This window comes from Gossypium arboreum, chromosome 5, assembly GCF_025698485.1.
Source record: "Gossypium arboreum isolate Shixiya-1 chromosome 5, ASM2569848v2, whole genome shotgun sequence".
Lineage (NCBI taxonomy): Eukaryota > Viridiplantae > Streptophyta > Magnoliopsida > Malvales > Malvaceae > Gossypium > Gossypium arboreum.
Genome location: NC_069074.1, coordinates 28388520 through 28460208, shown reverse-complemented (window position 1 = coordinate 28460208; position 71689 = coordinate 28388520). Strand labels below are relative to the sequence as shown.

The window sequence follows — 71689 nt, the reverse complement described above, 5'->3', positions numbered from 1 at the left end:
ATTTCTAACAAAATATTATTGCCTGCTATGTGTTCGATTAATTTACTTTGGTTTTGTTTTAGATTGGGGGTCGCCAATACATTGTTTTCCCTGGAAGATATCTCTACACCCAGAGACTGAAAGGTGCAAATGTCAACGATAAGGTTGGTGATTCAGATTTTTTACGTTTTCTTAGATCCTCTTGTGAAATTTTATTTACTTCAGGAACTGTTATCTTTGTTGAAGTATTTGAATTCCTTGCACGGTCAAGCATGCCTAAAACAAGCTTGCAGTCGTGATGTGGTTTGTAATGTTGTACTTTTGCTTGCATTTTTTAATTACATGGCATACGTGGTTATGCATAATCTTCCGGTCACAATTTGGAGAGGAGAGAAAGGCAAACAGCCAAAAGTTATACCAAATAATTGGAATATACTTTGGCTTCCATTATCATGGAGAGATCGTGAAATGGCAATGGTGTTATCTTTCTTGGTGGTTTTAGCTTTTGCATACAAATTTTGTTCGGTATTGTAGTCATTCAATATTTCTGAAGTGATTGCTGGATAGTGTATTCTGTCTACTGGTGTATCTCCTACAAGATTAAGCTCTTGTTATTTGGCATGCATTTGAATAGACTAGAGCTGGCCCTTGACCATTTATTTGGTTGTGCTTTCCTTTTTCAAGCACTTATCTTTGGTGGAGACTTAACAGTATTTATCCTATTTTTTTCTACCTTGCTAGCTTTGGGCATTGGTTTTTTTTTTTGAAGAAAGCTTTGGGCATCAATATCAAACATAGTGGAATGCATTTAGCTGATACATTTGTTCTAGGAACTGCACTGTTGTTTGTTGGAACAAAGAATTGATTGATTGTCTGTTGCTTCATTCATCTATGACATGAAAATATTGGATATTTAGTTTTCTTTGTTTGCACAGATTACTGTGATGGAAGGTACAGAGCTAGTTTTAGGCATTTGGGTTTTGTCGATCAAGATTGTTATCATAGGTGAATTGCCAAGAAGGACCAGCAATCTGTAGATCTAAAGAGCATAATGAAGTTTTTGCTTGTTCCATTGAAAAAACCCCGGATGTATGTGAGAGCATACCTGAAAGTTTTGATAATAATAATCTAAATGACATATCTCTGATATAGTAGTGCTCTACAGACTACATATATGAGAAACGAAAGAAGAGAACACATTAGTATCGCTTTCCCACCACAAACTTAATATTGTAAAGCTAAAGATTATATGCAACATGGACTTAGCTCATGTGGTGTGAAGGTTAGGCTTTAGAATAGAGTTGTTAGGTTGAACTCTAACCCTATGTTCTTTGTGAATTACCATCTTTGTAACACTTCAAATAGATGAGAAAAAGTTTAGTCCTTGCTTTGGTATGACTATTGCTGCACTTCTCTCACGTTTTTTAAGTTAGTGTTAGAACTATGCTGTGATTTGAAGGTAAACACTTTCTGTTATGATTTGAGAAACAAAGACAATGATTTTTTCTCCCTACTACTAATGTGCTCCCATTTCAGCCTGTGGTGGGCTTTTTCTAAATTTATGAGCTTTTATAGTTGAGTAATTTTATTGCCCTCCCTTTCAAATAGTTCCCTTACTGATATTGAATCAGTTTAAATTTATGTTTGAAGTATTAGGAACTTAAATGAGATGCCTATCGTGGACACAGGGACCTTCCTGAGTACCTAAAATTTAAGAGCTTTGTGTACTTGATATGTTTCCTGGAAAACTGTTGCTATCGTTAATTTTTGTAATGGCCGTAGATGGTGTTACCTGGCTGTGATAACATGTGTATCTGTTCCATCACTAGACTTGTGTGAACTTTTTATTCCAGAGTATAGTCATTTCATAGCCTGTCAACTTTCAATTTCATATTTTGTTGTCTACTTCCTTAAAAGATCAAATTGATTTTGTTTCACAGATTGTTCTAAACAAGGTATTACTTGTGGGAACAAAAACAACTACATATATCGGAAAACCTGTGGTAACTAATGCTGCTGTACATGCTGTTGTTGAGGAGCAGGTATATTACCTCCTGATATCTTGCATTTACCCTTTTTTATCATATTGGAAAACCCATGTATTTTCTTTTTACTTGCAGGGACTAAACCCAAAAGTAGTTGTCTTCAAATATAAGAAGAAGAAAAATTATCGGAGAAATATTGGACATCGACAGGTACGACTTTTTGGCTTAAAAATTGATTGGTGAACTAGCTACTGAATATTATGATTCTGATTTCTACAGAAATATAATTTTTGATGGTGATAAAGTTGTTTGGTATGTCAAATAAATATGTTATTATGTACTATTATTCTATTTACCTATTTATTTGCTATCGGCTGCATTCGGAGACGCAGTGAAATAAGATTAATTCTGTCATCTAGTTATCTAGTTCAACTCCACCAAACCGAAGCCTTCTTTCTTCACATGAGCTGTTGTCTCTTTTGGTCCTGGGACCTCTTCCTGAACTTGGTTTCCTGTCATTTGCTTATATCTTTTTGGAGCCATGAATTACTAGCTGATGAATTTAGTTCTTATCATCTGTTTTCTCAATTTAACTAAACCAAAACTACTGCCCTCCTATCCTGCTCTCCATCTTTTGTTTCCTCTTCTGGCTTGATGCCACTTCCTGAAGCTGTCTTCATTCAATTTGCCGCTTGTACCCAACTCATGGAGTCACTGACTTCGAACTGGTTGCCAGCATAGCTGCCGAGTTCATGCAACATAGTCCTGGATATTTTTACTTTCTTGATATTGACATTTCTTTCTCATAGGTGCTAAATATATAACCTCACTATTTTTTTATCTGTATATGTTCCAAAAATGCTTTGCAGTTCGAGCTATGCTAAAAGAATATTTTTAGATGTTTTTCTTTGACCTCGTAATTATGTGAAGCTTTTGATGATTTACTGTTGCAGCCAAATACTCGGATAAGGATAACAGGCATCACAGGCTACCAAGACTATCCGGCTGTCACACTCGAGTCCTAAGATTCCTTGTGGAGGATTGGATGATAAGGAGCCTTAACTTATGAATATATCATGGAGTTCCTTTCCTACACTTCATTTTGTATGTATTTGGAGTTGGCTTGAAGATTGATATAACTCTAACAAATCAGCATTAATTGTCAAAATGATTATTTTATGAAATTTTGATTACCAACCATTTATTTCTTTTCCTGAGTTTGCATCTGCCATACTAAAGTTCAAATATATATTGAAGGAAATGCAAAGACTGCACGTCTTAAAAGTAAGGCTGGTTTGGTAAGTGGAACTATTTTCTGAGCGGGTTCGGTTGCGTTATTTTGGATTCCTATTATTATATTGAGTAGATTACACTCAAGGTTATCTAATAAGTTTTACGATTTGGTTACCTAAAAATTACAAAATGATTATTGAATTATTCAAAAGTTTTTATTTAAGTTACGTTTAAAAAAAAAGTTTAGCTAGCGAGTTTCAAGCGACAATTCAATCGGTATGAATAGTATCCATCGATGAGTAGAAAAATATACTTTAGATTCAAATTGATCTGATTGTCAATGATGTTATTTCTATTTTGATTCTTAAATTTATGATGTTCAAAGCTGTTTTATAAAAAAAAAAATTGAATTGTATAAAAAAAGTAGAATGGGAGTTTTCAATTGGTGCAAGCAATGTGAACAGAAAATATAAGTGATTTTAATAATCTGGTGACTTAAATAAATTTTTGTATAGTCAAGTGATTTAACAAAGAATATTATATAGCAGTAATTTAATAATAATATCTATACTAATTGAATTAAAACTCATTTGATGTATTGTACCTTATTTTAATGTTAGTACAATGTTGAAATTTGAAAAAACAAAATTAGAAATGTTAAAATTTGAAAAAAAGAAAATTAGAAGAAAAATACTAATTCAACAGAGGTAGCATGATACTAGTAGGACTTCTTTTCAACCTTAAAACTGATATGCACTGACAAGTACAATTGATGCTTATCCATTATCAACTACTCTCATCATAGAAGTTAAATTTCAAAATGTAAACTTAATTAATGTATTTATATATATATATATATATATATATATATCAAATACCACCTATTGTCATAGGATTGTAAATGAACCGAGTTTGAACGGACAGACCCATGTTCATATTAGTTTGTTTATTTTTTAAATTTGTTCGTGTTTGGTAGGAATTTCAAAATTTTTGTTCGTGTTCGTTTATTTAAAATTATGTATGTTCCCGCTCATTTATTTAATGTTCATGATCATGTTTGTTTAATTTAATTGACCATGTTCACAAACATTAAGCGAACGTGTCTTAAACATGTTCACGAACATTAAAGGAATGTGTTTCAAACATGTTAATGAACATATAATTGAACATGTTCATGAACATATAATTGAATATGTTTACGAACAAAACTGTACACATAAAGTGACAATCAATAAGCAAGGAGACTCCCTCATCACTCCATTAACAATCCATATTCAATCTTCATTCTTCAATTTGTACCAGCTCCTTAATCACCTCCTCTTCATTCTCGGTGGCTTGTAGACCTAATTTTTTACCAAGTTCTAATGCTTCTTTTGCCTCTCGCCACAAAACCTTCTTACCATTTATAAAATCATGAGTTAGCATATTGTTGTTAGGGTTTATTTTAATCTGATTACTTTTTAATAATTTAGTCAACAATAAACTCATAAATCAAGTCAATTAATTAATAATTTTAATTAATTCGTATATTTTTCATGTAACAAAACTTGAATTTAAGTACTCATAATCTCAAAATCTCAAAATTACCATCTTCACTAATATAATCAAAATTTATATTACAATCAAAATACTGATATAAATACCTATTCGAGCTACAATAAAGTATAATCAAATTATTTTAACATAAACAAATTAATTCCTAACATTATAAATCATATACAATCAAGCGTTCAAATAATATTGTGTACACAAAAATTAATTTATATAAACTAATTATTTAACTAAGTTTTATTAAATCAATTTCTTTTTGTAACAATCCGATTTTCAATGGTGCCGGAAAAGGTGGTTTCAGAAATGGTCCAATAATTTTGTTGAATTACTAGTTAATTTAGATGCTGAGACTAATTTGTAAAAGTCCAATTGCTAAAGGTTTTTAATTGGCCAAAGACTTAAGGACTTAAATTGCAATTAGCCAAAGGTTCAAAATGGGAATTAAACTATTTTGGAATATGTGTTAAGGGATGATGGTGGCTTAAGCAATAAAACATGATTAGAAACTTAATTAAGAAAGACTAATTAAATAAATCAAGTTTAAATTATGCTATAAAAGCAAAATTAGGTGGAAAGAAAGAGAAATTGTCATCTCCTTCATCCTTCTCACCCGGATCTTCAAATAAAAGAAAAGAAAAGAGAAAAACATCCCAAGGGTTCCAAACATTCGGTCCTTCAATTGATCAAGAATTGGATCAAACCAGATGTAATCGAGAAAAAGTTAAAATTGTTAATTAGCCCCTAAAGAATCAACTTATTTGATGTTTTGATCAGGTAAGTTCATATGGTATTTTCTTTTACTTAGTTTGTTATGTATTTGAATTGTATGTGTGTGCGAATTGGTACGATCAGGCTAGAATTGGACTAAATTGAAAAGTGATGTTTATATGTGTAAAAGATTCTCGTGTGAACTTAGTAAATGTTGGGATATGATTGGAATGCCAATAGGGTTTTGTGCATGCTTGTATGAGATTGATTACAGACGTTACTAAGATCCAACATTTGTTTGCGGATTCTCAATTATATCTAACACAAGTTTAGCTCGGACGAGTAAACTTGATGTGTCGTTTTAAATGTTTAGCTCGAACGGGTAACTTGACATGTATATATATTCAGCTCGGAATAGCAATTGGTGTAATGTAGATACATATATATCCAAATCCGTTTACTAGGGTTCATTGAGTGAATCAGTTTATTGAAATTGAGAAATTGAAATGGGATGAAATGAACTTGATATTTAAATGGGATGTTATTGAACGAATTGTGTAAGAAAAATTGATTAAAGTATATTGCCTTTGGTATATATGTAAATGTAACATCCCTTGATTGAGTATGAATTTGACATTGTTACCTAATGTGACATGAATTAACATGTTAAGTACTTGTGATATCATGTGATTTGATTGTAAGTTAATGCTCACCTTGTTGATGTTTTGAATTGCCATTTCTAGCCAAACTATGCCAAGTTATGGTAGCTTATTGTGTTTAGATAAAAGATACGATAAGTTTTGTTTAATATATACATATGTACTTACTAAGCATCTTATATGCTTACTTGGTTTATTTTCTCTTTTCCTTGTAGATTGTCACTTTACGGAACACGTCAAGTCAGACTGTTTTGAAGCTTACGCTATCACCGAATCGGTAGTTATACGAACATTTTGACGTAATCTTTAATGTATAAAAGCCTTGATGAGTTGAAAATGGTAATGAATTTGGTATATAATGATTTTGAATGTTGTTCATGGCAAATGATTTTGTTAATGCTTGATTTAGCAAGGTTTGATGCTTTTGTGAAGTTGAAACATGAACCTATTTAGCTTGGTATGTTGGTAGGATGAGGTAAGTTGGTACCTAGTTGAAAATAGTATGTTTGATTGACATGTTTGAGATATGTGTTGGTGTATATTTGAATAGGTTCAAGTTAATGCCTATAAGCCATCAAGGTATATAATGTACACATGTGTGTGAAATGGTAAGTTTCAATGTAACATAGCATAGGTAAGAATTGGTATTTGCTTGATTTGGATATTATGTTTTAAAGGCATTGAGATGTTTAAGTTTAATTGAAGTTTAAGTAGTGAATGTCTTGATGAGATGTTTGACATGAATGTTGAGCTTGTTTGGCATGTTTTGAATCAAGTGAAGTTGATGCATGGTGCATATATTGAATGGTTGGTTGGAAACTTTGAAATAGGTACCAAAATGTGCATTTTTCCAAAAACAGAGGCTATGTTACGACTTCGGACTTTTGACGTCACAGCGTTACTATTACAGTGAATGACGTCATGATGAGCTTAGGCTTGTCGTCACAACGTGACATATTGTGATGGCCATGTCGTGATGAGAATCAGATGAAGTTACGATGTCGATCCGTATATTTTAAATTTTTTACAATTTAGTCCAATTTCGTGCTCGGGTTGACAAAAGAGCTTTCGTAAGCTCAATTAAAACTTGAAAATGATTGTTTAATATAGATTGAATGTGAATGATGTTTAATCTCATGAGTGATTGATTAATTACTACATTTTTTACTGTTGTTGGTCCGGCAACGAATGTAACATTCTGTAGCTCGAACCCGTCGATTGGGTGGGGCAAGGGTGTTGGGAAATGTGTCCATATTGTAGTAAGCATGTAATTGTTTTCTATGTATTTTAATAATGAATAAATAAATAAAGTTAATTTCACATTTCATTGTTATACCTTTTGTGTTTCTATCTTTCGTGTTTTGCATACATAACAAAATTGTGACAAACAAATATTAGCTCATTAATTCTCTAAGTTCAAACTGATGATAAGTTGCATTGTAAGAACGTTTACATTGCGAGAAAGACAACTTGCTTCAGTAGATAATCTAAACGAGTCCATAATCACATAAAAAAATTAAAGTGATCATTTGATTCAAATACTTAGAAGGATTATTATGTCGTTTACAATTCCAATTGGGGAGATGACTAGTTTTGACTATCGGAGCAGTTGACTTCACGAGTAGAGACATAGATGTACTCATTGGAAGAATAATACATTGAATTGGACCCAAGTTGAATTAATCTTGAATCCTTTTGTGAATTAATTCACTTGTGATGTTAATGATGTGATTTACCTAAATCTTGAGTTAGTTACTAACCATGCATATGTAATTCATGTGCTTTGATATAAGGAGACTTATGCTCTAAAGATGATCGAGGCCATAGCCAGTATGTTGGGCACATGACTTGTGTATGGAATGAATTTACTATCAACAATGAAATTTATAGCTCGATTAAAGAGTTAACAATATCCTCTCATTAGCATTAATGTGTGGATTGATAAATATGAAACGTGACCACTTGTTGCTTATTCTCAAACGAGCAATTTATCACAGTTATTTGTTCGGTGATCATATTAATCATTAAGAAAACATAATGGTGACAATGAGATAAAATAGGATTGTATTGAGTGAACAAATTTAACTCAAAGAAATCAATGATATCATATGAAGGTAACACATACATGACGATGTCATTGGACAAAGTAGCTGGATAAATTGCTTTTGTAAAGAGTAAACAATAAGGAGCTTTTAATCATGGTACTTCTTATGGAATGACTCTATGATTAAGTAAATTGCGATTTATCAGAACGACACTTCTGGACATAATTGCAATTACTAGAGCCCAATTGTAAATGTTTGATTGGTCCTTTTGCTAACTCAACAAAAACTCGATTAGACTGCATATGAATTAGAAAAAAATTTCTACGACTTTGGAAATAGTTTAATTGAGTCTATTTATTTTAAGTGGAATTAAATTGGACGATCGTGAGAATTTTTCAACTAGATAATTTAATTAAAAAATTTTCTTGAAAAATTAATTTTGAAAAATCTAAGTGATTTTTGAGAAAATTAATTTTGATAAAGTAAAATTAAATTAATCAAATTAATTAAAATAAATATGATATTTTTGGAAATTAATTTTCAAGTCAAACAATTGGCCTAATGAGTAATTGAACTTGAAATCGAAAGTTGGAACCGAAAATTAAAAACTGAGACCGAGACCTAAAACTGGTCGAACCAGACCCGATATGTGAAATTGGACCGACGGTTCAACCGGTGGCTAGACCAGATTGGTCGAGTCATCATTGGCCTGGACCGTACCAACTTGAGGTGATGTGAGGGTGTCGCGCCTGTGATGACACCATCAGGCACAGCGGTGTCGGCGACTACGACAACGGCATTTCGGTGGTTGGTGGATGGTGGATGGTCAACAACAGTGGTGGTTATTCGACAGTTGATTAGTGGAAGAATCACACTCTTATTAGACTCTACCAGATAATTTGATTTCAGATGAACGATTTCAAAATAATATTATTTTAATAAATATTTATCTTTATAGTATTTTATTAATTTAAAGTTAAAATAATTATCTTAATATTAAATTAAATAGATTTAATAGATAAATATTCCATTAATTTAATAGATTTAATATTAAATTTAATCTAATACTAGTATTAGATTAAATTTAATATTAAATCTATTAAGTTTGATCTTAGTTGAACTCTTTAAACTTCCCTATATAAAGTGAGTATTGGCTCATTATTTTTCACAAACTTGAATTAAAGAGAAAGTTATAAAGAGAAAATTCTCTAAAGATATTTTTCTTATTTACAACTTAACCTAGACGTTTAGAGAAATTGTGAAATTGCACCATTGATAATTTTGTTGATTTTTTTTTTATTTGAAGTAAACCCGCAATCAACAGACGTGAGCCTTAAGGATAGCGGAGAAGACTACTAGGTCAAAGTGTTCATTCTAGACAAATCGAAAGGTACAATTTTGATTAAGTATTTATTATTTTAAATATCACAACTAAATTCTTATTTTTAAGAAAAAAATTAAAACTCTCATCTTTCCCTTAAACTTATTTTCCTTGATATTTTTCAAAACTAATATTTGTAAATAGAGGGTGTTACCCTTTTAATTTTACTTAGTCCTAGACCACGTAACACTAAGCAACTTTCTACAGCTTTTTAAATCAGTTTAAAATTTTAATAATTTGAGTCATGAAATTAATTTATTTATATATATCATTAAGTTAAATATATTATTTTATTATTTAATTAAATTATTTATTATTATATAATTAATTAAATCAATTTTACATGAAACACTAACCTAATATTAACATTATACCTATAAATTATCAAATCGTGCTCAAGACTGTAGATATTAATAAAATTATTTAGGTCTAATAAATTAAATATAGTAGATATTATCATATTACTTACATTCATAACTTAGAAAATGATTAAAAATCCGGTATATTTTAATATATTTGGTATTATAAAATTTATTACAGAAATTAAAAATTCCAAATTAAATTAAATTTTCTTTAATATAAAATCTGAAACTATATGATTTTTAATAATTATAATTATAGGAGAATAATATATATTTAAAAATAATTTGTAATTATATTACTAAAAAAAGTTTTGTTTTGGTCAACAAAGTTATAATTTGATCATTGAACAATTCAAAAATTTTCATTTAAGTCATCGAACTATTCAAAAAAATTTATTTAAATCATTGGGCTAAGTTTTTTTTTTTTAATGTTTTGCGAATGAACTCCAAGCAACAATTCGATAATCGATATGGTGAATCAGTACTCATTAAAGAGTAAAAAAACATATCGATATGACGATCAGTGTCGGAGATCAAAAAAAAATTGTTTGAATTTTGGTTCGTAAATTCGTGGAGTCTAAAGTTATTTTACGAAAAAAAAACTAACCCGATTGGTGTAGGTAGTGCAAACAGAGAAAGATATATAATATCAATTTTAATAGCCCGATAACTTAACTTGTGTACGGCTCGAGAATACAAACTAATTATAATAATATGTTTGATAAAATATATATATTATATAAATAAATAAATGATAAAAACTGATTGAGTCGCCGGACTCATCCTCTCAATAATCAATATCTCTTTCCAGAAAAAAAAAATAAAAAAATCTCAAACTATAAGCCATATATTTAGAACTAGATAGGTTGGTTGTAACCTTATTTATTTCCCTCTTTCACTTTAATTGTTGTTAGGGTTTTCCTTCTCTTTCTATTTCTTAGGGAAGTATATATATATTTTTCTTGGATCAATTGAGAAGTACACTTGGGTAACGAAAATATAAATTTCTTTGATGATCTAATTAGGGTTTTGCTATAAGAAAAATTAAATCTTATTTTTGATGAAGGTTGAATGCTGTTTTTTATTGTTTTCGCAAAATATGAGGTTTTTTTCCTTTTCTTTTTAGAATTTCAACCATATGAATTTATTCTTCAAATCAGAAGCTTTAGGGTTAATATATTGAGGTATGTTAGGGTTTAGAGATACTGTATTATAATCTTGGTCTGCTCTTTCATTTATTCTAGATCCCAGTTTCTCAAGGATTCTTTTTTTTCTGTTTCTTTGTTTTGTCATCATCAATTATGCGCATTAACAGTCTCCACAACAGTGCATTTAACTCTAGTTTGTGTTACAATCATTATTTATTTATTAGAACAATTATTATTTGTGTGATATATGATGTTAAGATTTTGTTAAAATCTTTTACAGAGGTAGGAGTTTTTTGTTCTATTGTTTACCAAATTTGTGTAGAAATCAGCAATGGCATCTAAGAGAATCACCAAGGAATTGAAAGACCTGCAGAAAGATCCTCCTGTTTCTTGCAGTGCAGGTTTATTTGTTTAAGTCCTTTTCTCTTGTTTCAATTTTGGTTTCTGTTGCAGACAAACAAGTTAATGTACTTGTTTACAGGTCCTGTAGGAGATGACATGTTTCATTGGCAAGCAACGATTACGGGGCCAGCAGATAGCCCTTATGCGGGTGGGGTGTTTCTTGTGTCCATTCACTTCCCTCCTGATTATCCATTCAAACCACCCAAGGTAACAAAAGGAAGCACGCGAAACAATTTTAAGAAATTAGAGAAAGCTTACGTACTGATCTACTAGCATGTCATGTGCTTGCATAGGTATCCTTTAAGACAAAAGTGTATCACCCAAACATCAACAGCAATGGCAGCATCTGTCTTGATATTTTGAAAGAACAGTGGAGCCCTGCACTTACAGTTCCAAAGGTGTTATTGTCGATATGTTCATTGCTGGCAGATCCAAACCCAGATGATCCTTTGGAACCAGAAATTGCACATACATACAAGACGGATAGAGCCAAGTACGAGTCTACTGCTCAGGCTTGGACCCAGAAATACGCCATGGGTTAAATATGACTTTAGGACTCTACTCCAACATGCTTTTTATTTTATTTGCCAACTGTTTTTAAAATCTTCTTCTCATTTATTATTACCAAGTATAATTAAATTTATTTCTACTTTTGGTCAATTCTCATTACCCTCCATTTAGTAGTTCATTCAAAGCATATATATATGTTGACATAATTTGGTTCATAATTTTTTTGGTTTTTTCTCCAGATTTTTTAGACTTTTGATGATTGCTCTTAGCTTTGCCTTGAATATGTTCAATTAAACTGCATCAGCCAAATCTTCAAGTTAAATATATAGGGATGAAAATCATAATTAAACATTATTCAAGCCGTAGTTAAGAGCATGCTGTAGAATGAAAATGACTTCCATTGAAATGAAGTCTAATGAGTCGAAAGAGCTGTTTGTTGTTTTCAGTTAGTACTTATTTTAACACTTTTATTTATAGGCGTTTGTGGATTACTAGGTTTGGTCATGTTTGAATAGGAATGATATGTTGAAATTCAATTCAACACCAAAATATTAAGCAGAAAACATTCAATTATTAAATATATATTCATAAAGATAATATCTTCAGTTAGAGAAATCAGATCAAAAATATAATAGTTGGATTATTAAAATATAAAAAGGATTACATTGATCTTGTTGGAAAAAAATAAATTTTTGGAAGCTTTTAGGTATATTCTTAATTAATGGTGGTGGAGATTTAAATTATAAAATTATAGTTTTCTCTACATATTTTGAACCTGTTTTTGGTGATAGAAGAAAGTTAGGCTACAATTTGTTGAACACTACAGCCGTGCTCATCTCGTTGTTGTATCCTGAGAGACAGTCAATTAACGTTTCTCCAAAATCAAAGAAGCGGTCGAATTTATTTTAAGGAAATTGCAAACGATCTAATTTTATTTCCAATTTCTGTTTTTTAGATTATATATATATATATATATATATATATATTGTTCGGTTCGATCTTGTTATTTAAATTAATATTTTACATTAACTGTTTATTTCACTAACATTTGTGCAACAGATCTAAGTCGAACTCTAGTCATATTAAAATTCATATGTTTTCATAAGAAAATATAGATAAAATACTATTTTTGTATTGTTTCGAAAAGTTTAACTTGTTGGATAAAATATAATAGCTAAAAGGTCTCCTCTTAATCTCTTCCCGTATATTATTGAGTGCTTTTCACTATCACCATAAAGTAGATAAACTTTATTAACAAAAGTATTATTGATCAATTTCGAATTTGATCTCTGATCAATCCTTACTCCCTATCTGATATATATAATATAGCAATTTAAAGTTACAATTAAAGAAAACGTTCTAATGTGACATAGTTAAAATTTTGCTATTTAGCATGCTAATTGTTTAGCACGTGTCTTTATTGACTAAAGTTTAAAATGAATATTATTTCAATCTAATTTCTTTATAGAAATGTATCAACGTTGAATACTCATTCATATAATAAGGATCTTATATGTTAATAATCTTTGCTATGATTGATTTAGACATAACTTACGAAAAAAATTTAAACATGTATACACTTAATCCAATTTTAATTGTTTTAATATCAAGTCCTTATATACGGTTTTACTATCCAATATTGAAAAATGTAAATATATGTTTCTAAGTTCCTAAAATTTAAATTTTATGCTCTCATTTTTTAATTATTGAAAACTGAATTTCATATATATTAATATATATAGATAAATGAGAAAATATTAAAGATATTATTGAAATCAAACAGATTAATTTATTAATTTACATACAAAATTTATATTTTTTTTCTTTTTGAACCATTGTATTTTTTATATACTACTTTTTAATGTAATTTTTTAATAACTTAATTTATATATTTTTATTTTCTTTTTAATCTTTAAATTATATTCCAACTCTATTTTTAGGAGTAAAGCTAAAAGTAGATTAATATCAAATAAATATTAATTTTTAATAATATTATTTATGAAATGTTACAAAATTTGTACTGATTTTTAATATATTCATATGATATATTTGAATTAATACACAAAATCAATCTGCAGAGAAAAAATTAATTTATATATAAAATGATTATGGATAAAGAGAAAAGAATTATAAAAGGGATATAATTTTAATTGAAGGAAGATAAAGAAGTGAAACTTAATTAGTGTAAAACAAACCTACTGTAATTAGGGGAGTACTTATATAGAAAATTAAGTTTGAGGATGGGTATTCATGTTTTGTTGAATGTTGTTACATTTGAACTGTATCCTCTTTTATATATATTTGGGGTAACTACTCCTAAAAGAATGGCTAAATTGTCTAATATTAGAAATTAGCTTCCTAAAATTAGTTTTGGGATTCATGCCTCTATTCTATAAACCCCCCCCCACGCCCAGCATTGAAAGGAACCACAATAAAAAAGGAAATTGGGACACACACATAAAGAGAAACAAGTTTTGAGAATGGCCACCACTAAGACAACCCTTTTGCTTGCTGTTCTGTGTCTTTTCCTAGTTTGCGAGGTACTTTATTTTAAGGTTTTAAACAGCAATTTATGTTGCAATCCATCATGATTTTAAGTACCAACACAAAACTAATCATGCCTTTTCTTGGCAATTCTTAGATTGGGATGCTAATGGTTGAAGCCCAAGTTCAAAGGCCAGGTAAGAGAGTTTATGAATAATTCTACTCTTCGAATATAAAAAGCTTTATATATGAATGTATGCATTAATGGAAAACCCCTAATCCCAGAATGCGAGGGGAAGTGTGCATCAAGGTGCAGCAAGTCATGGAAGCCGGAGATGTGCCTTAAAACATGCAACGCTTGCTGCAACACCTGCGATGGGTGTGTGCCCCCTGGCCCTACTGCTAACAAGGAAGTATGCCCTTGCTATGCCAAGTACAAGAATGGCAAGTGCCCTTGAATCACTTCTTTCTATTTTTTAAACACGCATTCCTCTCATGGATTCATTCTCAATTATCACTTCTATTTATGAGAGGGTGTCTTGTATTTTAATAAAATCTCTTAAAACAAAGAGAGAAAAGAAAAAAAAATGTAATTCACTAAATAAAAATGCAAGTTTAAGCTTGCTTATTTATCCTTCTCCTTGATAATTTCAACTGGTTTTATCTTTTCCCCCTATTTATTTGATTAAGTTTAAGTTGCAAATCTAACAAGTGTAATGAGCTTGATAATAAAAGTATCAAGCACATGAATAAACATGTTCTTGTTTGTACATGTTTAGCTTTTCTTTTTCTTTTTACACAAAGTTTAAAATTATTAACAATTACTCCCAACCTTTAAATAATAGGATAAACACATTTAAACATGTTCCAACTCACATCCTCCTACGCTGACATCAATATTAGTGCTAACTAAATTAAGACTGATATAATGTGTATTTACTGTGCACACAAGTATCTATGGAATATAATTGTAGCGACGTAAAAATTTTAGCTTGGTCGCTAATTATGGTGATTATTTGAAAATTTAAAAACTGATTTTCGATTTTATTTAAAAAGGGAGTCGCCACCGATCCTTTTTCTAGGTGTGATCGGACACCTAATAAATCATCTTTTTTGAAAAGAAAATTTATCCTCGAACAAAAGTGAAGGCCAAATGTGGGTCTACGCGAAAATCAGAGTAAAGTAGGGTTCGAGAGTCGGTTACGCGCGAGGAAGGTATTAACACCCTCGTGACGCCCAAAATTGGTATCTTTTAAAACGTGTGTTGTCTTGACCTTCAAAAATACGAGTTCAATATAAGGTTTAGCTGTGATCCAGTTGAAACACAAGAATTTTCAATGTTTTTGATTTTTGAGAAGGACATACCGTTTTAACCCGAGTTGATTGATATTCACCCAATATAGTGATGAAATCGACGACTTAATGTTAAATCGGTATTTTACCTTGTTTATTGAAATAAATTAGAAAAAGATTTTCGTTTTTGATGTAAAGCAAATGGATATGAAATAAAAAATAAAAGACAGAAATACATAAAAGCAAATAATGAACATGACAATAAAATTAACAAACACTAACTATGCATGCAAGATTAAATGTAGTTATAGTATCAAATACGAGAACACAATGAATACGCATATGTAAAAAAATGACATTTAGAGTAAGTTACATAAAACACATGTATATAGATAGTGATAATGCTAGAGATATACCATATATAGTATTTGAAATAATACTTAAGATAGTAAAAACATAATTTGTAATGTTAAAATATATATGCATAATATATACATATACTTATATAAAATAAATATTGAAAAATGTATGGACATAAGAAATATACACCAATATATATACTAATATAATAACACGAAAAAGAAATAAATAATACAAAATATTTAAATGAAATAATGGACACTACTATATATACATAATATGATATTAAAAAATATATATACATATAATAGTATTTAAGAATATATACATAAGATAATGTGGAAATACATACGTGAAATAGTATATAAAAAAATATAACTAATAATATTGAAAGTATATATATATACATAATATATAACAATGAACATATACCATACATATTAGAAATACTAATGACATAAAAAATATTAATAACACCACATAAATATGTACATAGGACAATATAAAATATATACATGGAAATATATAAATAATATATAACTAGTAATATCAAAATGTATACATGATAATATATAAAAAAATATATTAGAAAATATATGTACATAATATAATATGAAAAATATATATATAATATAATATTAAAATATAATAATACAACATTAAAAAAATATGATACATATAAAATATAATATTTAAAGTATATATGACATATAAATATATATATATATATATAATATAATACCCAAGTATACTAAGTACATATACATATGTAAAAGATACTATACTATACATGTACTATATAGATTATAATTAATAATAATACATAATAGGAAATAATAACAAAATAATTGAAAATAAACAATAAACTAACAAAAGGACTAAATTGAGCACCAAACAAAATTTTGGGGGCAAAATTTGAAATAAAATAAGCCACGGGGCCGAATTGTAACCCGCATGTGACTTAGAGGGACCAAGAGCGGAATATTCCATTTATTAAAGCACTGCGTATCGATGGGGGCCAAATTGAAAAGCATGAAAAATCCCAGGGCCGAATTAAAAAGACAAAAGACTTAATTGCAAAGGTTTGAAAAAGCGGAAGGGCCAAATTCGAAAATTGCCCTTCCGCTTAAAAACACGCGGATCCTGACCTGGAGCGGGTCGGGTCGACCCGACCCGGGGCCAAAACGACGTCGTTTTTGGTTTAATGGGGGGGACCAAAACGGTGCGTTTTGGTCCCCTATAAAAGATAAGTTTTTTTGAAAAAAAAATCATTTTGCAACAGTAGAAGAAAAAAAGAAAAAAGAGAAGGGAGAAAAGAGAGGGTTCCGTAGGAGAATATAGGTCAAGCCACCATACACGGTGGCCGGAAGAGGTAAAATTTTAGATTTTTTTATTTTTTTATTTTTTTAAATATTGTATATATATTTGAGTGTATCAGAGTATAAAAAAAAAGAAAAAAGAAAAGCCAACGAAAAGAAGAAAAAAACGATTCGGTAATAGGAAAGAAAATAGGTTTTTCACCTTTTTCCTTGATCTGGGTTTTGATTTGAACAATATCCAATACTGATCTGTTGTTGTTCTTAAAAACTAATGTGTGTATTCTCTGTTTCTTTATTTTTAGACTGCCGAAAATAGGAAAGGAAAAGGGACTCCCTTTTCATTTGATTTCATGGCTCTTATAGCCTTACAATTTTATTTTCTATTGCTTTCTGTCCTTTCTTCTTACTGTGTGCAGGGATGGTGGCCGACATGGTGGCATGGAGGGCTGGGGCGCCAGGGTATGGTGCTGCAGAGGCGTGCGTGGCAGAGTATGGGGCTAGAGTTTCTTATTTTTATTTTTTGTTTTTTTTTATGTTGGGTTACTTTAGTTTAATCGGGTATTGGGCTGGTGATATTTGGGTTTGACGGGCTTTGGGTATTTGGATTTTAGTGTAAATGGGTCACTTTGGGTTTGTGGGTTTAGGGATTGGGCTATAAATGAGTAGTTAGGTTTAATTGTAATGTATTTGGGCCCGAGTAGTTTATAAACGGCCCAAAATTGGCCTATAACAGCTGCCCCTTTTTGTTCATTGTCGTATAACGGGAATAGAGCGAAGACATAATGAAAGGCCAATTTTTGCTCCGTCTTGCCGAGTCTTGACTTCATTGGTGCTCTTCTTGTTCAGGTAGTCTCTTTCCAGTCCACCGTATTGTAGCTTTGGTTCAATCCATTGCATCTTTCGATATGACTTGTAGCTTCAATCTGCTCGCATCTTCAGGGGTATGAGGTTCCTAGCTTCAATCTGTTTCACTGTAACTTTAGAAAGATAAGATCTACAGCTTCACTTTGTTCTTCTATCGTTTTTAGTGAGATAAGGTTTGGATCTTCTGCAACTTTAGAAAGGCAAGATTTGGTATCTTCAATCAGCCCCGCTGCAACTTCAGGGAGACAACATCTGCTACTTCGACCTGCTCTACTGCAACTTCAGGGAGGCTAAATCTGGTGCTTCCATTAGCTCTAATCTTTATTCTTTACTTGACATGTGATCTTGAGCTCAACTCATTTCTCGTAATGTGAATTGACTCATAAAAAATAGAAATTGAAAATAGCTCAGCACGTGAGCAAAGACTCAACTCACTTCTTGCAATATGAGTTGATTTTTGAAAACAGAATTTGCAAAACAGATTTTGAAAATACCTCGGCATGTGACCTGAGGCTCAACTCACCTCTCGTAATATGAGTTGATTTTTGAAAAGTATAAATTGAAAAACATTAATTGAGAATAACTCAGCGTGTCCCGAGGCTCAACTCACCTCTCGCAATATGAGTTGATTTTTGAAAAACATAAATTGAAAAACGGAAATCGAAAATACCTCAGCGTACCCTGAGGCTCAACTCACCTCTCGCAATTATGAGTTGATTTTTGACAAATAGTAATTGAAAATACCTCAGCGTGCCCCGAGGCTCAACTCACCTCTCGCAATATGAGTTGATTTTTGAAAAACATAAATTGAAAAACGAAAATCGAAAATACCTCAGCGTGTCCTGAGGCTCAACTCACCTCTCGTAATATGAGTTGATTTTTTTAGAAAGCAGAAATTGAAACTACCTCAGTGTACCCTGAGGCTCAACTCACCTCTCACAATTATGAGTTGATTTTTGACAAACAGCAATTGAAAATACCTTAGCGTGCCCCGAGGCTCAACTCACCTCTCGCAATATGAGTTGATAAAAACAGAAATTGAAAGTGACTCAACACGTAAGCCAAGGCTCAACTCACCTCTCGTGATATGAGTTGATTTTTTTGAAAGTAGAATTTGAAAATACCTCAGCGTGCCTCGAGGCTCAACTCACCTCTCGCAATTATGAGTTGATTTTTTTGAAAACAGAAATGAAACATCCACATACCAAAAGATGTCATCTGGTGGAGCTCAGGTGTATTTTCCTTGATTCAGTATAACTAACATTGCATCCTCTTGCTCCGCTGAAGTACCTGTATATGTCATTCATGATGTTATCATGATATGCCATGTTTGTCTTAAATGTCTTTATGCCTATATGATTATGCTATGAGCTTTAGGCATGTTTGTCATATATCCCTTTTCGTCACGATTTTTAATGATCCGCGTTCATTGCTTCGACTCTTGACTTTCTCTTCAGTACCCATACCCGTCCTCAAGCTTCACGAATAATCTGTGTTTCTCAGATATCACTCTTTTGCCCCTGGTTGAGCTCTGTCCTTGCGTTGAGACTCTTGTACTTATCAAATTCTTATCTGGGTAATGCTTAACATTTCTTTTGTTTAGAGTATGTCATTTCACTATTTATCATGTAATTGAACCACATAATGAGATGTATGAAAATGGTCAAGTAGGGACAAAAGGATACCTTACATTTATTTATTTCAAATGTAGAAAATAAAGAAAGTTAACCAATGATAGTAAAAGAGTGTCACAAAGAGGAAAGAGATTGCATTCAACGAATACAAATGCTCTAGATATTCAATGCATGAACTCTTCCACGTTCCTCAATCAAGAATCTTTTCGAGCATGGCTTATTGCGTAGAAGATTTCGAGCTTTCAAAAATGCTTCAGATACTGTAGTCTCACTAGTTGACCCACCGTTCAAAACGCCTTGTTCTTTAAGCCCGGGTTTGCTTCATTAGAATGCCCTTTCGGGTTTTAATCCTAATCTTTTGTGTTTAATCAAGACACCCTTTTCGAGTTTTCACCTTGATCCTTTTTTTCTCTTTTTTTTTAAGATGCCCTTTTTAGGTTTTCATCCTGGTTTCCTTTTTCAAGCATAATATTTCTTCACAGCATCTGAGTTCACTGAATTCGGTAACTCCTTCCCATCCATCTCGGTGAGAATCAAAGCTCCGCCCGAGAATGCCTTCTTTACGACGTATGGTCCTTCCCAATTCAGTGCCCATTTTCCTCGTAGGTCTCTTTGTATTGGGAGAATCTTTCTCAGCACGAGTTCTCCTTCGTGGAATTCTCTTGGCCGTACCTTCTTATCATGAACTGCGATCATTCTCTTCTGGTACATCTGTCTATGACAAATTGCCTTTAGACGTTTTTCTTCGATGAGGTTTAACTGGTCATATCGAGCTCGAACCCATTCTGCTTTCTCTAATTTCGACTCCATTAAGACTCGTAGAGAGGGGATCTCAACTTCGATAGGTAGCACAGCTTCCATACCATAGACCAGAGAGAAAGAAGTTGCCCCAGTAGATGTCCGTACAGATGTGCGATATGCATACAAAGTAAATGGTAGCTTCTCGTACCAGTCTTTATATGTCTCGGTCATTTTCCCAATAATCTTCTTAATATTCTTGTTGGCCGCTTCAACAGCTCCGTTCATCTTTGGGCGATAGGGCGAGGAGTTATGATGCTTTATTTGGAATTGCTCACACATTTCTTTCATCATCTTGTTGTTCAAATTCAAGGCGTTATCTGAAATAATTCTTTCAGGCAAACCATATCGGCAAATGATTTCCTTTTTCAAAAACCTGCAAATCCCAGTCTTCGTCACATTGGCAAACGATGCGGCTTCTATCCATTTTGTGAAGTAATCAATAACCACAAAAATGAATCGGTGTCCATTAGAAGCTTTTGGGGAAATTGGCCCTATAACATCCATGCCCCACATAGAAAAAGGCCACGGAGAAGTCATGACGTGAAGGGGCAAAGGGGCTACATGAATTTTATCACCATAAATTTGACATTTGTGGCATTTTCGTACGAAATTAATGCAGTCGCTTTCCATCGACAGCCAGTAATATCCGAGTCTCATAATCTTCTTGGTCATAGTGAAACTATTGGCATGTGTCCCGCAAATTCCCTCATGGACATCTTTAAGTATTTTTCTGGCTTCAACAGCATCTACGCATCTCAAGAGCACCTGATCTTTTCCTCTTTTGTACAGGATGTCCCCATCAAGAACGAATCCCGCTGCCATTCTTCTGATTGTTCTTTTGTCGTTCTCGTTTGCTTGTTCGGGATGCTTTTGATTCTTGATATATTCTAAGACATCATGGAACCATGGCCGTCAATCTGGCTCTTTTTCAATGCTGAAACAATATGCAGGGACTTCATATATGCTCATTTGAAGAGGCATTATTTTTGTTTCTCTGTTTGCTTTGAACATTGAAGCCAAAGTGGCCAGGGCATCAGCCAATTGGTTTTCTTCTTGTGGGAGGTAATTAAAAGTTATTTCTTCGAATTCTTTAATCAACTCTGCTACTAGATCACTGTATTTAACCAATTTTGAGTCTCTCACTTCTCAATCTCCACGGATTTGGTAAATCACCAAGGCTGAGTCTCCGTATACCTCTAAAGTTTTGACGTTTCGTTCAATAGCTGCACGAAGTCCCATGATACATGCCTCATATTCCGCTAAGTTATTGGTACAGAAGAAATCCAGCCTGATAGTGAGTGGGTAATGGTTCCCTTCTGACGATACTAAAACTTCTCCAATCCCATGCCCCAATGCGTTCGATGCACCATCAAAGCTCATCTTCTATGACTTCTTTTTTGATGACTCGCCCTCTTTTTCTGTAATGCACATCAAATCTTCATCCGGGAAATCAAATCTCAATGGCTCATATTCATCTATTGTTCGGGTTGCTAAGAAGTCAGCTATTACGCTTCCTTTTATTGACTTTTGACTCACATAGACGATGTCGTACTCTGACAGTAAGATCTGCCACCGTGCCATTCTTCCTAAGAGTGCAGGTGATTCCATCATGTACTTTATTGGATCTAGCTTTGAAATTAACCATGTCGTATGATACAACATGTATTGCCTGAGTCTCCGAGCTACCCAAATCAGAGCGCAACAGTATTTTTCAATGGATGAATACTTTGCCTCATATTCAGTGAACTTTTTACTGAGGTAGTAGATCGCCTTTTCTTTCTTTCTTGACTCGTCATGTTGTCCTCGTACGCAACCCATTGAATTTTCGAACACAGTTAAATACAATATCAATGGTCTTCCCGGAGTTGGCGGTACTAGCACTGGAGGATTAGACAAATATTGTTTTATCTTATCAAAAGCCACCTGGCATTCCTCATTCCATTCTCTCAGGTTATGTTTTCGAAGAAGCCGAAAGATTGAGTCGTATTGGTTGGTAAGTTGAGTGATGAATCGGGCGATGTAGTTTAACCTCTATAAAAATCCCCTGACTTCCTTTTGCGTGCGCGAAGGTGGTAACTCTTGAATGACTTTTATTTCATCTGGATCAACCTCGATACCTCTTTCACTGAGGTAGCCCCAAACGTACATTTGGCCGGATTGAGCTTTAGCTACAACTTTCTCAGTCTGTCGAGCAATTTATTCAGGTTCACTACATGCTCTTCTTCCCCTTGGGATTTAGCAATCATATCGTCGACGTAGACCTCTATTTCTTTATGTATCATGTCATGGAATAACGTCACCATAGCCCTCTGATATGTTGCCCCAGCATTCTTTAACCCAAATGGCATCACCTTGTAGCACAATGTTCCCCACATTGTTATGAAGGTAGTTTTCTCCATATCCTCAAGGGCCATCTTGATCTGATTATACCCCGAGAATCCGTCCATGAAAGAAAACAATGAATGCTTTGCTGTGTTATCCGCCAACGTATCAATGTGTGGTAAGGAAAAATTATCTTTAGGATTTGCTCGATTCAGGTCACGATAATCCACGCACATTCGTACTTTACCGTCTTTCTTTGGTACCGGGACTATGTTAGCCACCCATTCTGGGTATTTGGAAGCTTGTAAGAAACCCGCATCGAATTACTTTTTGACCTATTCTTTTATCTTTAACAACATCTCAGGTCTCATCCGTCTTAGCTTTTGCTGAATGGGTTTGCATTCCGGTTTTAATGGGAGTTTGTGGACCACTATCTCTTCATCCAATCCAGGAATGTCCTGGTATGACCATGCGAATACATCTTTGTACTCGCGGAGCAAAGTAATCAAATTATACCTGGTGCCCTTTGAAATAGAAGTCCCAATCTTCACTTCTTGTTTCCTTTCTTCAGTTCCCAGATTTATTGTTTCAACAGATTCTTGATGAGGCAAAATCTGTTTATCCTCTTGTTCCACCATTCTTAGCAAGTCAGGAGACGAGACATAGTCTTCAGCATTTTCTTCGGCTTCAAATTCTCCTAAACAAACAACCTTCTCAAAATCGATTTCAGGACTCGTAACGGGTTTGTTCATGCTGTTGACATCTGAGCACCTGAAAGTTTAATGGAAAAGGAAACTATAGAGGGGCATCCAAGTATTGGAACCAACAAACGAAATGTTATGGCATGGCATGAGGTAAATGTAAGGATTGGCTATGAAATGAGAAAATGATTATGAAATTAGTGATAATGTGAAAGATTATGAAAAAATGCATCTTCATTGATATTCATTTGAATGATAAAGAGCGAATCTGAGTTTCATAAAAGAATTCTATTATATCTAAGGACATAACAGAATGTTAACGTTTGAGCATTACTCTGAAGACTTATAAACTACAAGAAGATCCTTGGCAGTCCAATTGTTCAACCTGAAACCCAAGAGACAAGGGCGTATCCTTGAGACGTCTTTACTTGCGTTAGCTCCTTTGTCAATGACGTTTATACTGATATTCTGGAAACCCTTTTCGATTATTAACATTATGCTTTGTGCATTATCCCGCCCCGGGTATATCATTCCCGCAGACGTAAATGTTCTTGACAAAAGAGGGAATTCCATAAGCTCCCATTCTGGTTCTCGGCCTAAGGTTCTCGCAATCCTTCTTTCCTAATCTTTCTTCCACTGCCTTCTTCTTTGACGCATGTCATGCTGGAAACCTAAACCGTATCGGGCCTTGTGGTGTACTGGCCTTAGAGCCCTAACTATTCCTCGCAGATATCTCCCTAAACCTCTTCTCGCTCGAGCTCCCCTTCCTATAGTCAACTTGATACCCATTCTGGTATTTCTTGACAGTTTTGGCTCGGAAATTTTGTTACCCTCAGTGATGAATGTGGCATTGACAAATTTAAGGGATCGAAAGGAACATTTTACTGCGTCTTTGCTTACTTCAAGATATGGCGCATCAGCAGAGATAGATGCGACAATGTCTTCTTCTCCCTTGACAGTGACCAAAAAACCATCCATGATAAATTTCACCTTTTGATGGAGAGATGATGGGACTGCTCCAACAGAATGGATCCAAGGTCTTCCCAAGAGACAATTGTATGATGGTGTAATGTCCATGACTTGAAACTCAACATCGTATATGTAGGGACCCACTTCTAGAGAGATCTCGATTTTTCCCATAACTTCTCGTCTTGTTTCATTGAATGCTCTTACTGTAGAATGGCAGGGCCTTAGATAGGACAAATCCATCGGAATCCTAGAAAGTGTGGCCAAAGGCATGACATTGAGTGTCGATCCATTATCGATGAGCACGTTTGGTATTATATAACCCTTACAACGGGTTGTGATATGCAATGCTTTCACTGAGCCTCTACCATTGGGCGGTATTTCATCATCACTAAAAGAAATGAAATTATCCGCATTCAAGTTGTTCATCCATCTATCCAGTTTTTCAACGGATACATTGTTTGCCACATAAGCTTGATTTAACACTTTCAGCAGAGCGTTCCGGTGTGGTTCTGAATTCAACAGCAGAGATAATACCGAGATTCGCACTGGCTGCTTACTCAATTGTTCTACCACGTTGTACTCACTCTGCTTGATAAAATTTAAGAATTCCTGTGCTTCTTCCTCGTCCACAAGCTTTTTAGTTTCTTGTTCAGGCACAGTTTCATGCTCATCTTCGGTCACGTGCATCGGTGCTTTTCCTTTCTGTTTCAAGTCACAGTTCTTCTTCACCTCCTTCGAATAACATCTTTCACTACGAGTGAAATGACCTACTTCCCCGACGCTTCCAGTCATGGCTTTGGGTTTTTCATCTTCAGGTCTGACAATATTAACGTCATATTTCCATGGTACTGCTTTATTGTCCTTGTAAGGGAAAGGAGACGGTACTTCAATTAATATTTTTGGTTTCACCGGTTCTTTCCTTGCATCGTAATAAATTACGAATGGTCGATCGGCGCTATACGAAAAACTTGACGATTGATTGTCAGCGGCACATACTTCTCTCTCATTGGCCTCTCCTTCATTAATGATCTCAATCTCCTTATTATCTATCCGGTCTTACAGTAACCTTTTAAATTCCTCACATGATTGAATGTCGTGCCCTACAATTCCATGAAAATCACAAAAAATTTGACATTCTTTTCTGAGATTATCGTCGGGGCGACAGAACAATCCCTTCTTAACCAGTGCCTCCCAGATTTTCTGCAGAGGCGTTCTTATTTCTGAAACACATCTTCTGACTTGCCTTTCATCTTCTTTCCCCATTGTGCTCACATTTCCTTTGGTATGGTTAGGGAATGGGTTCCCGGTTGTATCGCTAGTACCATTAAATCGCAAAATACCCGCATCGATGAGTCTTTGAACTCTCCTTTTGAAGGTAATGTAGTTTTTCATAGAGTGTCCCTGGTTCCCGGCGTGGTACATACAACTAGCGTTTGGGTCGTACCATTTTAGGTATAGGGGCCTCAAGGGTGCCATATAATGCGGGGATATCAATTACTTCTCCAAAAGTTTTGGGTACAGTTCTCCATATGACATAGGAATAGGGGTAAATTGTGGTCTTTCGGAATTGGGTTTTGCTGGCCTCTGCTCGTTTTTGGGTTGACCTTGGGCGGGTATTTTATTTTGTGGGAATATAGTGGCTGGGCTCAGGTTACTTGAGGCGTAAACGGGGTAAGAAGAGTGAGGAGGCGGTGTTTGGTAGTAAGGGGTTTGAGGAGGATAATAGAAATCCGGAGGTGGATAATTTCGAGGTCGGGGTTGGTTTGGATATGGATTAGGGGTATAACGGCTTCTCATTCCCACCATGTGGGCTTCTGGTTCTTTCTTCTTTATGGGTACTACCCTTCTTGAACTTTCTTGACCTTCCATTCTATCGCTCTTGACGGCGTTCTCTATAAGCTCACCGGATATTACAATATCCGCGAAGTCCTTCGTGGCGCTTCCCACTAGTTTGTCATAAAACAACGTATTTAAGGTGTTGATAAAAAGACGATTATCTCCATTTTCATACGTGGGGGTTCCACTTGGGCTAAGACGTCCCTTCATCTCTGCGCATACTGTCTAAAAGTTTCTGACGGCTTTTTTTCCATCATTTGTAAAGTAATCCTATCAGGCACCATATCTGATACATGCTTGTACTGCTCACAGAATACCAACGCCAAGTCTTTCCAGAATCGGATCTTTTCCTTACTGAGCTGGTTGTACCACTAAAGAGCTGATCCTACCAGACTATCTTAAAAATAATGTACAAGTAGCTTATCTTCGTTCACGTAACCGGTCATTTTTGGGCAAAACATGACAAGATGTACTTTTGGACATCTTGTCCCATCGTATTTTTCAAAGTCAGGCACCTTGAACTTCGGAGGCAGAATTAGATCAGGTACCAAACTGAGTTCTTTAGCACCTAATACCGAGAAGGCTTCAGTGCATTCTATTGCCTTGAGTCTTTCTTCCAAACTCATATACTTCTCTTGAGCCTCGTGATCATCTATTTTCAACTTGGCTATTTCGACTAGATCATCTAAATCTGGAATTACAAGATTGCCAGGGGTTGCTCCGGGATTTGACATAAATGTTCCTTGCCCTAGATGAGCAAATGGCATAGGTCGTTGTTCCAAGCCTGTGGATTCCCCTTGAGTATACCCTCTTTGTACTACGTGGGCATGTGGTGGAGTGAATCTTGGGGGATAGAGTGGATCCTGGTCATGATTAATTCTTGATTGAGGTTCCATACTGTCGGGGTTCTGCATGGGTCTTTTTCCTTTGACCAAAACTGACATCATCTCCATCATTCTAGCCATTTGATCCTTTTGTTCAAGTGATTCCTCTTAAGATCTTACTATCAAATCCCTCGTTTCTTGTTGTGACTTAGCCAGTTATTCTTGTAATTCTTTCTAGACTCTTTCCATCCTTTCGATTCTTTCATTGAACTCAGCCTCCATTGCTCTAGCTTGTCGACGCGTTTTATACGAATGGCGTGGTTCCAGATTTGAAGTGTTGCAACTGCGAATTATATGATTCTAACCTTAGCGAATGATTATGGGATATGTATATGCAATGAATGAATGAATAAATATTGAATGAATGTCAGTCATGAAAGAAATGCGAGAAATTGGTGTTGATATCGAGATAGTCCCTATTAGGCATTTCATTCATCAAAAGAGTTTATTACAAAACATTTCGCCATTTTTGATTTGGCCATTACACAAATTTCCTAGCTATATCGTTATATTTCTTTACTCGCTCTAAGAACTCCGATATGTTCGATTGTTGGTTCGGCGAGAATTGGCAACTGAGATCTTATGCTTCATCTGATAGTTGTACTATGTGCACAGCCGCTTCACAGATTTTGTTGATCAAGAAGCCAAGTTGCATTTCTCTTTCTTAGAGGTCCGTTTTATAAGCGTGAGTGTCTCTATCATATTGATCATTCTTTTCTTCCAAGGCTTTTAAGAGAGTATCCAATTGTTGCTGACGAGCTCGCAATGCATCTTCTAGATCCCGTACTCTTTCTCTTAAGCTTTGACGTTCAGATTGACTGGTTGTCCATTTGGTAGACATAGCTTCGTGTTCAGCACTTTTCTTTCTCAATTCTATCATAACCCGCACAGCCTTTTCCTCCTCCTTCTCTGCCCTCTTTTTCGAAAATTCCATCCCGCCTTTAGCATTGTTTAATTCTTCTCTCCATTCTGTTGACAACTTACCCAACCCACTATTCTTGATAGTGACTCTTAACTTTTTATTTTCCAGATGAAGGTCCCTTAAGTCATTTCTTACGACTTCAACTTCTTTTTGTACTTTCTCGGTTTTAGACCTTTTGATCTAGACATCGATCTTCAACTGGTAATTTTTTTCTTGAAGAATACTAATGTCCCGCAACATTTTAACCTTTTCGCGCTCAAATTCCTGTCTTGTTATTTCTAGCTCGGATGGCACTTCTGTCGAGAAAGGATTCTGGACAGTGTAATTTATCGACGAGATTTGTTGGGTGTTCACCCGTTGCTTTCTCCATATGTCGTAATCTTGGGTGAGGGTATCAGCATATAGAGCTAATTCCATGTGATGAATTCTCTTCCAAGACTTTGCAGTATCTCGGACCCTCTTCATATATCCTTCACCCGCAAAAGCAAACTCTGATTGTGTTAATCCTCCAGTGGCGGGTACGAATTGTCATGAAGAAAATTACCTTTGGACCATTAATGGAGCATATCCAACTCCTCCTCATAACCCGAGTAGTGACACCCAATCTTGATCTCTGACCTTGTATAGCAGAACTGACGGGCGTATCCACGAGGCTCTCCAAGTTACGTCATCGGTACAAAGATTCTGAAAGACTGAGACCCAGTGTTGTTCGGTGACCTCCTTCGGCTATTATTTCTTTAGATAAGCTTCTAACAGGGAGATGTTTTAAAAAACATATGGAATTGTGTGCGCTCTACTTTCCAGAAGTGGCTCAGAATCCAAACATTGAGTAACTGCGCGCATCCGATAAAACGACCTTCCCCTTTCTTCCTACAGCTACTTAGTGATCTGAAGGTTTCGGCCAGGATAGTTGGGACGGGGTTGATTCCTTGTTTTAATCTTTCGAAGAAATCTACCACCACAACTTCTATGTGTCCAAGGACCTTCGGGAAGATGATCAAATCGTAAATGGCCAGAGCGAATAGATTTACCCTTTTTAACATGTCGGGATGGTTCAGAACCAAGTCTCGTAGGGAAGACCATGGGATGCAAATGGTTTCATTCTTCTTCTTTATCTGTTTTTCGACCCACGTGTCAGTCATGTCTGTCAATCTTACTAACTTTTTCTTGAAGGTCATTGGCTTAGGCTCCTTCACATATATCTTATAGGGTTGTACATTATCGACACGGAGCAAAGCAGCGTACTCCTCCATAGTCGGAGTCAAATCTTCTTGGTTGAAGATAAAACATGCATAAGCCGGATCCCAAAATCTGACCATGGCTTGGATCAATCGTACGTCTATGTTGACAGCAATCAAGTTGGCTATGTTTCCATATCTCTCGGTGAAGATACCTTTAGTATCCGAGTCCCACTGATTCCAAACCCGAACTAAATCTTCAAGGTTATTCTAGCGAACATTTACAGTTACGTGCTCGGGCAAATTGGCAATACATCCCTCCACTAGACTATCCCCTCTTTCTTTCTGAGTCTTTAGAGACCAGTCTTGAACCGCGGCATTCCTCTCAATTGTTTGTATAATTGACTCTTCCATTAGAAACCCGTTTTTTAGCAATCGATCTCTAGTCAACACCTTCCTAATATGATGCCTATAATGCATTATGTAAAATAAGAATAAAAATAAACAAACTTGGTTAGCACAACACATATGAACAGAGAAAAACTATAGACAATCTAATAAATTAAGCTACTTGGTCTAATGGACTCGATTCCCTTGCATAGAAAGCGTAAATGTAAAAGAAACAGAAGGTAAAATGTGTTTTTCCCGTGTATTTATTTCGGTGACTAGTAAACGGATGGAGGTTTGGCACGGCTCTAGTTGGATGGCTCGTATGGTTCACTATATGCGGTTTTAGTTCTAGATGGGTACTCGAATCGTCTGTACTGTCATCTACTAAGATTAGTATAGAGCCTTGGTCATGGCCCATCATAGGCTTACGAGATCAATTCGAGGGATTACATTTACTTATGCCTATGCGGAAGAACGAGTTAACTCACGAAAGCATAAGTCATATGTAACCCGAAAGTATTCACTAGCCTGTGCGGAGGTACGAGTTAACTCACGAAGGCGTAGCGTTTACTTTCACTTAACAGGGACGGAGCCCGGGTATAGAGCTCATGTTATGCAACAAAAATGCATGTGCACGGTGTGTGGGGAGAAACTTGCAAACATTTTCTCTTTATTTAAAACTAAAAACTAAAATCCTCAAAACTTAGAGCTGAAAAACGGATGATAAACAAGTTAGGAAAATATTTACAACACGATACAAATGATTCTTCGAAATTTAAAATTTTGAGGATCACGACTAAATATGTTTTTGAACAAGGAATTTTTGCAAATTTTAACAACACATGCTCAACTTGACTCGACTCGACTCTCAAAAAGGGTCCCCAGCGGAGTCGCCAGCTGTAGCGACGTAAAAATTTTAGCTTGGTCGCTAATTATGGTGATTATTTGAAAATTTAAAAACCGATTTTCGATTTTATTTAAAAAGGAAGTCGCCACCGATCCTTTTTCTAGGTGTGATCGGACACCTAATAAATCATCTTTTTTGAAAAGAAAATTTATCCTCGAACAAAAGTGAAGGCCAAATGTGGGTCTACGCGAAAATCAGAGTAAAGTAGTGTTCGGGAGTCGGTTACGCGCGAGGAAAGTATTAGCACCCTCGCGACGACCAAAATTGGTATCTTTTAAAACGTGTGTTGTCTTGACCTTCAAAAATACGAGTTCAATGTAAGGTTTAGCCGTGATCCAGTTGAAACACAAGAATTTTCAATGTTTTTTATTTTTGAGAAGGACATACCGTTTTAATCCGAGTTGATTGATATTCATCCAACATAGCGATGAAATCGACGACTTAATGTTAAATCGGTATATTGCCTTGTTTATTGAAATAAATTAGAAAAAGATTTTCGTTTTAGATGTAAAGCAAATGGATATGAAATAAAAAATAAAAGACAGAAATACATAGAAGTAAATAATGAACATGACAATAAAATTAACAAACACTAACTATGCATGCAAGATTAAATGTAGTTATAGTATCAAATACGAGAACACAATGAATACGCATATGTAAAAAAATGACATTTAGAGTAAATTACATAAAACACATGTATGTAGATAGTGATAATGCTAGAGATATACCATATATAGTATTTGAAATAATACTTAAGATAGTAAAAACATAATTTGTAATGTTAAAATATATATGCATAATATATACATATACTTATATAAAATAAATATTGAAAAATGTATGGACATAAGAAATATACACCAATATATATACTAATATAATAACACAAAAAGAAATAAATAATACAAAATATTTAAATGAAATAATGGACACTACTATATATACATAATATGGTATTAAAATATATATATACATATAATAGTATTTAAGAATATATACATAAGATAATGTGGAAATACGACGTAGAATAGTATATATAAAAAAATAACTAATAATATTGAAAGTATATATATATACATAATATATAACAATGAACATATACCATACATATTAGAAATACTAATGACATAAAAATATTAATAACACCACATAAATATGTACATAGGACAATATAAAATATATACATGGAAATATATAAATAATATATAACTAGTAATATCAAAATGTATACATGATAATATATAAAAATATATATATTAGAAAATATATGTAAATAATATAATATGAAAATATATATATAATATAATATTAAAATATAATAATACAACATTAAAAAATATGATACATATAAAATATAATATTTAAAGTATATATGACATATAAAATATATATATAATATAAGACCCAAGTATACTAAGTACATATACATATGTAAAAGATACTATACTATACATGTACTATATAGATTATAATTAATAATAATACATAATAGGAAATAATAACAAAATAATTTGAAAATAAACAATAAACTAACAAAAGGACTAAATTGAGCACCAAACAAAATTTTAGGGGCGAAATTTGAAATAAAATAAGCCACGGGGCCGAATTGTAACCCGCATGTGACTTAGAGGGACCAAGAGCGGAATATTCCATTTATTAAAGCGCTGCGTATCGATGGGGGCCAAATTGAAAAGCATGAAAAATCCCAGGGCCGAATTAAAAAGACAAAAGACTTAATTGCAAAGGTTTGAAAAAGCGGAAGGGCCAAATACGTAAATTGTCCTTCCATTCAAAAACACGCGGATCCTAACCTGGAGCGGGTCGGGTCGACCCGACCCGGGGCTAAAACGACGTCATTTTTGGTTTAATGGGGGGGACCAAAACGGTGCGTTTTGGTCCCCTATAAAAGATAAGTTTTTTTGAAAAAAAATCATTTTACAACAGCAGAAGAAAAAAAGAAAAAAGAGAAGGGAGAAAAGAGAGAGGGGAGAAAGGAGAGAGGGTTCCGTAGGGGTCACCGGTCCGCCACCGGCCTTCACTCGATAGGCAGACTGCCACCGTGCACGGTGGCCGGAGGAGGTAAAATTTTAGATTTTTTTTTGTTTTTTTTATATTTTTTAATATTGTATATATATATATTTGAGTGTATCAGAGTATAAAAAAAAAAAGAAAAAAGAAAAGCCAACGAAAAGAAGAAAAAAACGATTCGGTAATAGGAAAGAAAATAGGTTTTTCACCTTTTTCCTTGATCTGGGTTTTGATTTGAACAATATCCAATGCTGATCTATTGTTGTTCTTAAAAACTAATGTGTGAATTCTCTGTTTCTTTATTTTTAGACTGCCGAAAATAGGAAAGGAAAAGGGACTCCCTTTTCATTTGATTTCATGGCTCTTATAGCCTTACAATTTTATTTTCTATTGCTTTCTGTCCTTTCTCCTTACTGTGTGTGGGAATGGTGGCCGACATGGTGGCATGGAGGGTGGGCGCGCCAGGTATGGTCTTTGCAGAGGCGTCATGTGGCGAGTATGGGGCTAGGGTTTCTTATTTTTATTTTTTGTGTTTTTTTTTTTATGTTGGGTTACTTTAGTTTAATCGGGTATTGGGCTGGTGATATTTGGGTTTGACGAGCTTTGGGTATTTGGATTTTAGTGTAAATAGGTCATGTTGGGTTTGTGGGTTTAGGGATTGGGCTATAAATGAGTAGTTAGGTTTAATTGTAATGTATTTGGGCCCGAGTAGTTTATAAACGGCCCAAAATTGACCTATAACAATAATCTTATGTGACAACAGCGTAAAACCAGTCCTTTGACTTACCATACCAAATCAAAATTGTCATGCTTTGATTCATCACAGAAATGAGTTTTGAATAGGGATGTCAAATATAAGATCTTTCTTTGCATGACATAAATCATATTAAAAGTGAATAGACGATGAATAAAAAAAAAGTTTGTTAGTGTAATGCTTTGTTTGGTTGGAGTATATTGTTTTTCCACATGTTTTAGTTTTTGATTAGTTATAAATTAAATATATTTGGTATTTTTTTAGCCACTCACACAACTTTGTTTGTGGCAAAAAGGAAAAGTTTTTATTTATTTTGAAGAGCTCTTATTTTTATAAAAATTTTTACTCATATTTATAATTTTATGTTTAAATGGGCGTTAATTATTCTTTATTTTATGTTTAGGTGTTTTAAAATATATGTGTGTTAAATAAATTTTTCTTCGTATCATTAACTAAATGTAATATAAATGTATTAAAGATTAATTCGTTTGATTTTTACTATGATTAATTAAAGCAAAACTCTAACCAAAGCAAAACAATTGAGTGAAATATTTTATGCAGTTTCAAAATTTGATAAAGAGTTACGATTTCTAATATAACAAAATCACAAAATAAAAAGCAAAATTGAAAAAATCATCTTCTTAAATGATAAATAAATCAAATTTATGAAAAGGATAGTACAGAGTTAGTTCAACTATGAAAAGGAATTTAAGTGTATTTAAACATATATATATATATATATATACATATGAATTATCTTTCGGTTTAAAGGTTAAAATTACTATAAAATAATAATAATAAAAGATTCAACCTTTTGAGTTTTTCTCACTCTTCTTGTTAACTTGGCAAATCACTTATTTCTTATTAAGTTGAATCTCGACATATTTGAAGAAGTTTCTTCAGATGAACATGTATTTTGGGGTGGAACACTGGATTTCTTCATATGGTGAGAAGTGGAAGTTGAAGTGAGGGTGATGACCATGAACATGAAGAAATTTGTTGATTTTCTTTTGTTTTCATCATGCTAAGGTTTATTAATTTTTTTAATTAATGCAATAAGTTTTTTATTTAATTTAAAATGCACGTGGCATTTGTTTATTAGTTAGAGAGTGTACTCTGGTATAAATTTAAGGTTATTATAAAAGAAGGGCAAAATGTGTGACAAAATAAACGTTTCTTTTCCAATAATAAAAAAAAGAGGTTCCTATAGATACCTTTCTCTTTCATTTTGGTATTTGGAGGAGAACTGTTTAACATTAATGCCATGCGGTAGCCTTAGGGTTGACTGTCGGCCTCCCAATCCTTGACTTTCTCTTCCCCAAGTCCTCACTTTTTCTCCGACTCCTGTTTCAACCCGGCTGTCCTTTCTCTTTTTCCATTCTTTTGCTTCTACTCTTTCGTCTTCCTCCGCTTCTCCCACCCTTCAATGGTGTGGAATCAATCAAAAATAAATTTTATACTTAAAACAAAATTTAATTAAATTTATAATATGATGAATAGTATCGATCCTATAAAGATTGATTAATTTTATTATTTTTATAACCAAGAATTTATGCGAATCTGCAAAATAAAAGAGAAATTAAATATAATTATAAAATAAATAATTAAAATTTAAATAAAGATAAATATAAAAATTAATTGAACATTGTAAAAGTAAAGAAGCAAAATTGAAATTGAATAAACTTATATAACAAAGTTCCAACTTCAAACACGAATTTAATTTCAACTTCAAACAAATTCTGGACAATAGATTTTTTCATCCAACAATTTAGTCAATTATAATGATCTAGGAATAACCTCAAACCACTAACTCTTTTGATTGTAAATTACTTGCGAGAACAACTCGACAACTAATGCTTCCTAAGTAAATAACCTTGAAATCAGCTTCCACGATTTAATTCCTTATCAGCCTTGCGAATTAGAAGGACCCGACTTAAATCAACAACCTCAACTGAGTGAGTTGTCTAAACTTGACCGTTAACTCGCTTGACGGATCCAACCATTCATTTAATTGGTTACGTCAATTTATTCTTTAATAGACTAAACACAATAATTACTGACCGTACCGGCTCACTAATTATATATCATCTAACACCGAATCAAGAGGTTATTCTCATTTTTTATGCTAAATGATGTTATAAGACAACTAAATCTTATTTTCTAAACTAGAATAATTTAAAAATTAATAAACCCAAATTAAAATATATAGGCTCTTTTGTGCTTTAAGATAAATTTAATTCTCAATTAAAGCCTTAAACAAATATTTTGTAAATAAAAATACTAACTAAAATAATTTTAATGACCAAGAATCTTAAAATCTTCATTTTAATTCACAGCTTCATTTGTTTCCAATGCACTGGGCAATAAATTATACTTGCATAGAAAATTACCAATAAAATGCTAAAATCAGTAGAATTCATATTAAGAAATAATTAAAATGAATAAAAAATTATATAAATTAAGCAAAGTATTACCCTTCCACCGCTTCCACTTGTCTTGCAGTTGCTGCTTCCCTAATCACACGGCTAGCTTTGCTCTAATCATCATGTGCTCCCCTCTCGCCCTTTTCTTTCACTTTCTCCTTTTTTGATATGCTTTTAAGTTTTTATTATGTGTGTATGCTGGTGTTTTTCTTTAGGATCTTTTGGGGGTTGCACTACGATGGTGCCAAAGTCTGGTTACATCAACATCTTTCTTAGGTCGAAGGTGATCTTCCCGTCTCTCTTTTTAAAGGGATGAGGCTCTTCCAGATGTGAGTGCTTGGCCTTTTATTGGGTGATTTCCGCTACCCCTAGTGCTTAGAGTTCACAAAGGAGTTCTAAGGTGTATGACCCTGCCTGAAGGTCTTCATGATTGGGTGGTCTTCAATCTCATACGATGCTACAATCTCAAATGAAAGCTCTTCCTCTCTCGGCTATCCTTGGTGGTGATGATGAAGATTATATTGTTGGTTTTTGTTGATCGGGGCAAGGTTGAAGCTTTGTCAGTTTTAGTCATGTTTCTTATAGTCTTTGTCGATTTTTGTTGGCCTTTTCTAGCCTCTTGTTAAGTCTTCTGTGACCTTTTCCAATAGGTTGGTTGTGCTTTCTACTAAGTCGGATGTGACTTTTGTCATCTTAATAATTTGTTTTTGAATCTTTCATCTCTTACTTGCGAAATTTCTATAATAAAATTCTATTTGTTTCAATCACTAAACAAAATTAGAAAGAAAAAAAAATCAGAGGGTAATTTTGCTTGGCAGTAAATGAAAATGTTTTCATTAATTTATTATGTTTGTTTGGTAAAAAATAAATTCCTACATGAAAACAATTTCTAAAACATAGATAACTGATTTTATTTTGTAAGATATTTTTCTTTCTCTTTACTCTCGTCAAAATGAATAAACAATCGTTTCTCCCTTTCTCTCCGTCAGCCTCATCCAATGTTGTAGCTATCATATAATGAACTACTAATTATGCATTTAAATAATATTATCAACTTATAATGTTTGTAGTTTAGAAGTTAATTTATTATTATTTCTTTCTTTATTTTTATTTTTAACACAATAAAAACAATATAAACTATAAATTTAAAATAATCAAAAAAATATTTTACATCAATTTAACCAGAGATAATTTTATAATTTCGAATGAAATTGATAAAATATTCATAGATAAAAATATAAAATATTAAAATTATATACTACATGTCCATTTTCGTATTTAATCATTTCTGTTGTTAAAAAGAACTGAATAAAAAATGAAGTTTCCAATGTGATAGGGAGGAGATAAGCAAAATGGTCGAAGTTACAGTGGCAGCCTGGATTTCTCACGCACCTTGTCTGACCCCAAACTCATTTCATTCAATTTCAAATGGGAAATCCAGAAACAAGACAACCAAAGTTGTCCCAACAAGCACCAAAGCATGGAAGATTAGAACCGCCGTTGCTGCTTCTTCTTGTTCGTCCTCAGTTTTTGGGTCTTTTAATCAAACAGTTGGTGGGCAAGTTTTGCGAGAAGGAGAATGTCTGGAAAAATATAAAAAAGAGGGCAAAGGCAAGAAAAGGGTATTCTTTTTGGACGTTAATCCGCTTTGTTATGCTGGAAATAAACCAAGCTTACAATCTTTTGGTCACTGGGTTTCTCTTTTCTTCTCTCAAGTCTGCCTCACCGACCCTGTTATTGCCGTAAGATTTTTATCTCTTCATTTTGTTATCCCATAATAGTTTAGTAAGCATCTGGTGAATAATTTTAGTGTTTAATGCTTCATTTAATTTATCTTGCTTTCATACAGTCGCTTTTGCTCATTTAAAATAATTAGTTGTATGGAGAATCAAATATTGCTCGCGAAATTTTAAAATTGTTCACCTAGATTGCGGTTCGGTGAATGCTGCTTGTCTTTTGTTTCCAAGTAAAATCGAAAAGTTTGTTTGGATGTAAAGAAAATTATTTATGTTTTTGAAGAATTGAAAGTTAAAATATCAATTATGTCAATGGAAAAATGCGAGCTTTTAATTTTATATGATCAAATTATGTTTGAATATGTGTTACGATATCCTTAACTGCTCAGTTTTAATAAATATGATGTTGCTGCTTTTGCGATTTATAATTTGCTTTACCTTTCAGCAATTTTTGAAGAATGAACGATTAAATGTAAAAAGGATGTAGAAAAAGTAAAAGCAAACTTCAATCTTATGTTTGTAGATGCAGCAACATGGTTGATGTTAGACCTTTCTTCTTCTTTTTCTTTTCTCTCTTTTTGTTGCAGGTTTTTGATGGTAACAACTGTAATGAGCTGCGGAGACGGTTATTACCTTCATATAAAGCGCATAGGAGGAAATTCTTTCCACAATCAACAATTTCAAAAAAATATGTCAGGGGTCAAGTTGGGAGATCACAGCAGCTCATCATGGATGTTCTTAGAAAATGCAATGTGCCAGTAAGTGAATCTCTGTAGTTTTATTTTCATTCTGAGAAATGGAAACGATAATAAGCTTAGATTATAAAAGTAATATGGTTTACAAATTTATGGAAGAATGCTCTCGATTATGATTGTGGTGTTTTGGTATCCAGCATAATCTGTTTAGGTTATATATAAACCAATTTTATGCAAATTGCCAAATCAACTTGTCCTTGCATTAAATTTACTTCAGGACAACAACGATGATTGGTTTCATTTACCAGATGGCTAAAGAGACTGGCAACTAGCTTAATTCAAATAATTGTTAAGATTTCAAACATATCTATTTTAGAAGAAATTATACCTATTTGTTGGGAAGAACATTGCATCTTATGACTTCAATCCACATGCCACCATATTCCTCAATGTCATAGTTGTTCCGAGGACATTATGCAGATGGTTTGTTGATACTAAATTTTTGGTTGATCTATCCTTTTTGTTCTATTGGTTTCATCTAATAAGCTAACTCATTCAGGTCCTAAAAGTTGAAGGAAATGAAGCAGATGATGTTGTGGCCACACTGGTGGAACAAGTTTTAGAAAGAGGATATCACGTGGTTATTGCTTCTCCTGATAAGGATTTTAAGCAGCTGATTTCTGAAAATGTTCAAATTGTTATGCCTTTGGTGGAGTTGAAGCGGTGGTCCTTTTATACTCTGAAGCACTACATGGCTCAATATAATTGTGATCCACAGTCTGACTTGAGCCTTAGTAAGTTTTCATACCAATTTTTTTTTGGTGATAGCAAGACTGCAATTATTAAACCGTTGATATAATTTTAAACATATTTGTATGCATGTTGATAAATTATGTTCGATGCTATAGCTTTTTGGCTACTCTGTACTACTGTAAAATATTTTGGTAGTGTTATTTTAGGCATGCAGTACCTGGTCCAGTAAGATAAATAACCTGAAACTACCCACTTAATGTTTGAAATGTATTTACTAGGATTACTTTTGTTGCATTCTTTTGGAGAAATAATGGGGTGGAGTATGGCATGACACGGTACCTGTTCCATAACAACTTTGAGAGGAAGAATCAATCCCGATCAAGTTAAACCAGCTGGTTATAATACATAGGGGATTGGTTTATGTTGGTTTTCCTCCATGACTTTTAAGTTTTATAGTAAATACATTTTTTGAGAGTTGAACCTTAACATGAAAGTTCCATTATATAAAAGTAAAAAAGGTAGTACTTAGATCATATTCTTATGATTCCAGAAAGAAAGGTCCGAAGGGATATTCTGCTAGTGACCTGTGTGATAAGAAGAATATACTGCTCTCCAATACATATTTTTGGTTTTCAGTAAATGAATGTTCCTTGACTTTGCGTATCCTCATTTCTTCCCTAGTGTTCTAGACCACCTTTAGGATGATGTGCATAAGTAATCCTTAAGTAATTTTGTAGGATGCATCATGGGTGACGAGGTTGATGGTGTTCCTGGGATTCAACATTTGGTTCCTGGTTTTGGTCGGAGAACTGCCTTAAAGCTTTTAAAAAAGCATGGTTCACTGGAAAACTTACTAAATGCAGCATCAGTGAGAACTGTTGGCAGACAGTATGCACAAGAGGCCCTCACAAAGTACGCTGATTATCTGCGGAGAAATTATGAAGTTCTAGCCCTGAGGAGGTAACATATTTCCTTCCTTATGGTCAAAGTCTCCCTATGGTTTTGTTCCTTAATTATATATTGTTCTTGATTTCCAAAGTTTCCCTATTTATTCTACAGGGACGTTGATGTTCATCTTCAAGAAGAATGGTTGCTTGAAAGGGACACAAGTAACGATGCAAATGTTTTATCTAACTTCTTTAGACTGTTGGAAGAAACTAATAAATCTACTCGTGAAAGTAGATCTAATTTCTCAAATGGTTAAGCCCCAAGTGCTGGTAAGGTTCCAATTTTACATGATTACATAAAAGACTAATCTGGAAATTAAATACTTGGTGTCTGCTGTATTGCATAGCATACATTCTTGGCAGTTTCTAATTTTCAAGATTACTTTTGGTGTCTCCTGAATTAGGTCTTTAATAGAGTCAGGCTGAGCTTGAATAGTAAGAAACTCGAGCTCGAGCTTGATTTGAGACTGGCTGCTCAAAACTCAGCTCAAGATCGATTGGACACAATCATTTAAGCTGAGCTCAGCTCAAAAAACATCAAACTTTTCAAGCTTGGCTCAATTAGCCTCGTGCATGCTATTTACATTCTCGTGCTCATTTTGTATGCATTCTTTTTTATTTATTTATATAATGAATTTTTAAAAGCTGATGTAGTAATAAAAAAAATAAAAAAGAAGAGAAAGGAAGAAGTGATTTTACGGTGAGACACAAGGGAGAGAAGAAGGGCTGAAGGGAAGAAATTAGAAAACAAAATTTAGGGTTTGGGTTTAAGTTTATATATTTTAAGGGTAAAGTAGTAATTTAATATTAAATAATATTATGAATAAAAAGTTTGATTAGGCTCCTGAATAGCTCTAATTGAGTATAAGATACTCGAACTCGGGTCACTCAATAGCTCGAGTTTGAGCTCTGCTCAACAAAGATCAAATTGAATTTGAGTTTTTTCCGAATTGAACTCAAATAGCTTACAAGTACAATTATCCCATTTACACCCCTTTTCAGAATCATGAATTCATGATTCAACTTATTTACTTTAACTGCTCTGTTTTCTCTCAAAACTAATTATTGATGGTTGCTTCCTGTATCTAATGTGCTTATACTGAGACCAGAAAATGCTGATCTGCATACCTTTGCTTCTTTTTCTGTTCTTGTTTTGGCCTGAGATAGTTAAATAATCCTTAAATACTTCCAAAAAGAAAACAATCACTGCTTTTACCAGAAGATCAGTAAAGATTGAAAATAGAAGTATAAAACTAAGAATCTGAAATCTGAAGCTTATCATGTTTCTTTTTTTTATTTTTTAATAACCAAATGTAATTTGTTGTAATGTCTGTAGATGAGAAATAACAAGATTGAAATAAGTAAGATTTTGGTGAGTGAAAAATGAAACAACGGCTCAAGGGGCAGTGATACTTCAATGAGAGAGCTGGAGAAGCATTGTGCTTGAACTGAGAATGAACTGAATACTAGCATGTAAGGTATAGGTATGCTCATCCTTTTATGTAGTATCAACTTGTTTATCTTTTTGCTAGTAGAGATTCATCCATCTGATTCTTGTAATGCAGGAAGACTAGGAACTTAAACGATGCAGGCTTGTGCAGTGTCGATAATGTTTCATTTGAAGATCGGAAACATGAGTAGGGTAAATTCCAAATACTTGTAATTCAAGGGGATAAGGAATTTAAACTCAAAATAATCATAATATTTCATTGTTAATTAGTTAATTTTGGAATCTGTGTTGTGACATAAAATTGTTTATACAGATAGCACTGCCTATAGAATTGTAAATTTAAACTAGTTGTGCATGAGATGAAAAGCTATTATAATTATGCATGCCCCTTGAATTGATGCTATTTTTTTGTTTTAGTTTTATATACACCAAAAAGTCTAATACAAATTATATATAAAATAAAACTTCGAGGTTGATATTTGAGGCTTTAGGTTTTCTTCAACTTTAACATCTTGTTCACTATTCGGCTTGGTGATTCACCTCAAGCTTTTTTAGTATGGTATGGTGGATGTATTGTTTTTGTTCTGGTGCTAATACATATTAATATTTGTGTATTTTAGTATACAATTTTAGGTTTATAGATATCTTTTAAAATATTATATATATATATATATATATATTTCAAGGATGAATATTTAGTATATTGGTAGTAAATTCTTTTAACTCGTAAAGTTATAAATTTGTCATGTGTCTCATTTCTTTTATATATATATATATATATATATATATATATATATATTTTAATTTTCTTACTATACGTCATATACACTTGTCTATCATTTTAATCTTACTTGTGGAATTTTTAAATTTCACTAATAGTATACCAAATATTTTTCACATACTTCAATTGCATATATACAAAAATATGCAAATATACCTTAATTACATATATAAATATAAAATTTAAAATTATTACTTAAATTTAATAATTCAATTAAATGATTACATTTTATTTTAAGATGTACTTATAAAAATAAAAACAGTTAAAGATATAAAATTAAAAATTAGCTTAAAATATTAAAATCTTATATTAACTAGCACGGACTGATATAAGTTAGTATTTATAGAAACAAATCAAAATATATTGAAACAATAGAAATACAAAAAAAAATTAATTAGAACAAAATTTAAATTACTTGATATGATTTAAGATGAGAAAAATACCATCAATACTGATTTAGCTACATAAATGATATTGGTCCAAACAAATGTCTTAATTGATCATATGATCATTATTTACACCAAATCTCTGAAAGTATATATTGTAGAGATTGTTGTCTTAATCGATCATTGATCATGATCCTAAGTTATACTAAGTCCCCAAACCTATATTATAGAGATTTTTTTGGGGTGAAAGTACTTGGTGGATGTATAAGAATAAATTAATTTTTTTATTATTAAATATGTCAATTACATCATTGAGTTAGTGATAAATTTGTTTGCGCTTTAAATTGATTTGCATGAATTTGAAAGTTGAATCTTTGTGTTTATAAACTCTTTCCCTTCCTCTATTATAATCTATAATTTATAGAGATAAATATTAAAATTATACATGAGTTATGGTTTAATGTGCAATTGTACTTTAATTTTGTGTAATTTTATACATTCAATTTTGATTTGATCTAATTCTTGTAAATTGTTAATACAATTATTGATATAACATTATTTTATGTTTATATATTACATGCATAAATAATTATATTTATCCATATAAAATAAATTAAAGTATTAATGTTTTAGTATATATTTAGAACACAATTAGAGTTTTCCGTGTATAATTGCACCAAATGAAAGTTCATGTATACTATTACACATTGAATTGAAATTTATGTATAATTTTAAGATTTATCCCTGTCTTATATGATAAAAACTTAATAAAAAAAAGTACATAAATCAATTTAATCATTATACTATTAAAAAATCAAATAAGGTCAAATTTTAATAAAGTTAAGATTAAAAATTCATTTATTAGTTAACATAATTAATGATTTAAAAAAATTATAGTTTGCAAGTAAAATTGTTTTATATCATTTTTATGTTACAGTTTTAACGTTATTTGATTGTATTTAATAATATAAAATTAAATTAGTGGAGGCTTGTTAAATACTATCACTTCTCTTGTGTATTTTGATTAAGTCTAAGCTGAAGGTGCTAAATAAAATCTCCCATCAAAATCAAATCAAATTTTAAATATTTATCTACCTGTTTCCTAAATAAAAATTAGAGATTATAAGTTTTAAATTTAAATAAAATTAGATTAGTGTACAATGTCCTCAACTAGACATTTGTCCACCAGAAGTGCACCCACATCAAGTAATTGGTCATATAAAGTGTTGTAAAAAGCTTTGGACTCTATTTCCAATCATCACCAAAACCCTTCTTTATATTTACACCAATCCTACTCCCATTAATTACATCTCAATCCATTCTACCATATCAATCTAAATCTAAAATTTGAAATCAAAATTTCCTCTTCCAATTACTGTAATTAATCAATCATTATTTTAAATTGCATATCACTCATCAAAATCTATATATTATATCAACTCTTCCCTAATTTTATTTTGGAATTAAATGATTAATTATTTTTCATAGCTTCTCTTCTTTGTCTGAGTTTAAAAGATGGTTAATGTTTTTTTTTAATTTTATTTTAATGATTATTTTTTATTTGTGAAAAAAATTACAAGTGGATTATAACACTACCGTATTCTTTAATTAATGACGAATCTAAAATTTTTGTAAAGAGAAATTAAAATTAAATTATAAATATTTAAGAGATTAAAATATAAATTTATCACGTATTAATTTATAATTTCATCACTTTCAGAAAATAAAGACACATAACAACTTTATAACCCTACACCTCTTGTATAGTTTTCTTAATTTATTTTAACACCACTCATGGAATAATCATTATCCTTAATAAAAGAAATGCAATAAAAAATATCAAGAGAAAGAAAAGGTTTTTTTTTTTTGAGACAAACAATAAAAATAAAGAATGGAACATTTTTAAAATTCGTAACTAACGTTTACTCTTTTAATAAATTTATAACACACGAAAAATTAGCCCTCATTCGAACCCAAAAAAGGGAATTGACTCATCCCTTATCTAACCAAAGTATGAATCTGCCGTTTTATGCCTTGAAAGGACAAATGGGTTTGGTGAAAAATTAGACCTTTTTTTTTTTGTGTGTGTAAGGAATCAAAGCAAGAAATTAGGACAAAAGTGGCTTCTTTTTCAATACTAGGTTTAGGTACCAGACTAGAAGCTTCCTCTTCTATTTAAATGGTACAACTATTACATATGATACTAAGGTAATGACAAAACAAAAGCCAAGTAGGTATCACCTTGTAATCTCAGCTCTCTATTTTCTATAGATTTACGCTCCTTTACACCAATCTCTTTATTTTAGTTTTTTTACAAAAGAGACCTAGATTAGGGATAAGGGATTAAGTTGCAGATATCATGGTTTGAATTTCAAATTTATTAATCATGAGGTATAATGTAGCTGTTATTCACCTCATCTTTTACTTACGAAGTTAGGGGTTTAATTCTCGTCCATAGAAATAAACTATATTTAATGGTCAGTTATATACTTTTTTGGTGAGCATCCGTGATAAAAAAAATTCAAATTTATTAAATACCAACTTTTAAATAAGGGTGAAGTCAAGAATTTTATGTAGAGGCAGAGATAAAATTATAAAATTTTGAAGATTTAAAATTTAAAATTTTATGTTAAAGTACTTTAAATTGAATTATTAACTTTAGAATAAAAGAAAAAAGATTTATTTATTCAAAACTCCGAAAAGATAGATTAAATTATTATTATTATTGGAAAGGATCAAAGTTGGACAATTTCCATTTTCCCCTGCTTACCAGTTACCGCCCTTGCTTTTGAGATAGTTGTATAAAACCGATAGAATTAAATTTGGAGTTGTATCCCATTGTTTTGTCGACGCATTGACTAAGGGATAGTCTCCTTAATTAGTTGTTATTGTATGAGAATAAGTTATCATTTATTTGGAGTTATTTTAGTTATTTATTTAATTTTTTTTGTTTTTTAAGTTTTTAAATTTACGTTTTTATCAAAACACTTTAAAATATATATGAAAAATTAATGTTTGTTAATTTTGCTGATATAGCATACACGTGGATGTCACGCTAGTAATTAATTAATTTTTAAAATTTATAAAATTTAAAAATATTTTAAAAATTAAAATTATTACAAAAGAATAAAAATTATACAATTTTTAAAATTTTTTATTTTTATTTTTAAAGATTAATTACTAATGTGGCATACATGTGGATGTCATGTTAGCAAAGTTAATAAATGTTAATTTTCTATCCGTTTTGGGTGATTTGATCAACAATACAAGTTCAAAGGCTGAAAAATTAAATGAATGACTAAATTTTTTTTTTAAATTACAAGGTCAAATAATTCATTATGCCTTTACTGTTAAAATTATACTCACAAACAATGTTATAGGATTAACAAGTGTCCCACAAGAATATAGTAAATTATTAAAAATATATTTAAAAAACACTTATCAATTTATTAAAATTGCGTGTGGAATAAAAACACACATTGACAATGTACCAATTAGTTACTCTAAGTTTAATTCTCATTATACGATAGTTTTATTGGTTTTATATAAAAATAAAATAAAAATACATTCATAATAATATAATTTACAAAGGGTTAATATTTGGTACACATGCAATGTAATTTTTAATTCCACAAGTATAGTTAAAAATTGTCACATGTTTTTTTCTTTCAAATATTTTATTATACCCTATAAGATACTTGTCATCATTCTAATTTTACTTGTGGAGTTTAAATATTTAAAGTTAAAATTATTTGTAAATATTTAAAATTAAAATTTAATGAAAATAATCGGGGATTTATTCATCATATGATTAAGCTAGGAATAAAAAGTTACCTTTCATTCGATTTCCGCTTTTTTTTTTTTATCATGTCCATTGATTCGATTCTTTTAATCTTACCAAACATTTAACTGATATATACGAATCCTTACTTAAAAACCCTAAAAGTAGATTCAAATCCTCCAAACTAAAGCAAAGAAAAAAAGGTTGGGTTAACTTTATTTTAATATTATTTTATATAATTTATAAACAGTTTAAAATGTAAGATTATGTTATTAAGAAATTATACTTTTTTAATAATCTCATTATAAAATATAAAATATGATCATATTTATTCTTTTTAATATAATTTTTAAAATTAACTATAGCCCTTCTCCAACTTATAATAAAAAGATAATACATTTCAGCACACTCAAACTCATATTCTTATATATTGACAACCATACATGTTGTCTATCTTCCTCTATTTTAGCAATGGCTGTTGGTGCAGGAAAGAATAATGGTAGCAACAAAGGGTGATGATAAATGCTATAAACATAAATGTTGTTATCATCCCCAGCTTTTAGGGATCATATTTGTACTTGTTCTCTGTCTTCCTCTATTTTAGCAATGGCTGTTGGGGAAGTTGCCATATGTCAACCTCACACACCCATCACATATCGCATCTATCTTTGAACAAAAATACTAATCCTTTTATTCTTTTTCTTCCTTCATTGTTTTAGAAGGCCATAAATTTATTAATATAGATCCTAGGTAGCATAAGGCTGTCCATCAACAAATTATGAGGATATATAAATCCAGTTTAGAAGATCCCATGTTTCATGCGATATTGTTTTGGGGATCCAATGGTTGCTTGTGAGGACGCATTCAAACGTTTCTCCCAATGTATAATGAATTTATTCCTTGGATCGGCAAACTGATCCATCATTCAAGTCGTAGTATGATGATTATAGTATTTTTATATTTGTCTTGTGCAATGAATCCAAGAACTAAAATGCCATTTAAGAATCCAAGATTGAAGAATACCATTTTGGTCACCCATATGCTATAATATATAATAATTAATGTTATGTGTTGCTGTCGTCCATATATTCTTCGCATACTACAATCAAGCATACAGAATTACTTAAAACTATACCTTTATCTACCATTTTATTTCCAAACTAGCTCTTTTTTTTATAAAACATGAATTTAAATTGTATTTATTTATAATATATACTAAAATACAAGTTTAATTAAAGAAACATTTGAAATAAAGTGAAAAATATTATGGATTAATATTTAGTATATTGATTTTTTTTTATTTCACATAAACTTATCAATACCGTAATTCCACTTATGAAATTTAAAAATTTCATTCGCCATATACTAAATATTTTCCTAAATATTATATCAATTACTCTATTGTTAAATTAAGTACATTTAAAAATAATTTATTAATTAATAATTGATGCCATTGAAATAATTAACTATGATCTATCTTTTAAAAGTTTTCCACAAAATCATATTTATATTATTATTAATTAATAAAATTTTAAAATATATAAAATCTTTTAATATAATTGAATAAATCAAAGATAATAAGATTATATTTATATATTTAAATACAAATAATTATATCTCCTTCTTAAAAAGAGGAAGAAAAGGAAAAGAAATAAGAAACAAAACATATTATTTTTCTATTGATATTTTTGTTATTTTTATATCATTATCAGATTTAATATATTTTGGCATATTAATAACTCTAGAGGAATGTTATGGTAAAACTTCGTTTGAAACGATGTGGTAGAAAGCAACGTACGACTTGAAGGATATGATCAGTTGTGAATGTTAAAACCTACCACTTTCTGTTATGTAGAAATGAATGTGCCTTTTGCTCGACATCCTTTGTTCTATTATAATCAGTCTTTTTGTTGGGTTGTAATGTAAATAGTACAGGATGGAGCTCAAAGAGAAATATTCATTTTTCAAGGGCAAGAATCTAGAGTTAGTTAATGGAAATCAATAAGTTGGAACAACTTTGTAAGTCTATTTGTGATATAGAATTTGAAAGGATCCGATTCAAACTATTTTCAAATCAAAAAGAAAATATATTACATCTATTATTATTATTTTAACATTAATTTCCTTATAAGTTCTTGCCATATTTGTTCTTTTTAATACAATGACTAGAACTATTTAGAGGTGTGCATGGGCCAAGCCAGGTCTAGACAAAATTTTAGGCCTGTTTTCTAGGCCCGGGCCCGGCCCGAAATATGGGCCTAAAATTTTATCCAAGCCCGGCCAGAAATAAAATTGTTAAGCCCGAGCCCGGCCCGGTCCGGCCCATATTAATTTTTTTAGCTTATTTCATTAAATAAAAAAATTTAAAATATAGTAAATCAAATACATTTAAAACAAATATTAAAATAAGAAACAAATAAAAATGATACTAAAACAATTCTTAAAACAATACACAAATTGAAAATATAATAAAAAGTGATTATATTAAAATTGAAAATAAAATGTAAATATGATTAAAAATAAAATATATATATTTAGTATATAATTAATTTGAAATTTGGGCAGCCGGGCTTAAACCAAAAAGTTTTACCGAGCTCGTTTTCTAAACGAGCCTCATTTTTTTGCCCAAACTCATATTTTGAGCCTATATTTTTACCCGAACCCTCTCATTTTTCGGGCGGGCCTTCCGGCCCATGCACACCTCTAGAACTATCCATATATAGCCCCTCCTCAACCCTTAAATAGGAGGGTAATGTGCTTCAAGCAAGACTCGAACCCACGATACTCTTGACTTTGGTAACAATGTCGATGGCAATCAAGCTAAGACTCAGTTGGCACGCATATTATTAAATATTATGTGATAACAACAATAGTAATTTAATCGTGATGTACTCTCTTAGTTTTACTTCTTTTTTTCAATAAATATGGTCAAAGTCATCAGAAATTTTTTGGTACACTGTTAATGAAGTTTTTAGTCCATAAGCAAGATCAGGGGTAGACAAGTGTCCTATAATAGTAAAATGTTAAGAAAAATTTTTTTAAAAATGAGACACATGTCAAATTTTAAGGTTGTTTGTGAAATAAAAAAAGTTACACTATCAATGTACCAAATACTTATCCATAGTAAAATATAACAAAATATTTTTAAAAAAGGGACACATGATAATTTCGTAAGACTATTTGTGAAATAAAAAAAGTTCACTACCAACATACCAAATATTAACCCAAAAATTATTAATATAAAAATAATTATAATTATTTTATTTCTTGAGAATAAAAACAGGGCCAAGGCGTTGGCAGTGCCTAACCCCTAAAAATGTGAAATTTTATTTTGACCCTTTAAGTTTTACAAGATTTTAATTTAGTAAAAGGTAAATTTACACTTTAATCATCTAAAATGATAAAATTTTAATTTAATCCTTTAAAAATTATAAAGATATAAGATATTAAAATTGTGAAATTACATTTTAACTCTCATAAGAATATGCAACTTAATTCCGCCCCAGAAAAATTTCTGGTTTTGCCCCTGAATAAAAAGCAAATTTTATTAAAGATCAAACTTTAAATACAAAGGGATACGAGGTCATGAAAAAAAGAGTATTTATTTATAAGTCATCTACTATTTATGTATGGATCATCTATTAACTTGAACATAGATCATAAAACAAACATGAAGAATATCGAAAATTGTTTTCCACACCTAAAAAGCAATCAACCTCACTAGATATATTAAATTATATTTTAATTTACTAAAAAGAAATAAAGCATATCCCATACAAATGAAAATTAAATAATTATTTAAAATAATGGAAGAGTAAAGATAAAATTTGGTTTTATAAGTAATTAAATACTTGTGTAATAGATCTAAATTATGAAGCAATATAAATTTATTCAACCATTCATTTATATAGATAATAGATATAAATATAATAAATGGATTAATATTTGATATATTATAAATTTTTATATTATCAATAAATTAAATAATACCAAAACTTGCTTAGAGCATACAATGGGTTTAAACCCTATATATAAATAAATAAAGATGTTATATATTTTAAAAGTTAAAATTTAATTCGATAAATATTAATATTTTAAAGTTGATAATAAAATAGAATTTTATGTGTTAGTATGATAGTTAAAATGCTTATCATCTTGGTTGATATAAATTGAGTCATCTTGATCACGTTGTTGTTAAGGTTTTACTTTTCTCTTACAATTCACCAAATAATAATAATAATACTAAAAATTTTAATAAAAAAATCTAAAGCAGTTAATGAATTTTAAACAACATAGAATTATTAAGTTGAGAATTTAATCTCAAAATATAGGTAAGTTCTTAGACGCTATGATTGCATGCCAAATCTTAGACAGATGACAAATGACCAATTTTGAATAGAAAAATAAAAAAGTCCATATCAAAATTGCAAGTGTGGACAAAGTCTCTTAGAGGGCCGTAGGTAAGTTTAGGTTTTTGATTCCTCATTTTTCCCACTGCTTTTTGTCTATTTCAATATGGCATCTTTCAACCTGCCTTCCACACAAACTCCCAAATTACATTTCACATCTCTTTTCCAAAAGCATATTTGAAATCTTCATTTATTTGAAGTGAGAAAATCAAAATGTTTTGCTTGACCTAAGACACCCAAGAAAATGATTCTTGAGAATACAATGACAGCGTTTTTTTTTTTTTTTTTTATATATATATTAATCTTTCGGTTCCTTTCACATGTAATGACACAAGGGAATCTTTATATTTATCTTCTCATGCTATAGTTGCCCCATAAAAAAAGGCTTAGCCTCGTTCATGTCATAAAAATCCTTCACTTGGATCTATATATATATGTTTCTTTAATTCTTTTCTCTTGAAAGTGGTCATGGAAGATGATGCATACGAAGAGGAGCCTTTGAATCTCAGCTTGACAATTATGGCGGATCCCAGTGGGGAAAAGATTAACAGAAAGAGGAAGAGAAGGGTTCCACTTCCATCATCATATGAAGGTTGTGAAGGGAAGATATTTAAGCTTCTTCAAGTAAGAGAAGAGATGTTAAAGCTTGATCACAAGAGAAAAGGTGTGGTTGAAGATGGGAAAGCTCTTCATTTAATCCATTTGTTGCTCATCACTGCAACTTCAGTCGATGAGAATAATGTGAACTCAGCCTTGGACAATCTCACTCAACTTTATCAATCTGTGTCATTAATGGGGGATTCTGTACAAAGGGTCGTTGCTTATTTCGCTGATGGGTTAGTCGCAAGGCTTCTCACTCGAAAATCCCCTTTCTACGACATGATCATGAAGGAACCGACGGCCGAAGAAGAGTTTCTAGCTTTCACTTGTCTTTATAGGGTGTCTCCTTATTACCAATTTGCTCATTTCACTGCCAACCAGGCTATAATCGAAGCCTACGAGAAAGAAGAAGAGATCAATAACCGAGCATTGCATGTTATTGACTTTGATGTTGCTTATGGCTTTCAATGGCCTTCTCTCATTCAATCTCTTTCCGAAAAGGCATCCGGTGGTAACCGGATATCCCTTCGTCTAACCGGCTTCGGGACAAGCTTTGCAGAACTGCAAGAAACCGAGAACAGATTAGTGAGCTTTACCAAAGGGTTTCGCAACCTGGTCTTTGAATTCCAAGGCTTGTTAAGAGGATCCAAGCTGACTAACCTTCGGAAGAAGAAAAATGAAACGGTTGCTGTAAATTTAGTTTTTCATTTGAATACTTTGAATAACTCCATGAAAATATCAGACACGTTAAAATCAGTACGTTCGCATAGGCCTTCCATTGTTGTGTTGGTTGAACAAGAAGGTGGTCGAAGCCCAAGGAGCTTCTTGTCGCGATTTATGGAATCTTTACATTATTTTGCAGCCATGTTTGATTCATTGGACGATTGCCTCCCAGTAGAAAGTGCTGAGAGGTTAAGCATTGAGAAAAACCATCTTGGGAAAGAGATCAAAAGTATGATTAACTGTGACAAGGATGAGGAAAACAATAAATCAAGTTCAAGGTATGAGAAGATGGAAACATGGAAAAACAGGATGGAGAGCCATGGATTTGAAGGGACGAAACTGAGTTCAAAGTGTTTGATACAGGCGAAACTTCTGCTGAAAATCACCACTCATTATTGCCCTCTTCAGTGTGAAGGAGAGGTTAATGGTGGGTTTAGAGTTTTTGAAAGAGATGAAGCAAAGGCTCTTTCATTAGGGTGGCAAGATAGGTGTTTGCTTACAGCCTCTGCATGGCAATGTGTATAATAGTTTCTGCTCTTTTTTTTTGTTTTTGTGCTCTAACTCATTCATATTATTCTTAATTGTAACATTTTTTTATAATAATGGACTTCCATTTTCATACCCTTTATTTTTTATCAATACAAGGCATGAAGGTACTTACTATATTTCTCAGTTAAGCAAAAATAAATTAGTTGTAGAATAAATTTCAAAAATAGACTTTTGGGAAATATATATTTATTAAGTATAATAAATTTAAAATAAAATTAATTAAAAATTTGTAAAATAAAAATTTCAATTAAGTAATTAATATGCTGCATATCACTCCAAATCCAATATATATTTTATTTAAAATCTTTTAACTTCACTGATGAAGTTGAATGTAAACACATCATTAATTTTTATCCAAAGCTTCATTAATTATATTTTATTCAATTGGATTTGAAATACCAAAATTTGCAATTTTGGTTTGTTTTATATTAATTATATGAAATTCTGGGCAATTTAGCAAATACTACTTATACAACTATTTTTAAATCATATGAATATTAAACTTCAAATTTCATCTTTTTATTGATTTTGTCCATTAAAATATTTTTTTTTTTTGCACTCAAAGCAATCCTCTTAAGAAAAACTAAACTGTCATACAATATAAATACGAGGATTATATATTTTCATAGCCCTCCAGTTAATTCTATCGTTGAAGCTTACCAAAAATATCAGCATCTCTACACAATTACAAACATATTTATTTCTTTTAATATAAAAATCTCTTTATATAAATATAATTAACAAATTCCCAAATAAAATTAAAGATAATTAAGAAGAAAAAAATCTGTTAACTGAAAAATAATGCTATTATCAGTGAAATAAATAATTTCCATGCATGTATTAATATTAAGCCATTCTTAAATTTGAATGGAACTCCTTTCCTCAAATATAATTCTTATAATCATGTTACCATTTCATCTAATTATTAAAAAGTTAAAATAGACTTTTTAAAATTCACGTCAACATTTTAATTAGAATAAAATATTTAAATTAATTAATAGCATTGTAAAAGTTGAGGTGTCAAATATGCTACAAAAATTAAAGTATAGATATTAAATCTTAAATTTGATTAGAGATTAAAATTGAAAATTGATTATTGTTATATAATCTTAAAAAAGAAGTAAAGGGGTCAAAATTAAAACTTGACTATTATCTTATAAAGTAAAAAAAAAAAAAGACGGTAAAAGTACCATGGAGGTCCTTGTACTAGTAGTCAAATTGCATTTTGCCACCTCTACTAAAAAATGGGCAATATAGTCCATGTACATTAGATCAAAGAGTAAATTGATCCTTCTATTAAATATTTCATCCAATTCTGTTGTTAAAATTTGGTCATTGTATGTTAGCATGAGATACACATAGCACGTTACATGTTATTGTTTGATTATTCCATCAGCTTTATCAGTTTTTAATATTACAAATGAATGAAAATTATAACTAAAGGGACCAATTTGCTCTTTGATCAAACCTATAGGGGCTAATTTACCTTTTTTATGTAGAAGGAACAAAATGTAATCTAACTCCTAGTATAGTGACATTTTATAATACTTTTAATTACCAAAAAACAAAAGACTTAAACACGTGTCATGTAAGAAACACGTTACATTACAAAAGTTGAAATACCAAAATTATATAAAAAGAAATTAAAATATAAACATTAAATTTTAAACATAATATAAGAACCAAAGTTAAATTCAACTATAAAAATAAAGACATAGAAATTAAAATTTTACCATCTATCTTAATATTTTAAAAAACCTTTTAACTATGATATATATAAAATCCTTTTATATATAGTTTATAGATTAATCTCTTGTAGACGAGTAAACAAATATTGTCGTATCTCATTTAAGTCCCTTGAACTTTTGATGCTTCTTAATTAATTAAATTTTTAAGGTAACGATGCTTCTTAATTTACAACAACAGAATTAAAGCCCAATAGCCCACCAAAACATAAACATTTTGGGATTCTTCTCTAGGTTTAATTTATAAATTGGTATTTAAAGTAATATTTTTCTTATTTTAGTATTTAATTCTCTTTTGTAATAAATGGTATATAATCAACTTGGTTTTTTTCAAGTTTGTACATCCATTAATATAACTTTTAATCAAATCATTAAATTTATTTTTAAAAATTAATCCTCAAATTATTATTTAATTATACTTTTATTTAAAAAAGTTTAATCCACAAATTATTATCTAAATTTCACTTTTTTTAATTAGTACCTAAATTATTCATAATACTCTTGTCACTAAATTAAGAAGTTGTTAGCAAAGACTAAAATGTTATATATATTAAAAAATTTCAACCAATAATAGACTGCCACTTCATAAAAACTTTAAAAAAATTATTTCTTTTTTATTTCTTTTTTTGCTTCTTCCTTTAAAATGTTTGGCAATGTTAACAATACTCGAAATTCGCTCTCCTGAAGTTGAGACACTAGCAATTAATATTGTTTTTGAACTTCATCGCTTGCTTGCTCAACTTGACGGGATTGAAAAAATTCTTTTGTTGATCAAAACCAATATTTTCAGAACTGAACAGAATCATTTGATTGAACCAAGAATCAATCGAGGTACTGATATGAAGATAGGATTGAATCTGTTGACCCGCGAGTGGATACAAACCAGTTGAACCGAGCTAAAAAATTAGTTGAATCAATTTTCTCTATTTTTATTTTTTTATTTTTATATATTTTTAATAATTAATTTGATCAAACAAAATGAATTGATCAAATCAAGAAGTGGTGGCTTGAATGGTTTGACCATTGATCCAATTTTGAAAATCTTGATCAAGCCATGAAACTCGAAATGCTTACACTTGTAGAAGAAGTCTAAGATAAGGAAGAAGAAAGAAAGAAAGAAAATATAAAGTATATATATAATTAGAAAGTGATATATTGTTTTTGTTTTTTTTTGCCATATGGTAAATTTTAATTGATTATTTTTTTTTTGACATGGACTTTAACAATTTGACTAACATTTGAACTAACAAGGTTGGGAAAAAAAAGTAGTTTAGATAACACTAGTGACCAAATAAATGTTTAAGTACCAAAATGAGAAAAATAAAATATTTTAGGTACCAATTTATAAATTTAGTTTTTTTTTTTTTTAAATACAATCGAAGAGATACCAACGAGAAAATAAAAAAATAACCAATGCCTCGTGTCAGAATATAAAGTTTCATGACATTCTTTGGAATACAGATAATTGTTACTGCAATTTTTTCCCCAATTTTTCTGGCTTAAACTTAAGTCAAGCATTTAAGTTGCTAGTATACCGGATCATACTTAGGTTACCAGCATTAATGGCATTTAACTCCAATATGGGATGGAGAGGGCTTAGAAGCCTTCCATAAATAGACCTCTTTCTCTGCTCAGAACCAGAATCGCACATATAGATGAACCGGAGGTTGAAGTCTCTTTCCGTTGCACCTCTTCTTTTTCTTTTTAATTGAACATAGTTAATATGCATTCCATTTTGATGAAACAACAGGCATCTTTGATGCTAGAAATGCATCTACTTAAAGTTTGGCACAGCCTCAATGGTCTAACCTTTGGTTTTGCTGATGCAGTTCAAAGCGATATTTGAGTGATTACAAGCATCGGAATCATCACATTTCCAAAGCAGTTTTAAATCCCATCAACTCAACTATGTTGATATCTATAGTAAGCAGCTCCACTGCTCTTCCTAACTTAGCCATTACCTTTGAACTTCATTTTACCCTCATCAGGCTTCCTACATGAAACAATGTTCCTCGTAGATTTTGCTTTAACCAGGATACGACAGGCCTAAGGGTTAGCCCACAAAAGATTGTCTATAAAACTCCTCACCGTCCTTAATCCCAAAAAAATTTGGGCCCATAAGCATGGTAATGTTCCTTAACTTTATGGCACCAACCAGGGGCAGCCCCCCGGCCAAGGCAGGGTGCTTGTTTCATAAAATTGTTTTCTTTTTTCTCTCATGTAAGATTCTCGGATGATAAAATAGTAAAACTTACATTTTACTGTTGGTAATCCAGGTACTTTAATTTAGATTTGATTTTGAGTTATCTTTATATGTGTTGTAAAGTTTTGTAATTGATGTCTAATAGAGTTAGGTAGACCATTATCTCTTTTAAAATTGTATCTTGACTCAATGAAAATTTAAAATGCTAAAGATTCTGGTTAGTAAGATTACCAAGGTATAATGAAAATTTAAAATGGTAAAGGTTCTGTTAATAAGATTACCTTATGTAAAAGATTAAGTGTAAAGAAATTACGAGAAATAAAAATCATATTTAAAATCTATATTAAAAGGTAAAATTTTAAAATTTTAAAATTAATTCTAACTTATTTTAAAAAGATAAAAAGTATGAAAATTATAAAAAAAATTGTTTTTCTTTAATTTTTACTTTTTTAAATTAATTAATTGCTTATGTAACATACATGTGATAATCTATAGGAATGGTCACTTCAGTAAAATTAAAAAAAATTAATTTTTTTATCTATTTTAGAATAATTTGATAAATAATATAATTTAAAAATTAAAAGAGATTAAAAAATTAAAATGATTTTTTTATAAAATAGGAAAACAAAAACAATTATTCCTAAATAATAGTGCAGTTATCCTTAACATATCCTCAGATTTTACGTGGTTGAGACGCTTGAAAGAAATGAAACATCTGTCACCTTTCCATAAATATCTAACCCTTCCCAGTTCCACAAGACTTGTCTCCTCATATTTTTACTAGGGGTTGAACGAGATACCATGGGACTCGCTATGATGATATTAGGATAAATTACACCATAGCTCACTTAATTATTATCTTTTTCTTTTGGTCACTTATTTATTAATTTTTTTAATTTGATCATACAACTATTGTATCATATTTTTTATTTTAAATTTGGTCACTGAATTAATTGCGATTATTTTTTAGTCTAGTCCGTTAAGTGCTGTTAAATATATGATGGGAGGGTAATGTGATAATTAAAAAATCGGTATAATAATAAATTTAGCTCTTAAATTTTACATATTATATCGATTTAATCATAATTTTAAAATAATAATCCTTAAATTTTACAAATAATCTCAATTTGATCCTCACAATTTACCTTCCTCTTCCTCTTCTCCCACCACCACTACCGTGGTTGCCTCCACCTTTCTCCAAAAAACCCTTCCATTTTTTGTTTCTATTTGATATAGAAATAATGGAATACTTTGTAGTATCCTCTCCTGCCCTTGGAAAGACATGAAAATTTTGAATAAATGAATACTATTATTATTATTATTATTATTATTATTATTATCTCCTTTAAAATGTATCTTAATTCGATGAAAATGCAAAATATAAAGAGTTCTGGTTAATGAAATTACTCTATGTAAAAAGACTAAATATAAAGAGATCAAACACATATAAAATGTAAAATTTGAGAGCTTAACCAGAAGAAAAAAACATTGGAAAGAAACAAATAAAACATACTGCAGAGAGGGTGAGAGGAGCACAACAATGTTGGAAGATGAATCCTTTTTGAATATTTATCGACAGTGATACATGTATGAATAAGTAAAATTTAATAAATTTAATCTTTTTATAGGAACCAAAATTTTCTGAATTAAGTTGTGTTTTTCATATAACCATCTAATACAACTTCATGAATATCTCATATACTCCACACGAAAGGAAAGATTAAACTATTATAATAATACTTTTTTTTAAATAAATAATAATGGCTTAATTTTCTCTTTTGACTTTTGTACTATAGTTAAATTATCACTTTAATACTTATATTATTTTATTTATCAGTTTGGCTCCTGTACTTTTTTTATTATATGTTTGGCCCTGTATTTTAGTTCTGTAATCCAGTTACCCTAACTCAAAATCATAAAAAATAAAACCCAAAAATTTTAAAACTCAGACAATTATAAAACATTTAAAAAATCATAATATATTTTTTGAAAATTATTAAAAATATAAAATTGTAAGTATGCAAAGCTTCAGAAATTTTAAAAATCTTGTTTGTTTACAATTTTAGCTTTTAGAATATCTTAGAAATTTATAAAAAAAATTAAAGAATTTAATGCTATCTTTTAGTAAAAAATTCAAAATTCTTTAAGATATATAAAAATTTCAGAAACTACCATAGAGTTCTAAATTTTTCCAAAACCTTTAAATTCCAAACAAACAAACATTTTAAAATTTTATGAAAATTTTTAATTTGTTTTGAAGTTTCACATACTTATAAATCCTAAAATATTTTATTATTTTCGAAATAACTTATGATTTTTAATTTTCTAATTGTTTTTAATTTTAAATAATTTTTCCTTTTTGACATATGGCAGCGTGTCATTAGTTGATTTAAATTTTTTTAATGGAAAATTGGATTGAGTTAACAAGCTATACAAAATGAAAGTAAAGTACATGGGCTAAACTGATAAAAATAGTATAAGTACTCAAGTGATAATTTAGCATAGTAGAGGGGCCAAAAGAGGTATTAAGCCAATAATAAATCATCTTTAACCACATCATAATAAGGGATGACAATTTTATATAGTTTTATTTTAAATATAATAATGTCTACCGTTTACCTGTGCAACAGGTCAAAACTTTATTAAATTCCCGCGGCAAAAACGCTTAAACTTCCGGATTAAACTAAACAGCCACAGCTTTACTCTCCAAAAAAAAAAAAAACTAGCTTTTATCAAGAAATATAAAATATAATATCTTTATGTACCCAAAAAAAAAAAAAAAACCTCTCTCTCTCGCTTTCTCATTTTTTCTGTCATGTAATCGGATGATTGTAAATTGGAACGGAAGGAAAAAAATAAAAATCATTTCGTTTCTGAGATTTTGTTTGAATTAATAGCTAAAAGGAAAAACAAACAAAATTCTATTGTAATAGGAAGTTACTGTAAATCATCAAACTTTGGAAGCAGAATTAGGGTTTCTATTTTTGTTGCTCTGTTTCTCTATCCATTTGTATTTCGCTAATGGAAGCTGATGTATCCATTTCCTTCTCAATCCCCAACAGAAACATATCTCTTTCTTTCGACTGCGATTTAGGATTATTTTTGGATTTTAAAAAAATAATTTTTGGATGAAGATGAATGGTGTTGTGGTATTATTGTTAAGGTTTCTCTGTTTACTGGGTGTTTGTTGGATGACATCAGCTAGTGTGGTGCTGATTGGGAACAACATTACTCTCTCTTTCGACGATGTTGAGGCTAATTTCGGTAAGCTCATTTCGTTTTTTTTTCTTTACGGATATGTTTTCAGCTTTTCCTGTTTGGATCCTGACGGAGTGTTGGAAATTCAAGAAAAAGATTGGATCTTTAGGTGTTATGAGAGCTCCAAGTTGAATATATATATTTTTTGTTCATTGTGCTCAACTTATTTAATTTGAAGAAATATGTGATTTAATTTATTGTTTACGTGAACTGTACATTAATGACAAATTGAAGTAATTTATGTTTGATTAACTTATTTTTATTGACAATATAATTGATTTCTTGTTTGATGTTTGTTGTTGGTTGGTACTTTTCAGCTCCGGCAATTGAAGGGACAGGAAAATGTGGGATATTATATTTGGCAAATCCTCTTGATGCCTGTTCGGATTTGAGTAATAAAGTTGAAAAAGGTTCCAATATTACTTCCCCCTTTGCGCTGGTTATTAGAGGAGGGTGCAGTTTTTATGATAAAGTAAGGAGAGTGCAAAAGGCAGGATTCGAAGCCGCTATCGTCTATGACAATGATGATGGTTTCTTGGTTGCAAGTAATGTCCTATTTCTTTAAAATGATCTTTTTTGTTTTCAATGATTGAAATTGCATATTTTACTTTTGGTATACTTGGTTTTCTATAATGATACTTGGGCCATTCAAGCAATTTACTACCAGTAATCATTATTGGAGCACTATTTAAATGCATATAATAGACCCTTTTTTTTGTTGTCAATAGACTCTAGAACATCTTTAACAGAATATGCTGATAGAAATAAATTGTAAATTGTATGTAACCTGTTGGCTTCTTGAAACCCGTTGAATTGCCTTATGACGTTATCTTCTACTAAGTCTCTGCAATTTATCTGGTCTCCATGATCATATTCCACTCTTGGTTTTGTTTCTGAGGCATTATTTGTGTGAATAACTTTGAATTTTCATTTTAATTCATGTAAAACTCAATTGTGTATTATGTGATTGTTTAAAGCAGTGTGCATATTACCCTTAAACAGTTTACTATGAAAACTCATCATGCTGATATCTTTACTTCTTTAGATTTACTTCTGGCTGAGTAAAATCTTACACCAATCAAATTATAATTGCTTTAATTAATCACACCTGTAATTGCTGAATCATCTTCAACAAATAGCTTTTTGGATGTTGGAATAAGCTGTCTGGGAGATACTGCTTGCTTAAGCATATTGAAAATAAACTGAGAGTGCTGACATTAAAGATATGTTATATAGTAAAGTGGCATCTTCTTGCTGGATAATGGAAGGCTTTCAAGAAGAGTTAGAATTAGGACCAAACCTATACCAAGATTTATTTCATTCACATCTATAAACATGCTTCCATTGTTCATTTATGCATATCTTTTTTCTGTTCCAAAATTATTATTATCTTTTAGTAATTCCTTTGTGGCATATATTTATTTCTATCAGTCATTATTATTGTCCTTGAACAACATTTATGCTTTTCTATATGGTGCCTCTAACTTTTCCTCGTAATATATATATTTACAGTGGCAGGGAATGCTGCTGGCATAAAGATACATGCTGTCTTTGTTTCCAAAGCTTCTGGTGAAATACTCAAAAAGTATACTGGGTCTCCTGATATCGAGCTATGGCTAAGCCCAACTTTTGAAAACTCAGCATGGTCAATCATGGCCATCTCCTTTATTTCTCTACTTGCCATCTCAGCTGTGCTTGCGACTTGTTTCTTTGTACGCAGATATCACGTTAGGCGTGAACGTCCTCGATCTTCTCGAGTTCGTGAATTTCATGGAATGAGCAGGCGTTTAGTAAAAGCAATGCCTAGCTTGATATTCACTGCTGTCTTAGATGATAATTCTACTTCAAGAACGTGTGCAGTATGTCTTGAAGATTATACCATTGGAGAGAAGCTCAGGATTCTTCCATGTCATCACAGTAAGCTTCTTACAATACTGAGGATGACATTTCTTGCTATTTTTCTGTGGTAATTATATTTGTTTTAATGTGGTAGTCCAGTGTCTTTTTGCATGTATGTTGCATGGTGATTAGGCCACCATTCCATGAGACATTTTTTGGTGGCTATTCTATTTCTGTTCTAGCTAAATGATTTTTTGATGTTTACAATAGGGCAATGTTAAATTTAAATGGAGATGGATGGTGCTTATTTTGATTAAGTTAGAAGTGTCAGATGCTAACAATTCTTGTTTTGGGGGGGGGGGGGTAAATGGACATAACTTCCGAGCCATTTCAAATGGGCCAGAGAACTACTTTGTGAATTTGGAGTAGCTTTCCTCATCATAAACTCCTAAACTTGAAGGATTTATTTCATCTAACTCTCTTCTCATGGATTGTCCCTTGTTCATATAAAAGAATATTTCTCAATTAATTAAAGATGATGTGGCTAGTGGGTTCTTTATTCTTTTTTTATTGCATTGAAAAAAGTCTCAAAATACACAAGTTAGAGCTGGACGGGAAAATGGATTCTTATATATAGTTATCCCACCAAGTGTTTAAACCTGATTATCAATTGGTACTTGCTCGTCTTAAATATAATCTCAGATAAAGAAATCTAAATTACCCATTGATGACAGATCACATGCATACATGCGCTCACCTGCTTATAATACATGTTTGCTGTCCTCAGATACTTGCACATTCCATTCTGTTTAAAGACGGGAATATGCCATTTGATGATTATGCTAAAAATATTCTTCTTAAATTAATTACTAAATAACTATAAAATCTTAGCCTTCAAATATGATCTAGATTTTTAATTACATAATGTTTCATAGCTTAGTGAACCAAGCTTTTAGTTCCGCAATATGAACTTTCTGTTTGTTTTAAGTATTTGCTAGATGTTCTTTTCCCATTTTAGTCTAATTGATCTTTCTTGCTGAATGACTATGTAGCATCATGTTCAAGGTACTAGTATTAGTCTCTAGGAAATCTGTTGGCCTGAGATTCGAATTCTTCTATCATTTTCAAAAGCATGTCTATGACTTCTTTGGCTGTTGTCTTTACCTTGAAGATAATTTATTTGAATTGTAAGGATGATTTTCAAATTAGGAAGTGCTTGGTAATCTTTGTAACAATAAGATGCAAGATCAAATGCTGAGAATATATAGTCCCAGTCTGTTTTTATTGTTGGACTAATCCTAATTCCTACACTAACTTCTACTCTAGTTATCTTGAATAAAAAAATTGTTTGAATTGTCAGGAAGATCTTAAAATTTTGATGTGATTTTTTATTAGGGCAAGAAGAAGAAGCAATACCAATGCCGAAGACATCTGGGGTTCTTGATCTTTACCTGCTATCAAATTAATATAGAATCACTCCTAGCTCACAGAGCTATATGGTGCAGTATTAGATGATAGCCAGAGTTGAGAATAGGTAGAGATTGTAGTGGAATGATAAAAGAAGTATTCTAAGGTTTAGAAATCTCACAACACGGAAAATATAATATTACGGCTGAAAAAATACCAAATATTGAATATAAATCCCTACGGTTATCCACACTAGGGTCATTAGCATATTACTAAAGCTTAGCCCAATCTTTCAGGGCTCCACTAATCTCAAGTCTAAGCCTCAATTGTAGTCATTTGACTACTTAGAAACAAATTAAAAACAAGCACAAAACAGAATAAATAAAGAACATTAAACAACTCCTGCATCACTGTGCTAAGTTTTAGATCCTTGTGCTTGGAAGTAGTGAATATCCTGTTGTCCTATGACGGAAAGTCCTTTGGGTTCAGGATATCCAGAAGTCTTAACTTCTTCCAATTAATAGTATCAAGTTCATGAAAACTCAAGCAGCTGTTATGCTTTCATCGGATTGAATTTAACTAACCCCAGGTTTAGGTATTAATCCTTCAGGTGCCAGGTCATGACTTCTAATGAAATCTTCATGTCAAGCTCAGACTTCTTTCTTCTTACCTTTCAGTTTCCCACTCTGCTTTAGGTTTAAAACCAATCCTTCTGTATCCTGCATTACTTTTTTGTTGTTTGGTTTTATATTATGATTTCTAGGAATATGAAACGTTGCTTCTCTAAGAAGGTTAATGAAAATGCAGTAGTGTATGTCCATGTCTTTATGGGCTGCTTTACAAAACAAACTGTATCGAGGTTACAAGTACTTAGATTATATCCTTATCGTTCCCTTCCCCAATGTAATGTCTCTTTAGGAAAATTTAAAGGAAATATCAATTTTAAATTGGTTTTTTGTTTATTACTCACCAGTTTTATTTGGGACACCAAAACATGAGTTGTGACTGTAGACTCTTGCTATCATTCTTGCCTTCACAATCACTTCTGTAAAGCTTCTTCAACTAGTTACTTGATTTGTTTACCTTATTTTGATTTTATTATTTTTTAATATGCATGTATGTCTTAATATTTCTGGCATTTTCACAGAGTTTCATGCCTTCTGCATTGATTCTTGGCTTACAACATGGAGAACATTTTGCCCTGTTTGCAAGCGAGATGCAAGAACCACCGTAGGTGATTTACCAGCTTCAGAAAGTACACCATTGCTTTCAACCAGCCCAAGCTCAGTGTCCTCTGTGCTATCATGTGTTAGATCTCGGATAGCATCATCATCATCCATACAAATTGACACAGCGGCATGGACATCTCCACCGGCTTCTCACGCTCATTCTCTTGCCAGTGTTCCATCTATTCAGCCATCAGTTAGGTCCTACCATCATTCTCCTTCCATGAGCTATAGCCGAAGCTCAGTAGACCTTAGAAATGCTTCTTCTCATTTGGTTTCACCTGCCTCATTGAATTACCCATCCATTTCACCACTTAATGCAAGATACATGTCCCAATATTTTCCAAGCCCAAGCAATGCGTCACCAAGTTTAGTCAGATCTTCCAGTCGCCGGCTGTATCCACTGCATTGTAGCGAGTCCGCTGCTAGTTTTTCACCTTTTGCATCTGCTCAATCCCTTCCAGAATGTTAATGAGGTAAAGTAATTATGAGCTGCATTTGGTAGAATGGAATGACCTACAGCTGTTAAATTATTATTCAATCCTTCGTGATACGATCGGTTGTGTTGTTATTCAATATCCAGATTTTAACTTGCTGAATTTGTACATTGTAACATAAGATTTATGAAATTTATTTTTATTTCCCCGTATGATATTTTGCTTTACATAATTGAGGTACTCAAACTTGAGATTTCGGGAATGTGAGTGATTTGAGAAGAGGATTGTGAACATTGTTTTATCAGTCTTGTGAATATAGTTATGTATTACTTAAGTTGATGCTTATGGTTAGTCATGTTTATATTAGCGTTATAATATATATATATATATATATTTCTTTTTCATGTGTGTATCGCATTTGAGCTTCTCTAATTTTAGTCTTTATATTAGCATCATTTTTGACACTTGGAAATCCCTGCATGCCTTGTTTTGTTGGTGAAGAGGGAAACAAGATAAAAGAAGAAAATGAGAACAGAAAAGGAGAGATTGTTGTTAAATGTTAACCTGCAAGATCATCTAAATTTTAATGTGAATTATTGCTACCTGCGAAAAATTTAGAGGAAAAAGTGGGGTATTTGGGATGTTTGCAACTATGCATGTGTCAAAAATAAAAAGAATGATTTTTAGAAAAAAAAATTAGAGAAAGGATTAACTATTAAGAGCTCATATAGAGTAGTTAGTGAAAAAAAAATCATTTTACTTTTTATATGTCGCTGAGTTTGAATTATTTCATATTCAACACTTCAAGTTTAGTTTATTTTGAGTCGACATTTTTGAGCAAGTTGGGGTGGGGTTAGTTGGATTTAACACTTAATTAGTTTAACATCAAGATTTAAAGGTAGATGCCAATCTTTTATGAAGTCTGAAAATTATATTAACAATAAACCATATAGTAATCTTTAATTTATTTTCGAATGGGAAATGGTTGAAGCTATTATTTATTTATTTTATCCAAATAAACACTAATGGTTTAAACTCTTCTATTTTAGCATTAAAGATTTTTTGGTCCGTAATCTATAAATGCATCACTAAAATTATGGACTCAATAAATAATACAAACTCAAAATGCTTTCACTGTTTAACTGACAATAATGGGGTAAACTACAAAAATAGTCACTTTTGTTTGCCTCATGTTACATTTTAGTCACTTATATTTGAAATGTTACGTTTTAGTTACTTATGTTATTATTTTCTTACGAAGTGATCACTCTTTCGTTAAGTTCTGTTATCTCCCTAACAGTAATCCTACATGGCAGTCTAACTAGATATTACTGAATCTGCTAATACATACTTTATCCGGATAAAGTATGCATTATTAAAATTAAATTAAAATATTAAATAAGAAATAAAATTATAAAACAATATGTTATTTAGAAAATAACTATTATTGTAATGAGATACATATTTTATTAGGTATAAGTATTTAAAATTTTATTTTTGTAATGTGATACATGCGTGTATATATATATATATATAATCATATTAGTGAATCTGCTAATACATACTTCATCCGGATGAAGTACGTATTAGCAGATTCAGTAATATCTAGTTGGATTGCCACGTAGGATTACCGTTAGGGAGATAACAGAACTTAACAGAAGAGTGATCACTTCGTAACAAAATAATAACGTAAGTAACTAAAACGTAACATTTCAAACATAAGTGACTAAAATGTAACATGAGACAAATAAAAGTGACTATTTTTATAGTTTACCCGACAATAATGTCATGGCTCGTGAATCTGTTGGAGGCTGTGGTCGACCATTATATCCCCCCGATGTGCCATTAAATCTTTGTAACTTACTACTGTCAACTTGTTTTAAGTTAAATGGTTACATAAAACTATACATATATATTTTGATTTTTATGTTTATTTTGCTTATCCTATATATAAAATTTTGCTTATGTTTTTTTTCCGATATTGGAATACTAATGTTTACAGTAAAGAAAAATATATTTGTACGTGTATATCATATAAATTATCAGAGAAATTGAAAATAACCTATATATACGAAAAATTGGGGGGGAAAAATCAAAATGATAATGCAAAAACATATTATTAGCATCATATAACAATACCAAGACAAAATTAACATATCTACCGATATAGTATTGATTATCCTAAAGCAATGGTTTTTGTGCATCCATTTATCAAGGATTAAAGAATGAGAATGGCTAACTTCTTGAAACTGCTTGATTTTAGCAGTCTAACTTCTTTCTTTGATAATGAAAACGCTCAGAACTTATCACCCCACCCCCTCCAAAAAAAAAAAATACTGAATAAAAATTGCAGAGCAATGAAAATCAAGGGGAAAAAATGTGTTTAAAGGAAAGAAAAAGGAATCATGATGAACCAAACTATATTACTTGCCCTTGAATGCTTGATTTCTTGAAACAAGGCGCCTTGCAGTGAGTATATCATCGATTTTAACAGAGCATTGTTAACATATTTGTCTACCTCTCTGCAACTCTATTGCCTATGTCATTTTTAAAATCCTTTTCTTACTATACCTTGATTTAATCTTCTTTCTTCCCAGGTCCATGCTGACTGCTTTCAGCCTCGGAGTTGTCAGCACGATCAACCCCTTCACGACTGCCAACCCTGACAGGTTCATTGTCTTTACTAATAATGATTAGTAGTACAATCATCAAGATCATCATCGCAACAATGATGAAAATTATGAAGAAAGCTACGATACCAACTACTGAGTTGAAGAAGCCCATAAATAATGGCGCTTTGACTGTTTTCTTTTCTGTTCTTCCTTGTCTATATCCTTCAAGGAATTGTGAGAGTTGAGACCCCTGATCCTCATTATCAAGGCCATCAATACCAATAACCTAGCACAGCAACAAAATGTAGCACGTCAGCTAATCTGCAATTTTGCTTTTAAAATGCAAGAAATAAACATGTTGAGACATAATGGAATAACCGCCAAAATGCAACAATTATATCTCTTCCGGATGAATAATTGTATCGCTTTTAGAAACAATTGTACGGGTTCAAAAGATGTAGGGATAGTGAATTCAAGAAACAGTGATTAAAGTTTGCATGCAAACACTTTCCTGCTCTTTCTTTAATTATCGAGCTCAGTTCCATTTTCTGACACTTAGTGACAGATCCGGTATAGAATAAGAGTTAAAGAAAGGGTTAATACACTTTAAAGAATTAAAAAGATGCATGATAAGATCTATACTGACTTATCGGATTGCTTCTTTTTTTCTATCAGGAAAAGATAATAGGGTTAAATTGCTTTTGATGGTTCAGTACCAAAAGCATTAGGTGTTCTTCAGTAACTAGATAAAGTGGTAAACTTTAAATAGATCTGTTTGAAGACAATCTAATTTTACCATGTAAAGTTCTAGGATCAATAAAATTACCTTTGTCATCAAATAATGAAGTATGCTTGATTGATAAGGGTAAACAGTTTATCAAAATTCCAAGTTTAAGTACTAGGTTGCATTTGACATACATCCATGAAGAATCTGGCATATAACAGTCAATTCTATGATTTTCCAAATTCAACAACACCCTAAGAGTGGGAACTGGAGCATCCTATGTTGTTAGGCCTCATCTTTTCTTGAATTACTTGTGTCCAAAACACGTTTTCAACAAATATTTGAACATGGGTATGGAGATATAACCCTCCCAATACATGAATAAACTTAGGGAAAAAAATTGATTGTAACCATGAAGGACACATCCATGTCTGACACTCATACCCAATTACCAAGGCTGAAAAGCAGGGGAACCGATAGCCAAAAAAGAAAAACCTAATACTGTCATGTATACTGTAATCTTTTTAAATAAGTTCTCAACAAGGCTCAACAATCTTTATTTGAATGATTAAACACTAAAAAGCTAGCAGCTAAACATGTTATGAACATGTCTATTCAAGAATGTATACCAGTGAAGCTCACCCATGTTTGAAACTCCAACTCATCTAAAAACTCATTCTGAAAAGACATATTTGAACTCATTTGTTTAGTTGAATAAAAAAACAAGAACAACCCAAAACTAAGCCTATTTATGACTTGTCAAGAAAATGCATCAGTTCACTTACATTACTACCCAAAACCATCACGATTAAGCTCTATAACATGATAATAGTCCATTATTTCACCTCAGTCTTTTCATTTCCTCTTTTTTGGCACCAACATATATCACTTCTCAAGTGATAATGGCACTTTTTCTTTTTCTATTTTATTTTCCTCCTTTCAAACTTATGTTTATGGTCCTTCTCTCCTCAGCGCACTTCCCTTAATTTCTACCCTCTAGTTAACCTCAGTCACTGCTGCTCTGAAAATGTTTCAGTTTCTCAACAAATATAACAATTAAACTCAATTTCAGCATCAGAGCAGGTGAACTGTCACTAATCTTGAGGATGGAAAAGTAGACGCATTGAGAGAAAAAAGGCAGTACGAGGACAATGTAGCAATAGAGATTGGCACTCAATATTTTCTTTTCTCAAGAACATAAGATTTGAGCTTATGATCTTTAGGTTAGACTTGGATCAAGATTTAGGCTTTAGGTTGACTACAGTTGCATTTGAATTATTTAAAATTTGTTTCAGACACCCAAATAGCACTCAAATAATTGTGAGAGAAAATGGAGTAAATTGATCCCTTATCAAGAGTTCGAATACTTTGATTGTAAAAATTCAGGGTTATGGGACTAGATTTGAAAATAATACACTTAGCTGAAGGATCAATTTTAACTTTTTCCCTTGTATATAATCATAAACACCAAAATGTATTCACAATATCCAGTAGCTAATTATGATTAAGATGGCCATGCTCAATGATCAAAATCAAGATGACCATATAAGAATCATTGCCCTGATGATAAATTATGCTAAGATAAGAAGAAAACAAGCTCATCACTACCATTAGAGGCACTAAATCTTGGATTTAGAATTGAACTATAATATGTGAAGAATTAATACTTACAGAAAAGTAGTCCTCATCTCCATCCCAGACAATAATTTTTGGTAACTTCGTCTTCTCATTGGCTCCAAATTTATCAGCGAAGTCTTCCCATTGCTTAAGCCTAAAATAACCAAACACTAAATCACGATTTGTAGATGCAGCAGCCTTCAATAACTTGATCAAGTTCTGTGTTTGGTCTTCATTCTCATCCGCAGTGATGGTTAAGACAATTTTTCTCTTTTCATCTTTCAATAGCTTCAATGTCTCAGGGTTCAAGGGCACCACTGGAGGGAGAAAATTCTGTTTTATAAAATCCTCCAAAAGTTCACCTGCATGATTGAAGCTGAAAGGTTAGATTTCTTTTTCTTTTGCAGACAGAAAATTTACAGATTGAAAAGCAAATTAGCCATCTCTCTGCTATATCCTCATTTATGATTTATTTGATTCAGAATGCTTGAGTTTGACTACTATGCATTTAGTAACCAATGTAAAAAGGAAAAGACACAGAAAAATATATGCCTTTAAATGAAAGCCTTGTCAAGAATACAATAAATTAAATCTTCTGAGTCCCAGACAAACTGAAATAATTAAATGCCACTATCTGAGCATGACTATAAATTTAGGAATGAAAAAGTTCCTATTTACATGAACAACTAATGTTCCCAGTCTGAGGATGGACTAATGAAGCTTATTATTTGACTACGAAAGTATAATCATTTCTTATGTTATAAGTGCATGCAAAGCAGATGAAACAGGAGCCTTACTTCTAGTGGGTAGTAGAAATCCTATGGATAATGCCAATAAACGCAAACCAAACAATCGCTTCCAAGAACATGGAAATATGCTACAGCTCAACACTATCTAGACTTACCTTGTATGCCCGCTCATCCATCATTTTCAGTAGCATTCTAATAGTTCCTTCTCTTTTTCTTTTCTCCTAAAAGTTGCGCATCCTAAAGCTCATAAGTTTATAATAACAATAAATCACTATAAGATTATTCTTCAATGTTATAATCAAAGAGATGTTTTTAGCATTTTTTCCCTTCATTTTACTAGGGTCAGATCCTTCTCCACATCGACAAACCTATACAAAAATGTGACATGCCATCAACAAACCCCACGTATCATTAATCTAATCCACAATACCCTTTCCATAGGACTATAATTTCCCTTTAATCTACTTTCTTTTTATATGAAAAACATTCAGCTGTACAAAATTTTTTGTCATACTTTCTTCTATTTCCACATTTCACACCATAAATATCACTATTGGCTCGTGTTACAGTTATCCTATCAAGTTGTCTTCCAGGTTCAAGTAAAATCTACCCAAAAATTTTAAAATTACAACAGGTCAGGTAACTCTACCAAATCCTTTAATAAACAAAATTGATTTTTTCCACAGTTCCTAAGCCTTACATGGGAAATACCAGATCAAGTTGTCAGATTAAAAAAAAAACAATATAGAATGTAAAGGATATTATGTAAAACCCCAAAAAGATGAATAAGAACTCAACAACCTTCCTATGATCCACCACAAAACAAATTTCTATCATCAAAATTATAAGTACTCAGAAACATAAAGAAATGGCAAACCCATAGTTAATACCACAGTCGATTGTGCATGACAAAAGATAAGCGATGTGACATGACTGTAGTATTTGAAAGCCACTTGAAATGCATTGTTGAATGCTACCCTAGATAAAAAAAACACTTGATAATAAACTAACCTTCAAAAAGGCCATA

At 31.6% G+C, this 71689-nt stretch overlaps 7 protein-coding genes and 1 long non-coding RNA gene across 12 annotated transcripts in view; 6 read left to right on the top strand and 2 right to left on the bottom strand.

The window, feature by feature from the left end:
- The window catches only part of LOC108453039 (50S ribosomal protein L21, chloroplastic), a 3741-nt gene extending 593 nt beyond the window's left edge, over window positions 1-3148 (top strand). The window contains exons 2-5 of the mRNA XM_017750921.2: window positions 63-143; window positions 1920-2021; window positions 2100-2174; window positions 2918-3148. Of these exons, the coding sequence (XP_017606410.1) occupies window positions 63-143; window positions 1920-2021; window positions 2100-2174; window positions 2918-2989 (330 nt within the window). The 3' untranslated portion in view covers window positions 2990-3148. The remainder of the gene's footprint in view (window positions 1-62; window positions 144-1919; window positions 2022-2099; window positions 2175-2917) is intronic.
- Window positions 3149-10666: 7518 nt separating this feature from the next.
- Window positions 10667-12113, top strand: LOC108452081 (ubiquitin-conjugating enzyme E2 30-like). Its single transcript, XM_017749821.2, has 4 exons — window positions 10667-10768; window positions 11332-11452; window positions 11533-11660; window positions 11747-12113. Exons 2-4 carry the CDS (start codon window positions 11383-11385, stop codon window positions 11993-11995), a joined length of 447 nt encoding a protein of 148 aa, XP_017605310.1. The 5' UTR covers window positions 10667-10768; window positions 11332-11382; the 3' UTR covers window positions 11996-12113.
- Window positions 12114-14370: 2257 nt separating this feature from the next.
- LOC108452762 (cypmaclein-like) lies at window positions 14371-15095 on the top strand. Its single transcript, XM_017750556.2, has 3 exons — window positions 14371-14503; window positions 14605-14644; window positions 14733-15095. The coding sequence occupies exons 1-3, from the start codon at window positions 14444-14446 to the stop codon at window positions 14903-14905; spliced, it is 273 nt and encodes a 90-aa protein (XP_017606045.1). The 5' UTR covers window positions 14371-14443; the 3' UTR covers window positions 14906-15095.
- Window positions 15096-34729: 19634 nt separating this feature from the next.
- Window positions 34730-36938, bottom strand: LOC128293153 (uncharacterized). The gene is made up of 2 exons (XR_008283236.1): window positions 36087-36938; window positions 34730-35033 (listed from the first exon to the last, which is right to left on the bottom strand). It is a non-coding gene; the product is annotated as an uncharacterized LOC128293153 (long non-coding RNA).
- A 33-nt stretch (window positions 36939-36971) lies between these two features.
- Window positions 36972-41982, top strand: LOC108450530 (uncharacterized). Of its 3 annotated transcripts, none has more exons than XM_017748203.2 (7): window positions 36972-37777; window positions 38359-38529; window positions 39026-39260; window positions 39957-40179; window positions 40279-40436; window positions 41503-41650; window positions 41732-41982. In XM_017748203.2, the coding sequence occupies exons 1-5, from the start codon at window positions 37388-37390 to the stop codon at window positions 40421-40423; spliced, it is 1164 nt and encodes a 387-aa protein (XP_017603692.1). In that variant the 5' UTR covers window positions 36972-37387; the 3' UTR covers window positions 40424-40436; window positions 41503-41650; window positions 41732-41982. The 3 variants fall into 3 exon arrangements, with proteins under 3 accessions (XP_017603692.1, XP_017603693.1, XP_017603691.1); XM_017748204.2 differs by having other exon boundaries at window positions 37256-37777; window positions 41503-41639; XM_017748202.2 differs by having other exon boundaries at window positions 37256-37777; window positions 41503-41644.
- Window positions 41983-51367: 9385 nt separating this feature from the next.
- LOC108451443 (GRAS family protein RAM1-like) lies at window positions 51368-52900 on the top strand. The gene has a single exon (XM_017749132.2). The coding sequence runs from the start codon at window positions 51442-51444 to the stop codon at window positions 52819-52821; it is 1380 nt and encodes a 459-aa protein (XP_017604621.1). The 5' UTR covers window positions 51368-51441; the 3' UTR covers window positions 52822-52900.
- Window positions 52901-59458: 6558 nt separating this feature from the next.
- Window positions 59459-65294, top strand: LOC108453475 (receptor homology region, transmembrane domain- and RING domain-containing protein 2). 2 transcript variants are annotated; one of them, XM_017751593.2, is made up of 5 exons: window positions 59460-60057; window positions 60369-60596; window positions 61564-61636; window positions 61772-61968; window positions 64445-65294. In XM_017751593.2, exons 1-5 carry the CDS (start codon window positions 59922-59924, stop codon window positions 64993-64995), a joined length of 1185 nt encoding a protein of 394 aa, XP_017607082.1. In that variant the 5' UTR covers window positions 59460-59921; the 3' UTR covers window positions 64996-65294. The 2 variants fall into 2 exon arrangements, with proteins under 2 accessions (XP_017607081.1, XP_017607082.1); XM_017751592.2 differs by having other exon boundaries at window positions 59459-60057; window positions 61564-61968.
- Window positions 65295-67342: 2048 nt separating this feature from the next.
- The window catches only part of LOC108450556 (protein disulfide isomerase-like 5-2), a 5695-nt gene continuing 1348 nt past the window's right edge, over window positions 67343-71689 (bottom strand). The window contains exons 3-6 of one of the 2 annotated variants that reach the window (XM_017748234.2): window positions 71674-71689; window positions 69968-70275; window positions 67720-67858; window positions 67343-67622 (exon numbers count right to left, since the gene is read on the bottom strand). The exon at window positions 71674-71689 is cut by the window's right edge and continues 355 nt beyond it. In XM_017748234.2, the coding sequence (XP_017603723.1) occupies window positions 67498-67622; window positions 67720-67858; window positions 69968-70275; window positions 71674-71689 (588 nt within the window). In that variant the 3' untranslated portion in view covers window positions 67343-67497. Of the gene's footprint in view, window positions 67859-69967; window positions 70276-71673 lie in introns of both variants that reach the window. The other variant, XM_017748233.2, reaches the window with a different exon arrangement.

Bases quoted from the DNA above. Each gene is read 5' to 3' on its own strand.
- LOC108452081 (XM_017749821.2), top strand. From the start codon at position 11,383: ATGGCATCTAAGAGAATCACCAAGGAATTGAAAGACCTGCAGAAAGAT. The intron at 11,453-11,532 runs GTTTATTTGTTT...ACTTGTTTACAG, and splicing joins TCCTGTTTCTTGCAGTGCAG to GTCCTGTAGGAGATGACATG. The intron at 11,661-11,746 runs GTAACAAAAGGA...GTGCTTGCATAG, and splicing joins ATCCATTCAAACCACCCAAG to GTATCCTTTAAGACAAAAGT.
- LOC108452762 (XM_017750556.2), top strand. From the start codon at position 14,444: ATGGCCACCACTAAGACAACCCTTTTGCTTGCTGTTCTGTGTCTTTTC. The intron at 14,504-14,604 runs GTACTTTATTTT...GGCAATTCTTAG, and splicing joins GTCTTTTCCTAGTTTGCGAG to ATTGGGATGCTAATGGTTGA. The intron at 14,645-14,732 runs GTAAGAGAGTTT...CCCTAATCCCAG, and splicing joins AGCCCAAGTTCAAAGGCCAG to AATGCGAGGGGAAGTGTGCA.
- LOC108450530 (XM_017748203.2), top strand. From the start codon at position 37,388: ATGGTCGAAGTTACAGTGGCAGCCTGGATTTCTCACGCACCTTGTCTG. The intron at 38,530-39,025 runs GTAAGTGAATCT...TAACTCATTCAG, and splicing joins TTAGAAAATGCAATGTGCCA to GTCCTAAAAGTTGAAGGAAA. The intron at 40,180-40,278 runs GTAACATATTTC...TTTATTCTACAG, and splicing joins GAAGTTCTAGCCCTGAGGAG to GGACGTTGATGTTCATCTTC.
- LOC108451443 (XM_017749132.2), top strand. From the start codon at position 51,442: ATGGAAGATGATGCATACGAAGAGGAGCCTTTGAATCTCAGCTTGACA.
- LOC108453475 (XM_017751592.2), top strand. From the start codon at position 59,922: ATGAAGATGAATGGTGTTGTGGTATTATTGTTAAGGTTTCTCTGTTTA. The intron at 60,058-60,368 runs GTAAGCTCATTT...GGTACTTTTCAG, and splicing joins CGATGTTGAGGCTAATTTCG to CTCCGGCAATTGAAGGGACA. The intron at 60,597-61,563 runs GTAATGTCCTAT...ATATATTTACAG, and splicing joins TGATGGTTTCTTGGTTGCAA to TGGCAGGGAATGCTGCTGGC.